The 72,089-nt window shown below is 34.6% G+C and overlaps 4 protein-coding genes across 4 annotated transcripts; 3 read left to right on the forward strand and 1 right to left on the reverse strand.

The window, feature by feature from the left end:
* Window positions 1-14,955: 14,955 nt before the first annotated feature.
* Window positions 14,956-24,203, forward strand: LOC123302879. Its single transcript, XM_044885972.1, has 3 exons — window positions 14,956-15,139; window positions 15,797-17,442; window positions 24,063-24,203. Exons 1-3 carry the CDS (start codon window positions 14,956-14,958, stop codon window positions 24,201-24,203), a joined length of 1,971 nt encoding a protein of 656 aa, XP_044741907.1.
* A 6,902-nt stretch (window positions 24,204-31,105) lies between these two features.
* LOC123302880 lies at window positions 31,106-31,783 on the forward strand. The gene has a single exon (XM_044885973.1). It carries the CDS (start codon window positions 31,106-31,108, stop codon window positions 31,781-31,783), a length of 678 nt encoding a protein of 225 aa, XP_044741908.1.
* Window positions 31,784-34,187: 2,404 nt separating this feature from the next.
* Window positions 34,188-34,811, forward strand: LOC123302881. Its single transcript, XM_044885974.1, has one exon. The coding sequence runs from the start codon at window positions 34,188-34,190 to the stop codon at window positions 34,809-34,811; it is 624 nt and encodes a 207-aa protein (XP_044741909.1).
* A 33,794-nt stretch (window positions 34,812-68,605) lies between these two features.
* On the reverse strand, window positions 68,606-69,802 carry LOC123302882. Its single transcript, XM_044885975.1, has one exon. The coding sequence runs from the start codon at window positions 69,800-69,802 to the stop codon at window positions 68,606-68,608; it is 1,197 nt and encodes a 398-aa protein (XP_044741910.1).
* Window positions 69,803-72,089: the final 2,287 nt, after the last annotated feature.

Here is a 72,089-nt window from a genome sequence, read left to right on the forward strand (position 1 = left end):
CAATATTTCAGAAGAATTAATTACAAATATTTTTGATAGTTCCTTCCAAAATTATTTATTTAATAACATTGAAGATAATTTTGCAACAGGTTTTAAACGTCAAAAGTTTTAGAAAAAAAATTTGTCCTTACGTTAACCCTCTTCAAACTCCGCTATGTACACAAAATGGTAAAGAATGTTTTTATCACTATGTTCCTTTGAAAGATACTTTGAGAAAATTGTTTTATAAGAAAACTCTTACTCATGAATTGAAATTGGATCAACCAGAAAACAATAGCAATGTCTTTAAAGATTTCACTGACTTCAGTGTATTTAAAGAAAACAAATTTTTTCAAGAGAATCCAGGTGCACTTCATTTAATTTTATACCAAGACGCTTTTGAAACTGTCAACCCATTGGGTTCAGCTAAATCTAAATATAAAATTTTAGCTGTGTATTTAAGTATCGGCAATTTTCCAGATCAAAGCAGATCTAACGTAAATTCGATGTATCTTGTGGCATTATGTAAAGAAAAAAATTCTGATAACCATGAAGTTTTTGGTAAAATTATTGAGGATCTCTCAAAGAAATTGAAAGTGCAGGCATAGAATTTGCGCCAAATCAATTCATTAAAGGATCGTTAGTATTTATAACTGGCGATAATTTAGGTAGTCATGGTTTAGAAGGATTTACGGAAAACTTCAGCACATCACAATATTTTTGTCGCTACTGTTTGATAACAAAAAAATCATTCGAATCAAATGGAGTAGTATTTAAAGCTTATCCTGTGAGAACAATCGATTCATATAAAGGAGCTATAGATAAATTAAATAAGAAACAAAGACCTCGTATCAGAATTAAAAAGACGATAAAAAAAAGCCAATAATGATTCAAGGTATTAAGTTCGATTCTGTCTTTAATAAGTTAGGATTTTATCATGTCTGTCTCCTTGGTTTACCCCCTTGCTTGGGACATGATATCTTCGAAGGTGTACTAGCGTATGATGGTAAATTATTTCTTGATTATCTTGCCGAACAGAGTTGGTTTTCATACAAACAATTAAATAAAAGAATAGAAATTTTTAAATATTCTCCTGAAGATCAGCATGATATATTATGCTCTGTTTCGCCAAAGTCTCAGAAGCTATCAGGCGCTGCTTGTCAATTATGGGCGTTTATTCGATTACTGCGCTTACTAATTTATGACAAAATTGATGAAATCATCGTTTGTTGATAATGTTGATCGTGCCATAAAATATGGACTTAAAGCTGGAATTATTACTGAACAACGGAAAGGTTGTTTTAAAGTACTAGAAGCGCCAAGAAATCCAGTACCAACAGTTGAGAAGGATGTAAATGTTGATGATGCGAGTGTTGAATATAATGGTGCATCTGGCTATGATTATAATTACGCTGTTAATGCCCAGAATTATGATGCTGAAGATGAGTATAAGGAGAATGATAAACGACTGATGAAGACTCAGATGAAGAATGTTGTCGTGAATGTGATTCGAATTACCAAAGTTGTGACGAAGTGGAAATTGAAGATCCTGATGCTTGCTGTGAAGAACCACCTTGCTCTCAAGAAGAATCAGAAGGTGATGCAGATAGTGAATTTTATACCAAATCGGCGATGGATTATTCATTTCAAGATCAGGATACCAATACGAAATAGTTGTAGGCAAAATTTCCATAATATTATATGATGATGTTGAAGTGCATTTTGTAGTGGAGGTTTTAGAAACGGAATTTATTCCTTACATAGGCTTATCAAAAAAAGTCAAGCTGGAGATAGCAGTAAAATAACTGATTTACTGCATGACAATGATGAGCTTGTCGAAAAGCCAAAGATGCAGGATGAGTATAGTTGTGTAGCTTATTTACCAGCACCACCGTCCTCTGAGGAATTAAAGTTAAAGTGTCTACAAAGACACGTGACCAAAGACTAAAACCGTGTTCGAAAGAACATTTCCTATACTCTGTTGGCGCAGTTTAGGCGCAATAAATCCTAGTTTTGACACCGATTAATTACTGAAAATGAAACTAAGATACACCATTATACGCCTGAAACAAAAATATAGTCAAAACAGTGGAGTGCAAACGGGGAACCGGCTACAAAAAAAGCAAAATCTGATTTTTCGGCTGTGAAAGTGATGGCGATTGTTTTTTGGAATAGTCATGGAGCTATCCTAATCGATTATCTTCAAAAAAGAAAAACCATTAGAAGAGCATACTACGCTTCATTACTTGATAAGCTGAAGACAGAAATTGCTGATAAACGGCCACATTTGCAGAAAAAGAAAATCCTGTTTCACCAAGACAACACACCTCCCCTTCTTACACATCCAACAGTTGCCATGGCGAAAATGCATGAATTACGGTTTGAACTGCTTGACCATCCATCTTATTCAACGGATCTCCAAGCGATTTCTTTGTATTCCCTCAACTAAAAACTGCGCTCGGAGGACACATATTTGTCAAATGAGAAGGCTTCCTTCGATAATAAACAATACCTTCGATAACAATTATTTTGCAGAGAACAACGCCGAGTACTACTAGGACGAGTTCAAGAGATGGGAGCATCGCTGGGAGAAGATTATGAAGTTACAAGGACACTATGTAAAAAAATAAAAATAAATTTAAAGATAAAAATTATTGTATCTATGTTAGGTCGGAAACTTTACCACCCTCGTAAATGAATTATAATAATAATTAATTTACAAGAATAACAGTAGATTTTTTTTTTTAAATTTCATTTTATGATAGGGCAAATATTAATTAGAAATTTGTGCCAAAAAAATCCAAACAGTAAAGAATAAAAAAATAATATGGCGACAACTGGTAATATATTGTGTATTTAATACAATAGCCGAATTAGGTGATCCGTATAGTGGATCATCGTTTGTTGATATTGTTGATCGTGCCATAAAATATTTACTTAAAGCTGGAATTATTACTGAACAACGGAAAGGTTGTTTTAAAGTACTAGAAGCGCCAAGAAATCCAGTACCAACAGTTGAGAAGGATGTAAATGTTGATGATGCGAGTGTTGAATATAATGATGCGTCTGACTATGATTATAATTATGCTGATAATGCCCAGAATTATGATGCTGAAGATGAATATAGGAGAATGATCTGATGAAGAGCCAGATGAAGAATGTTGTCAAAGTGAATGTGATTCGAATGACCAAAGTTGTGACGAAGTATTATTATTATATGTCTTAATGTATTATTTCATTTGAATAAATTATATATTAATATTTTTAATAAAAATAATATACTCTTATTTAATTATATATGTTGACTTAAAATATCCAAGTAGTCCGATGTACTTACGTTCAGTGATCGATTATCTTTAATTTGCTGTATAAAACTCGATTATTATATACGTGATTATGGATGTAAGTATAAAAACTAATTCTACTTTCTGATTGGATGAAAATAATACTTAAAGGTGATTGGTTAATTTTTATATCTATATAATATAAATTTAGTATAAATATAGGCACACATTCCGTCCAAGCACTATTCCTCCGTTCTAGTCATGGATAACAATAATATCAATATGGAAGCTGCAAACGACGTAGAAAATGATAATGTTGAACGCCCAGTTCAGCCTTCTGTTGGACAGCCGCCAAATGATCAACAGAATGCTGAACAAGGTGTTCAGCCAAATAATAATAATTTACAACGATGTTTGAATATAATGCAAGAACCAATAGTGCAAGAGTTTTTGCGTTTGATGAACAAAAGTAAGTAAAATTTTTAAAATGTTTTATTGAATGGTGTTAATTAATAAATATGTTTCAACAGACTTGCAACAAAATCAACAACAAAGCGTTCAGGCACGAGGAGCGGTACGTGGGCGTGGGTCGGAACGTGGAGGTCGTCGAGGTCGAACAGGAGGTCGTCGAGGCGGGGTTAATGGCCGTCGGGGTGGTCGGCGAAATTTCCACTTACGGGGGGGGGGAGGATCCAAATATTCAATATATTTTAATTAAATATTTCATATTTTAATTAAAATATATCATATAGCACATAGGAGAAGCAGGCAAGAGGAGCAGATTGCAATTGAATAGCAGAGAAGAAGTACAACCAAGCATAGACCTGAGGTTAGTTCAACTGAACTGCCAAAGGTCTGCGGGGGTAATAAATGAACTGGGTGAATGGCTAGGCACGAATAGGATAGCTATTGCGCTGTTGCAGGAGCCTTATGTGTGCCATGGGCGGGTTAGTGGACTGCCAAGTTGGATGAAAGTATTTACGTATGGTAGGATGAAAGCTGCGATAGTTGTATGTGATCCGACCATTGAATGTATGATGGTTAATGATTGTTCGAGCGATAGGGGTATTTGTGTATGGATTAAGGGAATATTTGGTGAAATGTATGTAAGTAGTGTCTATTGCGAATTTGGTGGTGACATCGATGTCGATATCGAGTATATGAACAGTGTGGTTGATAAATGCGATGGAAGACTGATAATTGGAATGGATGCAAATGCGGCATCTGGCCTCTAGTTCAGTAAGGGACAGTGGAGGGGTAGGCCTGTGGAGGCTAGAGGCAATAGCCTAGAAGAGTGGATTGTAGCCAGGAACCTCACTGTCTTGAATGAGCCTAGTCGGCTGTCTAAATTTGAGAATGCAGTGGGTGAAAGTGACATTGATGTCACAGTATGCAAGGGAAACTGGGATAGATGCAGAATTGATTGGTGTGTTACGCGAGAGAGCAGTAGCGATCATTACCTGATCCTAATGCGTATATGTATGAATAAAAATGACACCTCTATCAACCAGCCGAAGTGGAGTGTAAAGGGAGCGAATTGGGATTGGTATATGGATGTTTTAAAAGGTCATGCAGCTAGACTTGGATTACTAAATTTTTCAAGGTTGGAAGCGATGGCCAGGGTGAGGACGCTTGAGGAATGGATTAGGAATGCCAATGATGAATGTTTGAAGAAGTGTGTGCGTAAAGCGAATAAAAGAGTGAGATGGTGGACAGTTGAATTGTCTACTAAGCGGGTACAAGTGAAAAATTTACGAAAGAAGTTACAGAGAGAAAGGAGGATGTATGGACCTAGAATAGTTCAGCTGCGTCAGCAGCACAGTCGTGCGTAGGCAGACTTGAAGAGATGCATGAGAGAAGCAAAGCTGAACGATTGGAAGCAGTTCGTTGGGTTGGGGCGGCATGATCCGTGGGGACAAGTATACAAGATATGTAAGAATGTAAGGAAATCGGGTATTAATACTCTTTGTGTGGATGGTGTATGGATCAGGAATTGGCGTGAAACAGTAAATGTCCTCATGCGGGAATTCTTCCCCGACTCAGTTGAATGTGCGGGTGTGCAAAGCTCCGGGTGTAGATGGATTGAAGAATGATATGACTGAGCGCGTCTGGGAAGCAATTCCACAATTTAAGACTGTGACCTTTAATGGTTGTATGAGAGAGGGGCTCTTCCCAGGACCTTGGAAATTGGCAAAAGTTGTACCAATCCTGAAGGGCCCTGACAGGGACTCGAGTGACTCGAGGTCCTACAGGCCAATCAGCTTGCTCAATGGGCTGGGCAAGGTTCTCGAAGGAGTCATGATTAGGAGGTTGAATGAAAACATGGATGGCAGATGGAATGATCTCCAATATGGCTTTAGGGCTGGAAGGAGTACAGAAGATGCCTGGACTAGAGTAAAAGAGAATGTACGAGTATGCGAGATGAAATATTGTTAGGAGTGTTTGTTGATTTTAAGAATGCATTCAGCTGCCTGCAATGGGAGTGTATCTTGGAGAGATTGACTGAGTATGGAGTGGGAGAGCAAGACATGCGAATGTGGAGAAGATATTTCTCAGATAGGTATGCATGTGCGGATTCCGCGAATGAAAGAATATGGTTCCGGCTTATGAGGGGACGTCCGCAAGGCTCCATTGGAGGTCCGACGCTATGGAATTTATGTATGGATGAGCTTCTTAATAGGCTCCAGGGAATGAATGTGAAAGTGATTGCGTTTGCAGACGACCTCCTCTTAATGATTGATGATGATTCAAGAATACGATTGGAAGGAAAAGTTAATGAGTATATGAGACCTGTTTATGAATGGGGCGCTAGAATGGGGGTAGAGGTGTCTGACAGCAAGACAGTGGCTATGCTCCTTAAAGGTAAAATGAATGTAAATAGAAGGATGCTTGTGAATTTGGATAATGAGGTAAGATATGTCAGGTTGGTTACCACGGTGACCTACCTGGGAGTACGGGTTGGCGAGAGAATGAGCTTTAAGGAGCATATTGCCGCCTTGCGGGAAAAAAATGATGAGAGTGATTGGGGGGGTTAAGGAGGGTTTTGCGAAAATGTTGGGGTTTTAACGGGAGGGTTGTACGGATATTAATAAAAAGTTTGATTGAAGCATGTGCAATGTATGGATCCAGTATTCTGTATGAATGTGTACAGTACGAGTGTTACAGAAGAATGTTGGGTATGGCACAGCGTGTCATACTCCATGGCTGCCTGAATGTTTGTAAGACAGTCTCCACGGAGGCTATGCAGGTCTTGGCCAGTAGCCTTCCGTCTGACACGAGCGAATGTTTAAAAAGTTAAAAAGGGATTAAGTATGGGTGAAATAGATTTAGTTAGTAATGAGGAAGTGAATGAAATGAGTGAAAGCGATACGATTAAAATGGTAAGAGAGCGTGCGATAGATAAATGGCAAGAGAGGTGGAGTATGAGTCAGAATGGGCGGAAAACATACGACTTCGTGAAAGATGTTCGACTGATGATGAGTGAAAGAATGAAAAACTGGCAGTTTACTTGGGATGAAGGTTACATCCTTACTGGGCATGGCGCACCTAACGGCTTCAGGTTCAGCAGGGGTATATGCGAGGACCCAGGTTGTGCCTGTGGGGCTGAGTGGGAGGATGGTATTCACATGCTGTGTGATTGTGGAATGTATGAACGGTTCAGGAACCTTTCTGCAATGGGAATACAGGGCAACAGGCGAGTAGGATGGGATGTCAGCCAAGTGCTGGCATGTAGGGAAACGAGGGATTATTTTAGCGTATTTGTATTAAAAGCAGCTATGGTAAGGAAACGAGTCATAGCTGAAGGAATGAAGGATTTGGTAGGGGGTATGGGTTGGAAGAGAAATGGAAGGGGGGCATCCCCAAAACTTGGTGGACTTTGGGGCTGCCCCAACTCTAAAGTACCTTTTCATTTATCATTCATTATCATCAACTTATCATTTCATCCAAAATACACTAAACATACACCAATACACACATACACACACGCCAACCATACGTAACCTGGGGAAACCCCAGGTTATACACGCACACACAACACTTGGTAGTAGCAAATACTTACGTAGTTGTGACTTAAACATAAATGTGCCTCGCGAGTTCGCATGAGGGGACGCCCTGTCCTCAAAAATGGATGAAATGTCTGTTTTACCAAAAAGCGATGGGAATATAGGCACCACCACCCTAAGCTATGCGGACGAATACATCCATCATGGATGTATTTATTATTTATTATCAAAGTTTTTTGTTATAACAGGTGATTTTAACCTGAATCTACTGATTGACGGTAATGATCAAAAAGCATTTTTGAATTTGGTCAGTGAATATGGGGGGAGGGCGGTAATACGTGAGCCAACACGAGTTACAGCTACTTCAGCTACACTAATAGACAATTTTATTACAAATTTACCATATGTTAATAGTTCAGTACAAACTTGTGAATTTTCGGATCACGATATTATTGCTCTTTCTATATTTCAAAATGAAGCTAGCACTTTAAGTAAAACTAAACATCATTCCATGCATTTACAAAAGCGTATAATAAGTGATAAAAATTTGAATCAGTTAAAAGATTTAATGCGTTTTACAAACTGGAATGATGTACTTGATATAGCAGATATTGAAATAAAATTTAGTATTTTCCTTGAAGCTTTGGCACAACACCTCGATGCAACCTGCCCATTAAAAAAGATCAACGAGTACAGCTACCACAAACCAGATTGGATAACAGTCGGAATTACTACTTCAAGTAATAACTTAAAAACTCTACACCACTTAAATAAAGTTACAAATTGTGATAACTTTAAAACATATGTAAAAGAATACAAAAAAATATATAAGAAGGTTGTAATCTTGGCAAAAAAACTCTCTATGAATCGCAAGCTTGCTTCAAAACAATATTCCTCAAAAATAATTTGGCAACTTATCCGTGAAGAAACATCAGCGAAAAGAAAAGCTTCTATTAAAACCATTACAATAAATGACAACGAAATAAGTAATCCGTTAGAGATCTCAAAAACTTTAAATTCCTATTTTGTTAATGTTATGGCAAATATTAAACCTAAAAATAATATTCCATGTTTTAGTAATCCTAAGACATTTTTTCTAACAGATGTAGACGAAAACGAAATTTTTCTCATCATTAAAAAATAATTTGACAACGGATTGTTACAATATGTGCTCAAAAATAATTATTTACATTGCTGAAGAAATTTCAGCTCCCTTGCTAGATATAACAAACTCAATGTTACAATCAGGAGTGTTTCCGTCTAGAGCAAAATTTGCCAGGATTACACCCATAATGAAAAAATGTGGGAGTACACAAGTATGCGATTTCCGACCAATTTCCTGCCTGCCTATTCTCTCTAAAATATTAGAAAAAGTTATTCATTCAAGAATTAGTAGTTTTTTTGAAACAATAAGAAATCGCAGTCAATACGGGTACGTTAAAAATAGTTCTACAACAAACGCTCTATTTGTGATGACAGATTCAATTTTGAAGTATGTAGATGAAGGTTATAATGTGGCGGCTGTTTTTGTTGATCTTACTAAAGCTTTCGACTGTGTGAATCACGAGTTGCTTCTGAAAAAGCTACTCTGCTATGGTATCAGGGGTAACATGTTAAACTTAATCGAATCATATTTAACTAATCGACACCAAAAGGTAGAAATTATTAAAAATAATGTCTGCTATGAATCGAATTGGCTATGTGTCAAAAATGGAGTACCACAAGGCTCGATTTTAGGGCCTTTGCTTTTCAATATATTTATTAACGATCTACCAGCCCACATAAAAAATGGAAAGACTTTCTTATACGCAGATGATACTAGTGTTCTTCTTCATAGCAATGACCCTTCAGATGTCAAAAATATGATTCAAGAAACTTTAAAAGATATTGAAATATGGTGCTCTGATAATGGGCTGAGTTTAAACAAAAATAAAACTGCAATAATGTATTTTAAAAGCGCAGGATTCGAACGGAACGCTGGCACGAATGTATTAAAATTTTTAGGACTCTGGGTAGACAAGAGTTTAAACTGGAAGTCTCATATTAACATAATTGTACCCCAACTATGCAAAATATGCTACCAATTAAGATCGATGAAAAAGAAAGTTGATCACAATGTATTACTTAATATTTATTATGCAAACTTCCAGTCCATCATATCTTACGGTATCAATATTTGGGGCTCAAGTTTAGAGTGGAACAGGATTTTTATAGTACAGAAGAGAGCAATACGTATCATTTTTAATTTAAAAAGTAGAGAAACTTGTAAGAATGCATTTGTTAAACATAAAATATTAACTTTTCCCTGTTTGTATGTGCTTGAAAGTATTAAATTTTTACTGCGTAATCCCGAATATTTTGAACAAAATAAATATAAGAGTACTGGCTATATGATAAGGTGTAGAAATGCCTACACTTTGCCCAAAATCAAACTGAATAATTTTAAAAATGGAAGTAGATACAAAACAATTCAATTATATAATAAATTTTCAAATAATGAACATATAAAAAATGACATACAAAAACATGGTAAAAAATTTTCTACAGCACTCAAACACTATTTAATTCAGAATGCATTCTATTCGATAGATGAAATGATTTAAATTTTCTATATGCGGATGTTTTATTTATTTTCTTATTTTTATTTTTTTTTAACTCTGATTAACTCTTAATTTTTATTTTGACACATCTTGAACAGGCATTTTGTTGTGTTCAAGACACGAATTTTAACATTTTAACAATTAACACATCTTTGACAGGCCTTTTACACCTGTTAGAGATAAGTATTTTAACTTTTTAATTCTTGACACGTCTTTTACAGACCTTTTACATCTGTTAGAGATAAGTATTTTAATATTTTAATATTTGACACGTCTTTGACAGACCTTTTACATCTGTTGGAGATAAGTATTTTAAAACTTTTTAATATTTGACACGTCTTTAACAGGCCTTTTACACCTGTTAGAGATAAGAATTTATTTATTTATTTACCTATTTTATTTCTTATTGTTTTTAACGTTTAACTTAATAAAATTTTACTATTTGACTATCGTTATGATTTTATCTATTTTATTTATATTTATTTATTTTTATTATTTATTTATTTATATATTTATTAAATTTTTGAATATAAACAGGTGCCTCTTGTGCCAATGCTCCAGGGAGTTTTATTTATTGTACCATATTCACAGACAGTCGTTTTTTTTTTTTTTTTTTTCTTTCGTGTTAAAGATTGCGACATATTAAATTGCTTTATTTTACTATTTTTGAAAATCTTAAAATCTACTTTTTGTGTTTTATAATTATATTTTATTTTATTTTATTTTTGTAACTGAAATATGTATACTCTTAATTGACATGTTCTAAACAAATGTATCGATTTGTAAAAAAAAGAATCAATAAATATTATTATTATTATTATTATTATTATTAAAATTATAAATATCTAACTACAAGTATTTACACAATACAACCCATTTATGCGATATTCTTATGATTGATTCTATATTTTAGCATTAGCTTTACGAGCTAAAGTGTAAGTAATAAGGCCTTCGAGCCAAATTGTTTATTTGTGCTTTTATTTTATTTTATTTATATATATAGTTTCCACATTCTTTTGAGAAGGGAATCTTCTCTGGTGTTTATTCATTAACTATATTTAAAGTATTAAAGTAACATGCAGATTACTGTTACTTTATAAATTTATTTGTCTTTACAGACAATGAAATCACTTCGATTTATACCACGTCAACCACTGCATCGTCAAATCATTAATAATATATTGTTGGAATTCATGGAATTATAATAATACTTAAATTATTATATTTTATTTTTATCATGCAACACAGTTAACCGACATGACCATTTCTTTCAACTGTACCTTTAGTACAGTTCCGTTAATGTCTGTGTTGTTTTTCTATATGACCTTCACACCATCTGCTTACTGGTATTAAACAGCTTATTCATATACATATGCATGTGTATGTGTGTACTTCTTATAAATTGAAATGTTGTATACTTGTATGTAAAACAAGTTGACATAGCTCATAATAAATTTCATTTTTTTATTTTATATTTATTATTATATTTATTCTGGCTACCTATTTTATTTTATTTTATTTTTCCACCTCGATTTCAATTTGGCGCACCTGACTATGTTCGGGTGGTCCCACATTCGAACGCATTAGGTATGTGTGAACCGGATTAGCGTTGCAGGAAGCGTTGATTCGGACTGGGTGTGCTTGGCGTAATAACTGAGCATACCTGGGTACCTGCCCCAACTCAGAGCTCATTGAGTAGTAAGGGAAACTTGCAATGGCCCGGTGTGCGAGAACAACCCTCACACAGGTATACTTCTTGCATGCTGCAAGTTAATTGCGGTAACGGATTCTTACGTGGCAGTGGTTGAAAGCCTGAACAACGCAGGCGAGTGAAGTAGTTAAGAGTGACCGAGACTAAGTTGGAACTCTGGCTCGTTACCTTTAGGTTCATTCCTTTAATAGCTAAGAGCTACTAACACGAGCTGTAACTCTGACTCACTATCACGACGTGTGAGTTGCGGATCTCAACTCGGGTGATGAGCTGCAGACTCATAAGTGCTATGGATTGGGCGCGAACCTCACCAAGGTAACGATCCTGCCTGCCTCGGGACTTTGGTAGCTGAGATGGAAGACACACTAGAAGTTTCAGCGCGCCAACTGGGCGTATCCCTGTGGCCTGCCCTATCGGAAGGAGGTCTTGTTGGGCAGTGTTTAGGCACTGTCCGACGGATGATCAACAGAATGCTGAACAAGGTGTTCAGCCAAATAATAATAATTTACAACGATGTTGTAATATAATGCAAGAACCAATAGTGCAAGAGTTTTTGCGTTTGATGAACGAAAGTAAGTAAAATTTTTAAAATGTTTTATTAAATGGTGTTAATTAATAAATATGTTTCAACAGACTTGCAACAAAATCAACAACAAAGCGTTCAGGCACGAGGGTCCAAATATTCAATATATTTTAATTAAATATTTCATATTTTAATTAAAATATATCATATAGCACAACATTGCGTAAGCGTAGATTATTAAATTTAAAATTGAAAGGGTAATGTATGATGATGTATGTGAAATGTGAATGTTTTTGTTGTATATACAGGACGTCAAATAGCCCTTTTTCACACCCTTATATCTCAGAAACTACTTGAGCTATAATGTTCAACTTAAGTAGATATATACTCTGGGACGCCGTAAATCAAATTTCACGTTCACGGCTCTCATCGTTTCCGAGCAATAACGCATCAAAAAACGGCCACGCCCCGCAATTTTGTCACTGACTGACATAAATTCACAGCAAAACTGAGAAATGGTATAAAGATGCGGTTTTCATGAAAATAAATAAGAGAAAAATCATACCCCAGAAAAAATTCCAAAAATCAAAATTTTTAACGGGAAATGGGAAATTTCGCTAATTAAAGGTGCATTTTTACCCCATTTAAAAATCAATGTTAAAATATGAACCAATCAGATGGCTAGTTTTTTCCCTATACACTTTGTATGGGAAAACTTAAATACGCTTAAAAATTTGTTATTTATATAATTATTATTAAATTTTGATTATATTTGAATAAATATTAAATAGTTAATTAAAAATTAATTGTGTATTTCAATGTTAGGGACATTTCACAAGTTAGTGTTTTTATTTTTTTTCTTTAGTGATTTTAATTAATTCTAAGTTGGTACCAACTGACTTTGTCAAAACATCCGCCAATAACAGCGTTCCTATTACAGTATTCTGTGTGCTGTATAAGTTGTTTACGTATTTTCAAACGGGTCGGTTTCGGAGCCGACCCAATGAGTTTATAACTTTTTACTTTTTTTAATATAATTAATTCGTTTTTCGATCTGAATAGATCATTTTCTTTCGGTTGATTTAATTAATCAATCTAAAAATATAATTTAAAACATTGTCGAGTCAGTGATTCTGTTTTTTTCAAAGTTTCAATTTTTTTCAATGTTGAAACGTGTGGTGTTCAGCATTTAATTTAATTTAACCATGTGTTAAAGTTTAACTTCAAAATCGATTTTTATCTTGATAATCAAGTTTAATTTTGGATTTAAATTCGAATAGTTCTCAGTGAACCATGTGTTTTTAGTGCAGTGCATTAAACATTTTACTACTTTTCCCGCCATTGAGGGATTTAACGCATATTGCAATTTTCATCAATTAAAAGTCAATAACCAACAGTAAAAAAAAAGGCGTGAACAAATTCAACGTAAAGGTTTGATAAATCATCCCAAATTCCCTTTTTTTTCCTGAGTTTTATCCGATCAAACCTTTAAATAACAACTTCATTATCTGACTAGTGTCAACCTGGAGAAAAAACTGGTGAGTACATATATTTTTTTTCATACAGTCCAACAGCTCTCAAACGTTCTTAAAATTCGCTAAGTGTTGGGAAATATTTTAGTTTTTCTTAAACCAGCGACCATCGCCCCAACATTTTTGGTCACTTCAAGCCAAATATACGTTTTTTTTCATTCAATTCAAATAATCACGTGTTTTTTCGTGTTTTTTGTTTTTGACAAGCGATTGCGTAATAGCTTGACAATAACAACCCTAGTTTTTTCACCAGGCCAGTCGACGCCATTTTGATATTTCATATTTGACAAATAATAAAACTACTCTTTTCATAAAATAGATGTCACTATTGACTATTTTTTTGTTCAAATCACAAATCACAATATTTACATTTTTTTTCAATTGTCAAAATTTATCAAATGACATTTCAAAAATAAATGTAAACAATTTATTTTTTTTTTTGACTTTAATTGTTAATTTCAATTTTCTGAAAAAATTTAAAATTCTTTTAATTAAATCGCATTTGATTAAAATTTCGTATTAATTCAATATTATTTAATACTCAATTGATTTAATTAGTTTCAATTTCTTATAGGGAAAATTCGTAAACGTATGGTTATTGACTTTGATTGCATTTTTTAAAATTAATTAATTTCATTCTTTTATTTCATTTCACTTGTATTCTAAAAAGTTTAAATTGTTTATTCTTGGGTATCAAATAAATTCATTATTCTTCATTGATTTTCATTCACTCTCAAGTATTCGAGTTTTTCAAAACAAATTTCATTTCACATATAATACTGAGTGCCCGGGTAACTTATGCGGATTTGCTCTAATTTATTAAAAATTTTCTTTTGATTTTAAACAAATTTAATTTCAGTGGTTCTGTAATTCGATTGAAATCATCAACGTATCGCTTATCAATAATATTTTAATTATTTAAAGTCATTTGATTGTTTTATCAATCCTTCATCAATTAATATTATTCCTTTTTTCAATTTTATTTGCATTTTCATTCAAGTATGGCACAAGTTATTGACAGCTTACTCCAATATGGAGAAAACATGGAAGCAGTGAAGGAAAACCTAGTCCTTCATCGTGAAAATGCCTTTGCGCAAGTAAACGCAATTTATGACACTGTAAGGGGTCTTGCACAAGCCGATTTTTTACAGTGTGAATTATTATTTAAAGAATTGCCATCCTTCATTGAAAATCATAAAATAATTCAAAGTGATATTTTGAAATTTAATTCTGCCGTAGAAAAACGTAAGCGAATCGAAACAGTTTCAGCTCAAATAGCTTACGATCAGTTGACATTTTCAATCAAGCTGCATTACCACAAAATGAAGGCGTTAATGCCAAACAAAGTTTCTGATTCAACATCGGTTGATTCAGTCAAACCTCTTCAACAAGATAACAATTTAGCTCGTATTAATTTACCCCAATTCAATGGCGATATAGATTCCTGGTTGGAATTTATTTCTATATTTGACAGCCTTGTCCATTCAAAACATATGGACAATATTTGTAAATTTCGTTACCTTAAAACCTCGTTGAAAGGGGACGCGGCAGCAGTGATTTCTGGGTTTGCCTTAACTAGCGAAAACTATCCATTAGCATACGAAGCATTACGTTTTCGCTACAACAATAAAAGGCGCATAGCCAGTTTTTATTTACAAAAAATTTTAGAGTTCAAGACAACCCATTTGTCTAATTTAAATAATTTAAATTCATTTCTCACCACTCATGAAACTGCAGTAAAATCTATTCGCTCTATGGATTTACCAGATTTAATTGATTTCATTTTTTTCAACTTAACACTAAATAATCTGGACACTAATATGCGCCGTGAATTTGAGTTGCGTCATTCAGACAAGGAGATTCCGTCATACACGGATTTAATCACGTTTGTTACTAATCAGCTTCGCTCATTAGAGTTGCAATTACCCACTACTCGCACCAGTAGCTCAGCGTTTCCAAAGACAAATAAACCCAAATCATTTTTAGTAAACACCGCTCACAATACGAATAAAATTTCTTCATTTAAACAAAATTCTCCGATTTCAAAATGTATTCGCTGCAGAGGCCCTCATAATCTCGCAGCTTGTCCTTCATTTTTAAAAATGGAATTATCGAATAAATATCAATATTTAAAATCACTTACTCGTTGTTTCAATTGTTTAGGTTCTCATCTTCGAAGCCAATGTGCTTCTAAAAATGTATGTCGCAAGTGTGATTCTAATCAACATCACACTACCCTTCATCCTGGGTTTCAATCACCGGTCACGTCGGCAACCAAAGCCACCGTTTCGGACTTGAATGCGTCTCCCTCAAACTTAAGCACTCAACCCCCTCACAGCACCGGTAACGACATCCCGGCACTGTCATGTACTTCATATGCCCAAAACCCACAAGGGGTCTTACTGGGCACAGCTCAAATTTTAATTAATACCCCCAGTGGTAATTATTTTTCTGTTCGGGCACTTGTGGACCCTGGCTCCCAAGTGTCGATTATTTCATTATCATGTTGTCGTGCTCTTGGTTTACCTATTAAACCCACTTCAACTCAAATTTCTGGTATTGGCGCCACCGAAACCTCTTGTCATGGTACGGTTTCGTGTATTTTAAAGTCAAAATATTCTGACATAAAAGTCTCTACAACTGCATATGTCATGTCTACTATTTCGTTAAATTTACCTTCAATTGAATTATCTCAAGAAGTCATCAGTCGCTTCACGTCACTCAAATTGGCAGATAGCCAATTTTATAAATCATCCCCCGTGGATTTCTTAATAGGGGCAGATTTGTTCCCCTCTATATTGTCATGTACGGATTCTCAAACTATTCAGGGATTCCCTTCTGCCATAAACAGTATTTTTGGATGGTTGATTATCGGTCCTGTTGAGGGCAACCCCCCTACTCAACCCATTTCACTTCTGAGCACTGCTCAAATAAGTGATCACTTACAAAATTTTTGGGAAACTGAAGAAGTTTCGGTTTCCATCCCCTCAAATCCTTCAGATATTTTGGCGGAACGCCATTTTAAAGACACGCATTCGCGTGACTCAACGGGTCGATACATTGTCGCTCTTCCGTTTCGTCCGGGCAGCCTCCCTGCCCTTTTCAACAAGGAGCGTTCACTCGCTTCCTTTATTAATTTGGAAAAAAGATTGTCTAAATTTCCAGAAAAATACAAGGCGTATACCGAATTCATGGATGAATACATTTCATTATGTCACATGTCAAAGGCAACTAACTCATCAGGTTATATAATTCCCCATCATTGTGTCACTAAGGACACTAGTACATCCACCAAATTGCGTGTTGTTTTTAACGCATCGGACCCAGGTTATAACAAAATTTCTTTAAATTCATTATTGTTGGCCGGTCCTAAATTACAAAACGACATCTCGGATATCCTTTATTCATTCCGTTTTAACGCAATAGCCTTGTGTTCTGATATACGTCAAATGTATCGACAAATTTTGGTACGTCCAGAAGATCGCATTTATCAGCATATATTTTACCGACCATCCACTGAATCCGATGTCGTTGAATTTGAACTAAATACCGTAACATACGGCTTAGTTCCCTCCGCTTTTCTTGCACAAAGGTGCCTAAAACAATTAGTGATCGACGAAGGCAATCATTATCCCTTGGCTTCTCAAGCCCTTTTGCACAACACTTACGTTGATGATATCATTACTGGTGCTTCGTCTCCTGAACAAGCCAAAACTTTAATGACACAATTACAAACTTTAATGAGTAGGGGAGGTTTTGAGTTGCGAAAATGGACTAGCAACGATCCTTCCATATTAGCTGATCTCCCTGTAGATCACATCGAGACGCCATTTGTGTTCGAAACGGAGACTGTGTTCAAAATACTTGGGCTGCTGTGGGACCCAAACACAGATAGTTTTCTATTTCAATTTAAATCATTCGAAAACGTTTTGACAAAACGCACTTTGCTTTCACAAGTGGCAGGAGTGTATGATCCCTTGGGTTTTTTAGCACCTATTACCTTTAGCTTGAAGTGTATTCTTCAAAAGTTATGGTTAGATCACTCAGGGTGGGACGACCCTGTACCTCCACATATTCGTCAAATTTGGGACCTTCATCAACAAAACATGTATCTCGTAGCTCAAATTCGCATTCCCCGTTTCATTGCTCCATCAGACAGTAGGTCGGTATGGTTGGCCGGTTTCTCTGACGCGAGTCAGCTTGGATACGCAGCTGTGCTTTATCTCTGTTGCGATAACGGACACACCATAACATCAAATTTATTTGCTGCTAAAACTAAGGTGGCTCCATTAAAAACCCTGAGCATACCGCGCCTGGAACTCTGCGGAGCACTTCTGCTTAGCAAACTCGTCTCGTCTGTCCGTCAAAATATGCCGAATTTGTTCAAAATTCCCCCACGTCTATTCACCGATGCTCACATCGTTTTATATTGGCTCAACACTCCTCCACATTTGCTCAAAGTTTACGTTGCCAATCGTGTTGTAGCCATTCAACAAACCACTCAACAAATGTGCTGGTCTTACATTCACACTTCTGTCAACCCTGCTGATATCGCATCTCGCGGACTGACCCCTGATCAGTTTTGCAAATCAACTCAACATAACTTGTGGTTTCACGGACCATCGCTAATTTCGGAGCCTCTCAGTCAGTGGCCTCCTCCTTTTACGGATACAATTTCCAATATTGCTGAGCTGCCTGAAATTAAACCCTTGGCTCTCGCAGCCAATTTAATTACTCCGAATCAAAGTTGGAATTATTTTCTCGCTTTTCGTCATGGACGCGTTTGATCCGAGTAGTCGCATGGATGCTTCGTTTCATCAAACAGTGTAAAGCACGCCTACAGCATCTAGAACCCATTTCCGGTCCGTTGTCCGTCACTGAATTAGATTTTGCGAAAATCAAAATCATTCATATAACTCAAAAACATTATTATTCATCCGAAATTCGTTTGTTGTCCGCTCATAAAGCTCTTAAAGGCAGTCTCAGCTCGCTCAGTCCGTTTTTAGATTCTTCTTCCATAATTAGAGTGGGTGGTCGCCTCGACCACTCCCCACTCTCTTCAGCTTCCAAGCACCCCATTTTGTTGCCCAAAGTGGCACACATCTCCCAATTAATATGCGTTCATGCTCATTTGTGTTCTCTTCATTCTGGGCCCAGAGCAGTCCAAGCTTCTGTTCAAGCTCTTTATTGGATTCCCGGGCTTCGTGGTCTTGTTCGGAAAGTGATCCGTAACTGTCCCACATGCTACAGATTCCGTGCTGTGCCCTTCGCGCCTCAAATGGCCGCTTTACCCGAATCTCGAGTCACCCCCTCGAAACCATTTTCTCATACCGGAGTCGACTTCGCCGGTCCTTTCGTTGTTAAATCCGGCAACCCACGTAAACCTCGTTTAACAAAAGGTTATCTCTGCATTTTTGTGTGTTTTTCCACAAAATGTGTCCATCTTGAGTTCGCTTCAGAACTCACTACTCAATGCTTTCTAGCAGCACTGGATCGATTTGTAGCTCGTCGGAGTCTTCCATCCGACATATATTCCGATCAAGGTCGGAATTTTCTTGGCGCCTCACGCCTTTTAAATGAAATTTCTATTTTCTTAGAAGAAAATCGCGAGAATATTTCCGATTATTTGTCTCTTAAAAGTGTACAATGGCATTTCAACTGTGCATATGCACCTTGGTTCGGGGGTTTATGGGAAGCTGGCGTCAAATCCGCCAAATCGCTCCTCAAACGCATGTTCAAGGAATCTTCCTATTCCGTTGAAGATTATTTCACGATATTCGCCCGCATTGAAGCGGTGTTGAACAGTCGCCCACTGTGCGATCTGCCTGCTGATCCTTCTGAGGCATCGTCGTATTTAACCCCTGGACACTTTCTTACCGGCACCCCCTTGACCTCGTTGCCCGAACGTTACCCACCTTGTGAACAGCCCGTTCGTGACCGTTGGCTGAACCTGCGACGCTTGGTTCAAAGTTTTTGGAAACGTTGGTCGAAAGAGTATTTAAATACTTTAATTCAAAGAAACAAATGGAAATCGCCTGCCGCCACCCCTGAGGTTGGGGATGTCGTATTAGTAAAAGGGGATCAAACTCCCCCACTTCCTTGGCCTATTGGTCGCATAATCAGACTTCACATGTCTGCAGACGGTATACTTCGTGTTGCCGATTTAAAACTTGCGGATCAGCAAGTAGTTACTCGGGCGGTCGCCAGACTGCTTCCATTGCGTGGGTCGATCGAGTAATCCCGCTTTATCCTTCGCTCCCCCATTTATTTATTTTTTTTGGAATTCAAATATTTTATCCGTTAGACTTCAAATATTCTTTGTTTTCTTTTCTTTCATGTACATTGTTGACATTCTCAATTTGTTCGGTCCCATGTAACTGAATTTTTCCCTTTTTGTTTAGGTAGGCTCAAATTCTATCGAATTTGGGGGGGCGACTTATGTTAGGGACATTTCACAAGTTAGTGTTTTTATTTTTTTTCTTTAGTGATTTTAATTAATTCTAAGTTGGTACCAACTGACTTTGTCAAAACATCCGCCAATAACAGCGTTCCTATTACAGTATTCTGTGTGCTGTATAAGTTGTTTACGTATTTTCAAACGGGTCGGTTTCGGAGCCGACCCAATGAGTTTATAACTTTTTACTTTTTTTAATATAATTAATTCGTTTTTCGATCTGAATAGATCATTTTCTTTCGGTTGATTTAATTAATCAATCTAAAAATATAATTTAAAACATTGTCGAGTCAGTGATTCTGTTTTTTTCAAAGTTTCAATTTTTTTCAATGTTGAAACGTGTGGTGTTCAGCATTTAATTTAATTTAACCATGTGTTAAAGTTTAACTTCAAAATCGATTTTTATCTTGATAATCAAGTTTAATTTTGGATTTAAATTCGAATAGTTCTCAGTGAACCATGTGTTTTTAGTGCAGTGCATTAAACATTTTACTACTTTTCCCGCCATTGAGGGATTTAACGCATATTGCAATTTTCATCAATTAAAAGTCAATAACCAACAGTAAAAAAAAAGGCGTGAACAAATTCAACGTAAAGGTTTGATAAATCATCCCAAATTCCCTTTTTTTTCCTGAGTTTTATCCGATCAAACCTTTAAATAACAACTTCATTATCTGACTAGTGTCAACCTGGAGAAAAAACTGGTGAGTACATATATTTTTTTTCATACAGTCCAACAGCTCTCAAACGTTCTTAAAATTCGCTAAGTGTTGGGAAATATTTTAGTTTTTCTTAAACCAGCGACCATCGCCCCAACATTCAATATTTCCAACTTAAAATATTATAAAAATTAAATAAAATATTTCCAAACAATAATATCCTATCAAAGTACCATGTAGAAAACAGATTTTGTCACATTAATTAGGAAAATTTTAATTTGCCTTTATAGCAAAAACTGTAAGAGTTAGAACAAAAGTTTAAAGGTAAGAAAAAACAATGATTTTCCCTCGAGAAAGTAAATAACCAATCCTGTTTTTTTCGTTAATGCAAAAGACAACTATTTTTGTCCTTAAATTTAAAAAAAGTATAAATATATTCGCAGAAGAAGTTTTAAACCATTTTGATCATATCTCTTGTAGCGTTCACAACTAACCGTTGCTATGACAACGAATTTTATTTTCTTAAAAACAATGGTATTGTTACGTTCAATAATAAATAATCTTGCAACCCAATTTTGAAGCCAACACCCTCAACCGATTTCGTTGAAATTTTGTAAGTACGCTGACTTTGAATGACATTGAATTTGTATGGTTGAATTGGCCGAATTTTTCTTGTCGCTTCCGCCATATTTTGTTAAATGGGGGGAATCTTATAACTAAATTTTAAAGCAGATATCTTCAACCGATTGAGTTGAAATTTTGTATACACGTTTAGATTTGATAACAAAACATGGTAAGGCTAGTGGCGTTATTATTTTTCCATCACTTCCACTATAATTGATTTATCTATAAAGGGAATCATTCAGCTTTACCAATTCTAAGGGACTTCGAAATTATAGAAAGATGCGATTTTGGACATTCGACAGAGACTTGCTTGAATTCAGGGTCAACCCATGCGCAGTACTATTACATGTAATCCTCATATGCGCACTAGCAATATTTAAGGCCAACTTGTGCGCAGTAACAAAATATAAATTCAGCATATGCGCAGTTGCAAGAATCAGGATAAATGCATGCGCAAAACTATAATTATTGATTAATCTGTTCGCACTTGCCGTATATAATACCAAAATATGCGCACTTACAAAATATAATGTCCCTACGCAGTTGTAATATTCAGGATCAACCCATGCGCAGTACTTTTACATGTAATCCACATGAGCGCACTAGCAATATATGAGGCCTACATATGCGCAGTAACAAAATATAAATTCAGCGTATGCGCAGTTGTAAGATTCAGGATAAATGCATGCGCAGAACAATAATTTGTGATTAATCTGTGCGCACTTCCAATATATAAGACACAAATATGCACACTTACAAAATTTAAGGTCCATGTATGCGCAGTTGTTATAATCCGGATTAACCCATGTGCAGAACTATTATATGAAATCAAGCTGTGCTTATTACCCATGAATAAGGCCTAAATATTTGCAGTTACATGATATCTGTCTGTCCGTCTGCACGTCTGTCTGCCAACACGATAACTCAAAAACGAAAAGAGATATCAAGATGAAAATTTTATAGCGTACCCAGGACGTAAAAAGTGAAGTCAAGTTTGTAAATGAGCAATATACGTCAATTGAGTCCTGGGTCTGTGGGATCCATCTTATAAACCGTTAGAGATAGAATAAAAATTTTAATGTAAAAAATATTCCTCATAAAGAAATAACCAACTTTTGCATGAAACATTTTTTCGAAAACATGACTGTTTACCCATGAGGACGCAAATTAGGCGTAAATTGTATAGAATGTATTATATAATAATCAATATCAGTTATATGAAAATGAAATTTTCATTACAATATTTATAAATAACACAATTTTGATGACATCTTGTCCGGCATCTCTCTTGACGTTCGAGGCTCAGTATTCAACAGTAATTCAATGTATTCGTAATGGTGAGTTAAAATTGTTACAAACACTTTCAAACTAAATACTATTGCCTTGCAAAAAGAAGTGATATCCCACCAAAAACATAAATGTGTAAAAAGGCGTAGATGTCACAGAATCCCAATAAACTCAATTACGTCAGCAAAAAAAAAGTTGTGAAATCCCGTAGAGAAAAAAATTCTTCGAAAAAATTTTATAAAAATGGCATAAATTTTAAACAACATAAAGCATTAAACTTACATTAGCAACTTTTCGATGACTACTATCTCGCTCCTCCCCTCTAATGTTATGACGTTATAATTTTTTCACAACTTTTATTAAACATCAAAATTTAAATTTAAACAATCAAAGTATTCTTTAGATTAGAGTCAAGCACCTACTTAACAAAGGCCGAATTTTTTTTACTAAAGTACAAAAATTATTGGTTTAAATTTCTTGTGTAAGTTTCTCCTTAGTACGTATTTATTTAATATTTTACTTCGCAAGTTTTCGGTATATAAAAACGAATCTAAAAATAAGAAACTTGCGAAGTTAAATATTAAATAAATATCAACTAAAGCAAATATTTATACAGTAAAAAATGTTATAGATTCTTTATTAATATAAGTTGAAATGAATATTGAAAAAGAAACATGCACAGAGTGCGTTAATAATTTTCTAATTTTTGCGAAAGAGCATAATATTTATGCAAATAGATTCAGCTAGTGTTAAGAATTGAAAAATTTTTTATTAAGAATTTGAGACTGTCTGAAAATGAGATTATTGGATTGTGTTGTGAAACTAAAACAATCTTAAAGTCGTGAGTGGTACAAAGCAAGAAGATTGAGAATTTCGGCGAGTACTAATGTCCATTGTATAAAAACTTCTCGGAAGCCAGTCGAAAAACTAGTTGGAGAAATGTTGCATCCTGATAAGGTAGATTGTGCTTCAACAAGATATGGTTTAAGAGAAGAACCGAAGGCAAGAAAACAATATGAAGAGGTGACACATTGTATCGTGAAATCCGTGGCAGTAATTGTTAGTTTATTTCAGCCGTGGCTATGTGCTAGTCTTGATGGTGTTGCTATTGAAGACGACTGTTTTTCAAAAATAGTTGAATTTAAATGTCCCAGCGCTTGCGAAAACAAACCAGTCGTAAATTATGCTGATAATTCGTGCAACGTTAAATATTCTTGTTTCACACAAATCCAATTGCAGATGTATGTAAGTGGAATGACTATCTGTGATTTATTTTTTTATTCGCCTGTGGAAAATGGTACCTGTTTAATTGAAGTTCACCGAGATAAAGATTTTTTTTAAAGCAGTAATTTTAAAAAGTGAAAATTTTTATTTTCAACATTATTTACCAGCGTTATATTCTCAGTGGATTGCTGAAAATGAAGAAGCGGATGAAGATAATATTGAAAATCAATGTAATGACGCTGATATTAATAGTGAAGACGACAGTGATATAATACTCCCAAAGAGATGTTTCACAGGAAAAAGCATCAAGAATATAGCATAGAAATAAATTATTTTCTATTAATAATTAAGATACTGATTCTTAATAAGTAAAAAATAAGCGTAAATGTTTGTTACCAAAAATGTGCATTACATATTTTTAATACTTATTATAATATGTAATGGTTTTATTTATGTTAAAAACAGTGTTATAATCTATTTAAAAATTTAAATTAATATTTTAATAAATACTCACTCTGGATAAGTAAAAAATAAAACTGAGCTTAATTCCCATAAATCGTATTACTTTATATTACATTTTAGAATATGTATACAATTTATGATGTATTAAAATTAAAACTAATTTTATTCTCCATCAGCACTGTCTTTATTGTCTGCAATTATTGGAGGTTGTAAATTGACCAAAATACAACAAATGTGTATAATGTCGTCGATGCAATTGAGTAAATTTTCTGGAATTTTATTCAGTATTTGATAAGTTCTTAGCCGCTGCATAATTCTTTCTACATGGATTCTAACTGTTGCCACCCTGTATGTTTGTTGTGTTTCTTCTTTACTAAATTCTTTTTTTTTCTATAAAAACGGTGGCATAATCATTTTCACTTTCTTACCACAAGTATCCATAACCGTTTAATTTCCGGGAAACCTTTTTCAACTAAAACAATGTCACCATCTTCTAATAAATCAACCAAACCTGATTCTATTGTTAATTGAGAATCTGATTTTCGTCCTCCAGCTACTTTTGATTTTAAACAAATGAAACCTCCAGGAGTAATGCCTATTAAAACTTTGGCGGTGAAGTTTTTTTATATTGAGAGTATGTAAATACAAGATTGTCAACAGTTGAAGGAATTTCTATTCTGAATTCAGTACAATCAATTATTACTCTGGTGTTTTTGTATTCAGGACGAAAACAATCAGGCATAGTTTCCTGCAAAACGTCAACATCTGGCCAAAATACCAAATTTCTTGTTGCACCAGCCAAATGTTCTATGAAAGCTGAACAATACACCAAGGGCTGAAAATGGTAGCCCTGTTTTCATTTTCATTAAAAATATAAACAGTCTATCTTTTTTAGACAATATTTACTTTTGAGGCATTGACATTCTTTTCAATAAAAATTCAAAAATTTCAAATATTACACCTGCCAGATCAATAATTTCTTGTTTTTTTGTTAGAGATACAAATCCTGAAAAAGATTTATTGCCCACTTGATTTTCTTCATCCGCAAACTCCTTTTGGGGAGTACCAAATCCTTTATCCACAAATTTTTTAGTGCAAATATTAATTTTTATCCGTTTAGTATCTTCGACAATTTCAGTTTGAGTTTCTGCGTGACATATTTCATCTTTGACAAATCGATTGCAAATAAATGTTTGCGAGTTGACATCTGAATCGGAGTAAAAATTAACTTGACACTCTTGATCCATCTTCTGTTCAGTAGCCATACCTTGAGAATTTACAGTGATCTCTTCAATAGAATCAATATTCGACTCAAAATTTATTGCTGATAGTGATGTTTTTTTAAATCTACGGTTCATTACACGCTCGAATCTGAAAAAATTCAAATTTTTTACCTTTTCGTAGCTGAGGATGCATTATTTTTCGAAACTTGTAGATTGAAGGAAAATGGTTGGAGAGCATCTAAGGGTTGCCAGATTGTGCTACTTGTCGCAAAATTAGGCTACATTTAACATGCATGTGCTACCAAAAACTTTCTCCTACTACTTATCGCAAATTAGTCTCTTTTTTCAGGTTTGCGATGAGTTCCAATTTATATTACACAATTTTAGTATTTTTATTCAAATAATAGTCCTAAAAAAGTGATTACGAAACAATATTCAATTTTGAAATAGATAAACGCTTTCGCGATGCACGTAATTAATTCCTGAAATGGCCACTACAATATTGATATTGAATGGCCACTACAACATTGAGTGTTTGTTTATTATTATCTCTGTCTAGCATAACGCCAAAAACAACCAGTAAATTATTAGATAGATAAATAAATCTCTGAAAGTTGAAAAAATATATAAAATTTATAAGTATTAAAATACATAAGGTGATAAAAAGTGAAGTATATTCATTTTAATATTCTAAGAGTGATTTCTATTTTTATAGGACAGTATTTCTTGAATAATATGTCATTAGATATGTAGGTATTATTTACAGGTTAGAATTTATTGAAAACATAGTTGATTTATATTGTTATGAGCAAACACGAGAAATAAGACAAGAGTTTCCACAATGGTTAAGGGATTCAATGTTAGGATCATGGTCAAAACAAAAAGTAGATGATAAGACCAAAGCCTACTGCAAAATTTGTGAAGTGGATCTTCGAACTCACAACTCTGATTCAATAAAGCATCAAAAAACTTCCAAGCATTAAAAAAATGCAACGACAATAAAAGTACAACCAGGTATTATTAAAATTTACGAACCAACTACCAAAAATAAATATAAAACTATAACTTAATTAGAATTACGACTAGCTGCATATGTAACCTGCCACTCAGGCCTTCGAACTATTGATCGTTTGACCGATTTATTCAAAAATGAAGTTATCTAAAGCTTCATCGTACAAAATGCTCAGCAATAATTAAGAATGTTATTTCACCATCGTTACTACAAGAACAAATTAACGATTTAAGGAACGTAAGATATTCACTGATTTTTGATGAATCAACTGACATCGCATGTGCAAAACATTTATGTATATGTATTCGATATTATAATCATCGAAAAAAAAATTGTTTCACAATTCTTACGATTGATTCACATGGTACAAACCGCTGCGGTTGTTCTTTAAGAACACGTGAAACAGTTTTTTCAGAATATCGGAGTAAATTTGAAAAATTGCTTGGCAATCGCGACGGATGATGGGTCTAATTTATGTGGACGTAACCACTCACTGTTTACACTTATGAGAGAACATAACTGTAGTAGAGTGACATCTGATTGTGTATTGATTACTAGTATGGCAGATAACAGGTCACTACTAAGCTATATATGTTATAATTAAGGTAACTGTAATTACCGGTAACTGACTTAATAGTGATTAATATGGTTATAAGAATAGCTTCGAGCTTAGTACATAAAAAGCTCGTAGAAATAATATTCTCGCCGGCGCAGATGCTAAAATGGTTAAAGAGTTCACTTGTGTTAAATCTTTCGAGAGGTCAAGAAGAGTTTGAAAAGCAACTTGATCCTGTAATTAATATTGTACAATTATATTAAATATTATTTGTATTCAGTGTCGTTATTTATTGAGTTAAAAGAAATAAATTAATTCTTTTTATTTTAAACAAACTGTGTACAAGTTATTTCACGACATTACATTGGCGACGAGGATTTAAAAGCCACGTGGAGAAAAAAAAATACAAAATGCATAGTCAAGGATCATCTTCTGGAGGTATATGGGGAAATATGCCAACATTTAATCATATGGAGAATGATTGGAAAATTTTTTTAAAACAATTGGAGCAATTTTTTATTATGAACGATGTGGATGGGAATAAGCAGAGTAAACGCCGCGCCATTTTGATTAACGCATTGCATGCTTCTTCGTTTCAACTATTAATTAATCTAATTCATCCCAAAAAAACAGAAAATACCGATTATAAAATTCTAGTGGAAAAATTCAATGAGCATTTTCAACCGCCACACTCAGAATTTGCGGAAAGAATGAAATTTTACGAAGCCACTAAAGATTCAAATGAAACAATTCCACAATGGGCTGCAAGGTTACGCGAATTAGCTTCAAAATGCGAATTCGATGAACATTTAAATATTATGCTGCGAGATAAATTTATTATGGGTTTAAAGAAGGGACCCATAAAGGATAAACTTTTTCTTGAGGATGTAAAAAAGTTGACGTTCGACAAAGCAATGAAAATTGCTAATGCAGTCGATTGCATTCAACAGCAATACGATTCCTGTGGACCATCGACCAGTATTAAACAAGAGGTTGGAGTCTACAGAATGGGGACATCCAAAAAGTAATATAAAAAACAAGTCAAAAGTGTGGGAAATTCCACAACGTCAACAATAAAGTGCTCTGTTTGCGGATATACAAAACATAGCCAGTCCCAATGTTGCTACAAAAACTACCGTTGCAAACGATGCAAAAATAAAGGACATTTAAAAAGGATGTGCAAGATTAAAGAGGCACAGCCCAAAAATACTGTAGCTAGCCACAATTTCATAGATAATACTGAACTTTCAATTTTTAATTTCAGAACCAATTCAGAATTTCAACCGATTTCAGTTAATGTGAGTTTGAACAGAATTCCAATGAAAATGGAAGTGGACAGTGGAGCCCCAATCTCAGCTATTTCCAAAGATGTTTACGAAAAATATTTTAGTTAATGTACATTGTTAAAGACAGAAGTAAATTTTACGAGCTACAATGGAAGTTCAATGAAACCCATGGGAGTTTGTAAGTTAAATGTATGCTTCAATAACAATAACAAAATATTGGATATTTAGGTGATAGAAAATGGGGGACCACCGTTACTTGGCAGGAATTGGATGCATCTATTCAATTTATCCATTACACAAATTAACTTTGTCCAGGATCAAGCGTTAGCACCATTATTTAATGGGTATAAAGACGTTTTTAATGGGGAATTAGGTGAATTTAATAAGGGCCTTGTCAAATCTATATAAAGAGAGAGTGTTTGTTTGTATTTCCCCGATTTTCCCTAAAACTAACCATTGACCTTCGGTAGGGGATAATGTCATTGGGTAGCCCTTAGGCTCCCATTGTGAATAAGGGAGTTTGGTGGGGGTGGAATTAAAAATGATCTAGAAATTCATAGAAAATAGATTAAAAAAATAGTTCTAATAATTTTCAATAGATGGCGCCACTGTCAATAGTACAATTTTCACTAGATGGCGCTACTGGCGTAAATGTCTTTCAATTTTTCTCGAAAATTCTGGAATGTTCCATGGATTTCTATCGAATTTTCTAGAATTTTCTCGAAAATTCTGGAATGTTCTATGGATTTCTATCGAATTTTCTAGAACTTTCTCGAATATTCTCGAATGTTGTATGGATTTTTATTGAATTTTATCAAACTTTCTCGAACAATCTGGAATGTTCCATGGGTTTCTGTCGAATTTTCTAGAATTTTCTCGAACATTCTGGAATGTTCTATGGATTTCTATCGAATTTTCTAGAATTTTCTCGAACATTCTGGAATGTTCTATGGATTTCTATCGAATTTTCTAGAACTTTCTCGAATATTCTGGAATGTTCCATGGGTTTCTATCGATCTTTCCCTTACTTTTCCGTACACACAGAGAGTGTAGACATAATATTGGGATCGGCCAAAAAAATCTTACTGTTCCGTACACACAGAGAGTGTAGACATAATATTGGGATCGGCCACAAAAATCTTACTTTTCCGTACACACAGAGAGTGTAGACATAATAATGGGATCGGTAAAAAATTCGATAGAAATCCATAGAACATTCCAGAATGTTCGAGAAAGTTCTAGAAAATTCGATAGAAATTCTAGAATGTTCGAGAATGTTTGAGAAAATTCGATAGAAACCAATGGAACATTCCAGAATATTCGAGAAAGTTCTAGAAAATTCGATAGAAATCCATAGAACATTCCAGAATGTTCGAGAAAATTCTAGAAAATTCGATAGAAATCCATGGAACATTCCAGATTGTTCCAGAAAGTTTGATAAAATTCGATAAAAATCCATACAACATTCGAGAATATTCGAGAAAGTTCTAGAAAATTCAATAGAAACCCATGGAACATTTCAGAATGTTCGAGAAAATTCTAGAAAATTCCATAGAAACCCATGGAACAGTCCAGAATGTTCGAGACAATTTAAAAGAGATTGAAAAAATTCCATAGAATATTCTAGAAAGTTCAAAACGAAGTTTCTAGATGTGTCATCCCCACCACCGAACATTTTTTCCGATCGGCTGAGGGTATATAAGGAGCTGCGTTTGTTCTCTCACGCAGTTCAATTTTGGCAAACTAAGAAGCAGCAACAAAAAAAAAAAGAGGAAAAGTAAAATAAGATTTTGTGGTCAGTGAATAAATACAAATAAAGAGTGAAGTGAAAAGTTGTCATTCAAAATAACAGACAGGTAAGTAAATTTCTAGGCGTCACTGTGCGAATGCATGGTCCTGCGCCATTGACTAAAAGATTTAGATCTAAATTCAAATATTATTATTTGCATATATTTCTTTAAAAAAATATTTGGATTGTCTGGAAATAGCATTCCTTCTCTTTCTTTCTGATCACGTATCATTCAAAGTGAAGCTCAATTTTTTCAAATTCTGTAGACTTTTGGTTGAGTTGTTCTGACCATAGTCTCATTCTATGAAATTAATAGGGTTTTTACGTTTTTAACAAAATTAAAATGGCAAAACGTAAGAGAATTTTCACGAAATATCAATCAAAAGCAAAAAGAAAAAAGATTGCACGAAGAAATGAAACGGAAGAAGAAAGAGAAATACGGCTTACTTTAAATCGAGAATATTCTCGACGGCTAAGAGAAATTCAAAATGAATCACAGCGTGACAATTTTAGAGAAGAAATGCGAAGAAAACAACACTTAAAAAGAAAGAGAGAAAAAGACGAGCAACGACAAATGCAAAACGAACAAAGCAGAGAAAGAATGAAGACTCTCCGTAGAAATCAACGAATAGATTTGGAATGTGAGGCGTTTCATTACGATCCCAAAATAGAATATAGTAAACACCCAAATATTGTCATTAGAAAAATGGACCAAACATGTAAATTCTGTGGTGCCAAGAAATATAAAAACGAAACCTATTTCCTGTAAAAGTGGTAAGGTCACACTATTATCGTTGCAAGCACCTCCGCATGAGCTCTTTAAGTATATGAGTGGTGAGACACCGGAATCAAAACATTTTTTACGAAATATAAGACCCTATAATGCCTGTTTCCAAATGACATCCTTTGGAGCTACATTCATACATGAATCTGATGGTTTTAATTCATTATGTAAAGTACAAGGGCAAATTTATCACAGAGTGGGTTCATTACTGCCTTTTCCTAATGAAACGCCAAAATTTTTACAAGTCTATTTTATGGGTGACAATCAACTTGAATTCGATCAACGTTGCGCAAACATTAAAGGATTAAGACGGGAAATAATAAGAGAATTGCAAGATTTCTTGCATGAACACAATCGATTGATAAATCAGTTTGAAACTGCACGTGAACGAATGGTTTCGGATAGATATAAAATTCTGATTCGTGCTGATAAAAAGCCAGTTGGAGAGCATGAACGAAGATTTAATGCACCTGTGGTAGACGAAGTTGCTGTGGTGATCGTGAATAATAATAACTCCAATAAACGTGATATTATTATTCAACGTAGAAGCAATACATTACAGCGTATTAATGAAACTCATCGCTGCTATGATGCGTTGCAGTATCCGTTGATATTCTGGCAAGGTGAAGACGGTTACCACATGAACATACATCGAGTTAATCCAAACACGGGCATAGAAATGGATAAAACAGTAACATCAAAAGAGTTTTACGCTTACCGAATTATGATCAGAGACGGTGAATATAATCACATATTGAATTGTCGTACTATTTCAACAATTTATTGTTGACATGTATGCAAAAATTGAAACAGAATGATTAGAATACATTCGTTTCAATCAGAAGAAATTGCGCACAGATGAATATATTCACTTGAGAGATGCGATGATGAATGATGAAAAAGTTGACGACATCGGAAAATTAGTTATTTTACCATCGACATTCACGGGAAGTCCACGCCATATGTTTGAATACGCCCAAGATGCAATGACCTATGTAAGAAAATATGGTCGCCCCGATTTATTTATTACATTCACATGCAATTCATCTTGGCCAGAAATTAAAGAGGAACTATGTTATGGACAATTAGTAAATGATCGACACGATATAATAGCCCGCGTATTTCGGCAAAAACAAATTAAATTCATTGAGGTTATAGTGAAAAAACAAATATTTGGCATTGTTCTTTGCTGGATCTATTCAATTGAGTGGCAAAAGAGAGGATCACCTCACTCACACAATCTGATTTGGTTAAAAGACAAAATGCGTCCAAACCAAATCGATGATGTCATCAAGGCAGAATTTCCAAATCCCGAAGAAGATCCAATTCTTTATGATATAATAGTGAAAAATATGATTCACGGTCCATGTGGACTTTTGAACCTGGATTCTGCCTTGCATGAAAGATAGCAAATGCACAAAGAAATATCCGAGATCATTCTTGAACGACACTCAAACTGGCGAAGACGGTTATCCGAAATATAGACGTCGATCATCGGAAAATGGTGGATTTTATGCAAAAATCAAAATCAAAAATAAAATTGAATTTGAGGTTGATAATAAATGGGTGGTTCCTTACAATCCACTCTTATCGAAAATGTTTCAGGCGCATATAAACGTAGAAATTTGCAATTCAGTAAAAGCAATTAAATACATCTTGACGTATATATACAAGGGCAGCGATATGGCTGTTATTTCATTGACGAAAGAAAATGAAAATGATGAAATAGTCCAGTATCAAATGGGTCGATACATAAATAGTAATGAAGCTATTTGGCGTATACTAGGTTTTCCAATACATGACCGTGATCCACCAGTTATTCATTTAAATGTTCATTTTGAAAACGGACAACGAGTATATTTTACGAAGGAAACAGCTAAAAAAGTTGCAATAGAGCCGAGAAAGACAACATTAACAGCCTTCTTTGAATTGTCTCAAAATGACCCATTTGGTAAGACATTATTATATCCGGAAGTGACAAATTATTATACATGGGATGTGTCAAATAAAACATTCAATCGACGTAAACGCGGAACGCCAGTAGAAGGATACAATGAGGTTTTCGAAGACAATGCCATAGGACGAGTCTATACAGTACATCCGAAAAATGCTGAATGCTTTTTCTTACGTCTATTGTTACATAAAATTCGGAGTCCAACATCATTTTCAGATGTAAGAACTGTCGATGGTTATGTATGTGAAACGTACAGGGAAGCATGTCAGCGACTTGGCTTATTGGAAAATGACAATCACTGGGACTTCGCACTTAGAGAAGCAGCACAAACAGCAAAAGCTCATCAAATACGGGAGTTATTTGCAATCATATTGACATCATGCAATCCATCCAATCCAAATCAATTGTGGATAAAATACCGAGAAAGTATGAGCGATGATATCTTGGATGAAATGAGACGAAATAATCCAAATGAAGAAATAAATTTCAACAATGACATCTTCAGTCAAGCACTCATATTACTAGAAGACAAATGTATAGAAATCAGCAATCAAACTTTGATTCAACTCGGAATGCAGTCACCAGAAAGAAGCGGATTTGACGTCTTGAACACAGAGTTATTAAAGGAAAGGAGTTACAACATCGAAGAGTTGCGACAGTATATAAATCGAAATAAGCCATTGTTAATTGAAAGCCAAAAGCATGCCTATAATATCATAATGGAGCACATCGAAAAACAACAAGGAGGAATTATATTTTTGGATGCACCTGGAGGTACAGGGAAAACATTTTAAATCAATTTAATACTGGCTGAAATTCGTGCGAAAGAAGGAATAGCACTCGCTTTGGCATCGTCAGGTATTGCAGCTACATTAATGGATGGCGGGAAAACAGCTCATTCCGGATTGAAGTTACCACTTAATGTAGCCGAACAAGAATTTCCAGTATGCAATATTTCAAGATCATCATCACGAGCTCAGATTCTTAGACTTTGTCAAGCTATCATTTGGGATGAATGCACAATGGCTCACAAAAAATCATTTGAAGCACTGAATAAAACTCTGCAAGACCTACGAAATAACACAAATGTAATGGGCGGTGTCTTACTTAATACTCTCAGGTGATTTTCGTCAAACACTTCCGATTATCCCCCAGGGGACTCGAGCCGATGAAATCAATGCGTGCCTAAAAAAATTCATTTATTTGGCAACATGTTATAAAAAATTCTTTAACAACAAATATGAGAGCTCGAATTTCAGGAAATGAAAAAGCATCACTATTTGCGAAAAAAATTCTACAAATAGGAGAGGGCACCTTCCCAGTTGATGAAAGTTCTGATCAGATTACCTTGTCGAATGAGTTGTGTAATTTAGTTAAAACACCCGAACTTATATACAAAATTTATCCAAATATACGCCAAAACTACGTCAATTCAGAATGGTTTTATGAACGATCCATTTTAGCTACTAAAAATGAAATTGTAAATAGTATCAATGAAACAATTCAAGATATGATACCTGGAGCAGTGAAAATATACTATTCAATTGACACAACGATCAATGAAAATGAAAGTGTGAATTTTCCAACGGAATTTCTTAATTCATTGGATATTCCTGGAATGCCGTTACACTGTCTTAAACTAAAAGTAGGCTCTCCGATCATTTTATTACGAAATCTCAATTCACCACAGCTATGTAATGGTACAAGATTATGTGTTAAACAACTACAAAATAATGTTATTAAGGCAAAAATACTGACAGGAAAAGACAAAGTGAACACGGTATTCATTCCACGAATCCCCTTAATATCAAACGAAATGTCAATTAATTTTAAACGATTACAATTTCCCGTAAAATTAGCCTAGGTATAGTATGACGGTAAATAAGGCCCAAGATCAAACTTTTAAATGGAGTGGAATCAATTTAAAAGAACCATGTTTTTCACACGGTCAATTATATGTAGCTTGCTCACGAGTTGGATCACCTGAAAATCTGTTCATTTACAGTCCAAATAATAAAACTTCAAATATAGTGTATAAACAAGTTCTATGAAGAAATAATAATGTACAAAATTATGAATTTAGTATAAAAAAAAAAAATAAATAAAATTAAAAAAAAAAAGTCTTTTATTTAACAATTTTGATATTTAAATGTGCAAAAACAACCCAGCGAAGCTTTTTAGCTAGTTTAGAAGTTTTTAGCTAGTTTTTAGAAGTTTAATAGCTAGTTAAAATTAAAAAGTAAATTCGAGCCAAAATTCTGCAAACCTAGACCCTTGCCATTTGCTATTAAAGAAATAGTGGAACGGGAAATTGACAAACTAATAAAATTGGAGGTACTTGAACCGGTAGATTTTACCGAATGGGGTAGTCCAATCGTACCTGTGTTGAAGAAGTCAGGTGAGGTACGAATTTGTGGGGATTTCAAAACTACGTTAAATCCTTATTTAAAAGTGGATCAGTACCCACTCCCTAGAATTGAGGAGCTTTTTGTTCGACTTCACGGTGGTGAAGAATATTCTAAAATTGATCTGAGTATGGCGTATCAGCAGCTGGATACCAATTCTAGAAAATTAACTACAATTTCAACAACGAAAGGACTCTTTATGTACACCAGGTTAGTTTATGGAATCGCGTCCGCACCTGCAATCCTTGTTCACGGGGTTTGAAGGTGTGGTAGTATTTATGGACGATATTTTAGCATATTGTTTGATTAAGCAAAGTTTTATGCAAACTGCAACAGTCCGGTTTACGCGTGTGTAAAGAAAAATGTGTATTTTTATCGAAATCGGTAAACTACCTAGGTCACGTGATAGATAAAAATGGACTTCATCCATTGAAAAAGATAGTGGATGCCATTGTTCAAGCTAGTCCTCCCAAAAATCTGAAAGAATTACAATCATTTTTGGGACTAGCAAATTATTATAGGAAATTTATACCTATTATTAGTCAGTTGTGTACACCCCTATATAGTTTACTAAAAACGGATACGTGTTTTATATGGGGCAATCTAGAAAATGAAGCGTTTAATAAATTAAAAGCAGAAATAACTTCTGAAAGAGTTTTAGCTCATTATGACCCCAAAGTTCCGTTGAAACTAACAGTTGATTCAAGTCCATTAGGATTAGGAGCGGTACTATCGCATAAGTATGATAATGGAAAGGAAAGACCTATATCGTTCGCATCAAGAACATTATAAGCTAGTGGAAAAACCTATTCAAAAATTAGTAGGGAAGCTTAAGGAATAGTTTTCGGGGTCCGAAAATTCCATCACTTCATTTATGGGAGAAAATTTACACTGGTAACCGATAATAAAGCTCTGGTGGCTTATTCTTAATGAACGCATACTCACAACCATAGAACCGGTTTGGCAGATGATATACGAGCAACGCGGCTCCAAACGAGGTATATCAGGTTGCAAAGATAATCTTCTTGTTGACAGATGTATCTGTCAAGACGCCCGTCAGTATCAACGCGACCTGAGTATGGCCTGGGTGATTATAGGAAAGCATTTGACACTACCTCTCACCAACTCATATTGGTGCTGCTCAAATGCTTGAAAATTCATCACGATATCATCAGATGCATCGAAGAGCTGTTACCTTTGTGGAAGACCAAGTTTACCATTAGATGTGGTAAACGTACTGTCTCAAAAGAACTGGTAACGTATAAGCGTGGTGTCTATCAAGGCGACAGCCTTAGCCCGCTTTTATTCTGCATCTCCCTTATGCCCCTTTCCTTGCGCTTGCGAGAAGAAACTGGTTACCGTTGTGGCCCCCCGACAGATAGGAAGCATCAGGTAACTCATCTATTCTATATGGATGACCTGAAACTTTATGCTTCTTCTGAGAGCAGTCTATCTCAAGCTCTCGGAGCTGTCCATCAGTACACGAAGGCTATTGGCATGGAATTCGGACTTGATAAATGTGCCGTCATTCATTGTAAGAGGGGTCGTGTCCCTGACTACGATGCAGACGTGCAGCTCACAGATGGAAGCATCGTGAAACATCTCGATGAAGAAGAGCTCTACACATATTTGGGTGTCGGTGAAAACAACATTCAAAGTGTGTCTATTGTCAAGGAAGCTCTTCGCGGCAGGTATAGGCACCGTCTTCGACAAATCTGGCAATCAGAATTGTCTGGGATCTATAAGATCCGTGCTACTAATATGCCTGCAATACCCATCCTTCTCTATTCTTTTGGTTCCATCAAATGGACAATAGAGGAGCTTAAGGAACTTGATAGAGGCACTCGCAAGCTCATGAACGTCAATCGTAGTTTGCACCCATGTGCTTCTGTACCGCGTAATTACCTCCCACGCCAGCAAGGAGGTAGAGGTCTCCTATCCGTTGAATGTCTACATGATAGGGTAGTTTTGGATAGGACGGAGCCTGCTTGACCAGGACATTAGACAGACTTACGTACCACCGACTCGGGAAACAGACGGACCAACAGACGTCGCGTGAACTGACGGACGTACAGACTACACGGCCACAAGTCAGTGAACTTTCTTCCAAAGATGTAGCTGCCTTGTGAAGATTTATGTCTCTCAAGGAGATGGGAGGCTCTGGGGTGTAAATCCTGTATCCTCTTCCCTCCTTGGCAGGCATGAATTCGTTAATTTCAAATTTTAAATAATAATAATAATAATAATAAATAATATTTATTTATTCTAAAATTTTGTACAAAGTACATAGAATACGTCAAATACAAGATATATAGTTCAATGTGTTCTATAAGCAAATTCATTCATCATAAACTCATCAAGGGTGTAATGGTTATTTACCAATACAAAATTTTTTAGAACTTTTTTTAACAATGTTACGTTTAGTTTTCGTATTTCTTTGGGTATTTTGTTATATATACGTATACAGGTGTTCAGCACACCATTATCTATATATGCTTTTGAAGTTTGCATAACTACCATATTTTGCTTGAGTCTTGTGTCATGGGCATGTTTGAAATGGTGGCTCTCAAATAGATTCACATTATTTTTTACGAAGAGAGCGCTTTCTAAAACAAATGTGTCAATCACAGTCAAAATTTTTAGATTCTTAAAAATTGGCTTTGCATGTTCGCTTGGCTTAGCATTGACCATTATTCGCACACAACGCTTTTGTATTTTCAATATTTTGTCTATGTTAACCGAGTTTCCCCAAAACAATATTCCATACCTAATTTTGGAGTGGATATACGCATAATAGGTTTGAAGTACAATTTCCAGTGGCACTATATCCCTTAATTTGTACAGTAGATAAGTTAATTTAGAAATTTTTTTCGCTAGATTATCTATATGTAGATTATTGTTTAGGTTCTTATCTATGTACAAACCAAGAAATTTGGCATGATCTGATGCCAAATTTTGTCTAGGGTTACCTGCCTGATGTTATTTCTCATAAACAACAATCGTGTTTTATCAACGTTTAGTTTGAGTGAGTTGTCTTGGTACCAGTTGTCTAACAGATCAACTGTTTCATTTATATTTAATAAAAGATTATCCTCTGTCTTTTCGTGGAATAGTACGGTTGTATCGTCTGCAAAAATGATCATTTTGTTACAGATACTAAGAGGGAGGTCATTTGTGTACATAATAAAAAGTACAGGAATAAATTTCGATTTTTGCCCCAATTCCTAGATCAGTTTTTTGTATTTTTAAAATACGTATTTTCGACTACCAAGTAGTCATCATCAGTAAGAATTAGCTAGTGAATGTTACTCTTTGCTAATTCTTACTGATGATGACTACTTGGTAGTCGAAAATACGTATTTTAAAAATACAAAAAACTGATCTAGGAATTGGGGCAAAAATCGAAATTTATTTCGACATATCCTAGAGTTCTCATTTATTATCTTCGATAATATTTATATTAAAAAGTACAGGGCCTAAAACAGAACCCTGGGGGACACCTCTAGTCATAAGCTGCTAATTAGACAGAGTTTCTACCTCTCTACTATTTTCTATGTATCTTAGCTTAACACATTGTTGACGATTCGTTAAGTATGATTTAATCAAGTTTAGTGCTGTACCTCTTATGCCATTAAAAGGAAGTTTGTATAAGAATAGGTCGATATTCAAAGAGTCGAACGCTTTACTCAAATCAAGAAAAGCAACAGCTGTTATTTCTTTGCTATTCAGTGTATGAAAAATTTCTATGAATGCCTTGAAAATTGCTTGATCAATAGTTTTTTTTTTTTTTGTACAAAACCATGTTGTTCTGGGGCTATAATTTCAAAGTTTTCTATAAATGAAATTAACCTTTTGTAGATAACCTTTTCAAAAATTTTTTGAAAATACCGGGAGTATCGATATCGGCCTGTAATTATTTAAGGTTAAGGGATCATCCTGTTTTTTCAGCAGAGGGGCAACAACTGCCTTTTTAAGTGAATTGGGAAAAATACCATATAATAAGGTTTTATTAATAATGCATGAAAGTGGCTTTAATAGCAGAACCGCGCATTCCTTTACTATTGTAATTCTCTGTACGACAGCTGTAGTGTGCACATCGTCATAACTACAAGCATAAAATACAGTATTAGATAATCAATAATTGTTTTTCTATAAGTTCAATAAAAGTTAAAAACAAACAAGTTGCTGCATGAAGCCCAAGCCTCGTGCAGTAAAAAGGCAAATAAGGATGGGCAAGCCCAATCCTTAACAACTAATCAAGTAATAGTGGTGGATACACCAAACACATCCATAAATATAAGTGAAAATTGTGAAAAATCTGTGAAAAAAGACACCAAAAACATAAGTGATAGAGACACAAGTGATGATATACCCACAATAATAGACAAAAGTTCCACAACTAGTGAAACAATTGAAACAAAAATCAGTGAAACCCTAAAAAATGTGATAAACCCCATAGAAAACATCAACATGGAAACGGACGATAACAGTCAGGTAACACAAACGAACATTAGCGCATTTTTCACGCAGCCATCAACGTCGAGAACGCCAAACGCTAAAACTACCAACCCCCCGAGCATACCATTAAAAAACCGTTTTGCACCTCTGCAAAAAAATAACGAGGAAAGTGACGACGAAAGCGAGGATGAAATACAAACGACAAGAAAACCCCCGCCAATAGTCATCCACAGCAAAATCAATGATCACAAAACATACGTGAAAACCGTTGAAAATGTGGTAACCAAAGGTTTCCACATTAAATACACAAACAATAATACTAACCTCTATATTTACGATCAGGAGGAATACAAAAAATATCTTGGGTTACTGCAAGGTAATGAAACCTTGCAATACCATACGTACACCCCCAAAAACGAACGCAAGCACGCGTTCATACTAAGGGGAATGGATAGTACCACGGATACTGACGAAATTAAGGAAGAGCTTGAAAATGTCCACAAGATGAACGTGGACAAGGTCTTCAAACTAAAAAACACAAATAAAGGACTGTTCTTGGTAGTATGTGACAGCACTATCTCACTGAAATATCTTAATAAAAACATCAGATACGTCAACAGAACCAAGATAACATGGGAAAAGAGACACAATATCCCCCCCCCATCACCCAATGTAGGGGCTGTCAAGTCTGGGGCCACTCAGGAAGCAATTGCCATGCTACGCCAACATGCCTAAAGTGCGCAGGAAGCCACTGGACCAGGGACTGCGAAAAGATAAAAAAAGAAGACCCTAATACCAGCAAAAATATAAAATGCGCAAACTGTCAAGGCAACCACCTCGCATTCCACAAGGAATGCCCAGTCTTCCTAAAAAAAATTAGAATTAAAAAGGAAAACGTCCCAAGAAAGGCAAACAACAAAATATATGCCAGCACCAATACCAACGACCAACCCATGGCTCAGAAACGTAAACAAAACAACACCAACCATGACATATGCACAAAATGCAGCAACACAACACAATCAACAACAACAACAATACCAACAACAACAACAAAACCAACAACAACAACAAGAACAATAAATGCAACAAAACAACATAAATAATCAATTTAGCGGATTCAACGAACTAACAAGTGAATTAAATCAACTAAACCAGGTAATAAATGTTGAAAAAATGCTATCGCTTGTCAAAGAACTAAACACAAAACTCAGGTCATGTAACAATGACTTAGAAAAATTCCTAGCATTCAACAATTTCATCCAAAATAAGTTGGCACAATGTCCATAAACATTTCGTCATGGAACGCGTGCGGACTTAGACAAAACGTTCAAGAACTGAGACATTATTTGGAAAAATATGACATCGACATCATGTCAATAAATGAACACCTGATGTCAATATAAAAATTAAACAATAACATAATACGTCGCGACCGTACTGCACACGGAGGTGGAGTCGCAATGATCATCAAAAATAGTTTACAGTTTCAGTCGGTGAACACCAACAACAACACATCGATTGAACATGTAGCTATTAAACTGGTAAACAACATATTTGTTATTGCGGCATACAACAACCCAAGAAATAAAATTACAGAACAAGACATAAAAACACTGACTGACGTAGGAGCCAAAACATTAATTATTGGTAACCTAAACGCACGACATTATACATGGAAAAACCACATAACCAATACAAACGGGCGGACGCTACAAAAATACGTAAGTAATAACAATTTAATCATACTCCATACAGAAGAGCCTACGCACTTTCCCAACAACAACGCTACACCTACGTATATTGACATAGCGATAAATAAAAACATTAATAATATATCAAAACTCGAAACATACAACGAACTAACATCATATCACAATCCTATAAAATTGACGTTACATAACATGCAAAATGAAAAAACACAAACAAAGTGTACGTCATACAAAAACACAGACTGGGTCAAGTTTAGACAAACACTTGATAAAAATATAAACATAAACAAAAAAATAAAAACAACAGGTGATGTTGACATGGCGCTTAAGCAAATAACAAGTGCAATTATAAATACCAAAAATAAACATACAAAAGATATAAAAATAAATTTGTCTAAACTTGACCTTAGTCAGGAAATAAAAAACTTAATAAAAGTGCGTAACGCTCTTCGTAGACTAGACCACAGACGAACTGCGTTAAACGTTAGACCTGACATAAACAAAATCAACAAACAAATCAGACAAAAAATAAGGCAACAATTGAATCAGCAATGGGAAAATACACTAAAAACGCTCAAACCAGGTGACAAAACCCTGTGGAGAATAGCAAGATCTTTTAAAAATAAAAAAGAAAATATTCCCACATTACTAAAAGATAACGTCAGCTACATGACAAATAACCAAAAAGCTAATCTCATTGCTGATTCAATTGAAGCTACACAACAAAACAATAACCCCTCCCCTCTAGAAAACATAGTCCGTCAGTCTGTATCACAAATTGAAAATCAAACTGACAAACTCAAAACACGAATAAAACAGACTTCACCACAAGAACTTAAACAGACGATAAAACGACTACCCAATAATAAAGCTCCAGGACAGGACAAAATACAAAACAAGGTAATAAAAAATTTATCAACTAAAGCGTTAGTGCAATTAACGTACATTGTTAACGCAATGTTTGCACTGGGGTATTATCCCGTGGCCTGGAAGACAGCTGTGGTCGTCCCAATATTGAAACCCAACAAAAACCCCACGGACCCAAAAAACTACAGGCCCATCAGTCAGCTGAGTTCACTCTCAAAAATTGTGGAGAAGCTAATTCTATCCAGATTGAACAAGTACATCAACAAAAACCAGGTATTCATTGACGAGCAATTCGGTTTCCGGGAGGGACATGGAACGACCATGCAAGTCGCACGAATAGCAAACGACATTACCACCAACTTCAACAAAAACAATGTAACTTCCATGGTCCTCCTAGACATCGAAAAAGCTTTCGACACGGTCTGGATAGAAGGTGCCATCCACAAACTTAACAACATCAATATTCCACTGACACTCAGCAAACTGATGGCAAACTACCTTAAAAATCGTCAATTCAAAATAAAAATTAATGATAAATACTCAACAACCAGGAACATTAAAGCTGGGGTCCCGCAAGGATCAGTGTTAGGACCGACCATTTTTAACCTGTACATAAACGACATGCCAAGATTCGCAAAAACCAACCTAGCAGTATACGCGGATGATACTGCAATATATGCGCACTCATTTAACGCGCAAGTTGCGACCAAACAAGTCCAGATACACCTGGATATGATCCTCAAATACACAGAAAAGTGGAAAATAAAAATTAATGACACAAAAACGGAACACATTCTGTTCACCAAAAAATTTACCAACATCAAAATAAATAACCCAATAAAGGTGAACGGAATGTGTATCCCCACTACCAATAAGGTGAAATATCTGGGTGTCTATCTGGACAAGGGCATGTCGTTTATCCCACAAATTAACCATCTGGTGGCCAAGGGACACGGGGTGATACGCGCTTTGTACCCATTGCTTAACAGGTACAGTGCACTAACGCAAAAAACCAAAAAATTGTTGTATGACGCAATAATAAAACCAGTCATAACCAATGCGGCTCCGGTCTGGTGCAGTGCGTCAAAAACTCAAACAAAAAAAATCCAACGCATCCAAAATAAATGTCTCAGACTAATCTTGAACGAGGATGGATACGCTAAAATAAAAGAACTGCACTCCAAAACGGACATGAAGACCATAGACGAACAAATTAAAGTCCAAGCGTCAAAATTCTATAAACACCAAATTCAAAAAAGCAAATTAACCAAAAACATGACAAAAAACATTCAAACAAACACAAAACACAAGTTAATATTTAGCAAAATAAGACTACAACAATAAACAAATCCAAAATAAAAACAAAAATTAAAATTCTAAACTTGAAAACAACATCAACATCAGCACAAATTAAATTAAAAATACTCAATACGTAACACACAAAGCAAAACATTAAAACAGTTTTTTATGCAACTTTTTCTGTATTATCACAAGCAAAAATATAAACAAACACCAAATCTAACCACCCCAAACCAAATAACAAATACAAGCGATGCAAGAACATGCAACAGCCCAGGATGGAAGCCACGGCTAATAACCTGGAAAACAACATGAAAATATGAAATATGCATAGTATATAATTTTGTATTGTATATAATTGTATAATTAAATGTTATTTCTGTGAATAAAGTTTATTTTAAAGTTAAAGTTTACTATTGTAGATGGGATTTGGTCCCATCCACATGATTTTTTATTTTTTAAGTCCATTATTATATTGTATAGTTCCGTTTCATCGCAAGGATGCAGGAATATTGTCTGGATCAATTTTATTTTTTTTAATGAAAAGCTTGGTTTGGAAAACTTTATACTTTCCCCTATATTTACAAAATAATCTTTGAAAGTATTAGCAATTCCTGTTTTATCGGTAATAATTTCACCTGTGCAATTATTTATGGCCTTTATTTCGTTGTTTTTATTCGAATTAGTGCGAGCTAACCTATTAATTACATTCCAACTTGCTTTGGTTTTATTATCGAGTACAATATTTCGTTAGAATAATAAATACTTTTAGCGTCCTTCACTAGTGTTTTCAGATGATTACATACTTATTTATATTTATAATTAAGTTTTTCACTTGGTATTTTTTTCATATTATGCGCTTTAATTTGATGCCAGATTTGGTTTTTTTCGCTCGATATTTTCTTAATTTCAGGTGTTATCCACAGATTATTTTTGTTATCATTAAAAAATACATTTCTAAAAGGAAAAGCGATATCAAAGTAATATATGAAGGTTTCATAAAATACTTCTAATGCACTGTCTGGATTTTCAATTTCCTCTAATTTATCCCACTTTTCTTTCTGCAGTAATGAGTGAAAGTATTGAATATTGCCTCGGGAGAAATCTCTTTTTTGACTGTAATATCTACTTGTTGGTAAATTTGTGCAATGGTCTATTGTAAGGATCTGATACGTGTGATCTGATAGTGGGCTATGGAATACGCTAACATTATTGTAACTACAGTTTAAAAAAAAAATTACCTATACAGGTTGCACTGTAGTTCGTAATTCGTGTTGGTTCTTTGATTATGATATGATAGTTAAATGATGAAAGAATTTGCTGGATAGTACTTACATTGTTGTTTGTTTGTAATAGGTCTATATTAAAATCACCACAAATAACAATTTTATTATATATTTTTTTATTTGACACTACGGTTAAACACTTTAAAAGTTGCTCAAAGAAAATTTCGATATCACTATCTGGTGTTCTGTAGATGCACACTATCAGAATATTTAGATTCTCTAATTTAACTGCTCTGCATTCAAAATCCAGTTCAATTGATAGTTCTTCTATTTGTTTATAATTTGAAGCTTTGTATTTCTTACTTATTAGAATACAAGATCCACCTCTCTTCTTTACATTTCTTGAAAAATAGGATCTCATTTTTAAGTTGCCAATTGTTAGCATTTCTATTTCACCGTGAGCAAGCCAATGTTCCGTAAAACAAATGACATCAATAGCTTGATTACATTCAGACAATAAAAGTTCCAAAAAGGGCACTTTATCTTTTACACCCTGTATATTGAAATTCATTATGTTAATGTCTTTATTAATTGATTGTTTGTGGGTCACTGGTTGAATTTCATTGTTGATCGATTGTTTTTTTACGCAATAAATTATATCGTCTAATAATTGTGCCGTTTGGCCAAAATTCTGAGCTGTATATTTCTTCCTTATTTCTTGCTTTCAGCCAATTCTTTTGTGGCATTTGAGTTTACTCGTCCCACGTAAACCCATATACCATAATGAATTTTATGAAATTATTTAGTTATATTGCCGTTAATACGCTTCGTTCGACACCTCAAAGAAGTTTATATCATTTTTTGTTTGCGCGATATCGATCGGGGAAAAATTAAAACAAAAGAAACCCCCCGAATGTAATGGAATTCTTTTTGGATCATATTGCCGTTAAACTCTTTGATCGACATCACATGGAAGTCAATATCTTTTTTTGTTTGCGCGATTAATATCTCGTAGACCAGATATTTTAAATAAAAATTTATTTATTTAATTAATTTTACAATTTAATTTACACTTGTACAAAACTTCATCTAACAACAATTAAAATATGACCAATAATAAATATTCTATTGAAACAAAGTTATCCAAACCCTAACCTATGTCAAAAAGTTTAGATAACAGGTATGACTTGGACATTAAATAGTTTGCCTTATATAGGTATGATATTAAAATACTGCTAAGAGATTAAGGGATGTGTTTTAAAAGATCCTAACATGATCTTTTGCACATCACTTTTGATGATATAACATTAATTTTATGAGAATATTATTATAAGGTATTTCACATAATATTTAAAGGTCAGTTTTCTGCGAAATGATATGGGTATAGCAATATTTAAAATAAACTTAAATAAATTATACTAATTTGTCTAAACTAATAAATTATTAAACAAATGCGTAACATGCACACGTAAAATTATATTATGGTTTTAAGTATCTAAAAAAATATAACTAATAGAGGATATATAAATCCTCCTTCCTTATAATGTGTTTTGATTCCTTTGACCATACTTGTAGAGAATATAAATTATGCTTGTTATTATAATTATTATTACAATAATTAATGACCATGTTATGGGATGTTTATAAAGTTTATTTCGTATGAGTTCCAAATCTTCTGTATTTGCTAAATCGTAGTTAGCTAGTTTGTTCATTCTAATATCAGGTTGTTTATAGGAGATGTTTATTTTATTGAATAATATCTGTTCCACTTCGATGTTAGTATATGTAGTTTGCAATGTTCCATACCATTTTGCAATGTTCCATACCATTAATATCCATATAACATTGATTCAGTATAATTCGAATTTTACCAACAAAATTTGTGATGTTTTTTCCACATGACGAACTAATATTTAATCTGGTGTTTGTAAAAATTAAAAAATGATTAGTAATTAGTTCTAATATAATATTAATTTCGTCTGTATGCTCGCAAATGCAGTGTCCGATACGGTATTTTACTATGATTTGTAGGGATAGGATATAAAATCGTTAAAGAAAAGTAAGCTGGATTGAATTTGGGAATTTGCACTATGAATATAATATTTGAATCATTAAAATGCGCTTTCAATCTAATAACTCGTGTATATGTTCTACGTTTATTAAATTAATATGTTTATCTAACTCATTTTTGATTAATTTCAATTCGTTATAACTCAAAATGTGTTTAGAAAGAACGTTTTCTCTGGATAATTGAATAGCAGTAATTAAAAATTATATTGTCTATGTATTGATTTAAATATCTAACTTGAAACTGAATAGAAAATAAATATTGTGATTGTAAGATTTGTTGTTGAACTACGTTATAGTCATTAAAAGAATTGATTATGTGCTTTAATTTATTTTGTTCTCCATTTATAAAATTTGCAATATTGTTAAATCGTTTGATCATTTCTTGATTTACTGAATGTTGATTTTTGTCCCTGTTTTAAAATCAATTCATTGTCTTCTAAATTCCTAATCTGTTCGTTTAGGCATATAGCGTCATCGTTATCCATATTCCCCGAGATACCTTTTATTGAAGATCCTAGCCGATTTATAAGCCCTCGTTTGTTTCTATGAAAAGGCATTAAACTATTAACTTAATGAATTACTTTATCTATTTCTCCTAGAAGCATTGTTGTATCTTTCATAGGGTTATTGATAAGATTAGCCTTTTCGTGCAATAAAGTTTGTTTAATTTGGTTAGCTGATTCAATTAATGGATTAATATTAATTATGTGAATTAAATTATTATATAATTTTATAGTCCCTAAATTCAACGCGAATAGCCCTTAAGTACTGCTAATATCGTTGTAGGTAATTTTCTGTCCAGCAACACATAATCTGAAACAGATTTTTTTTCTCACTTTCATTTTTCCTTTATGATATTTTTGCACTTTCTGGGTGTTTTTAACTTTAAGAGTTTTACGATTATTTTTTATTAATTTATTTTCTGTATATTTGGGTACTTTTTTATTTCGTCTTTTATTTTTTGCAAAAACATTTTCACCTACTGCTAAATAATTTAATTATTATTTGTTGTGAAAACTCATTTAGTGCTCACTTGGATACTCTAATACCGGGAATAAGGTTTCCTTCGGCTGAATATTGAGTACTATCGCTATTTAAATTATTTATTTGAACTGTTATTGTGTCTGCATTAGTGTTTTTAGTTTTTAACAGGTTCGTGGTCTATATTAGAGTTATTGTCGAGTAACTTTATTTTCCATCTTGTGAAATTTTGATCATCAGCAGGTTCCCCTAAATTTTCTGACTGTTCTTTTTCAGGAATTTTTATTAGTTTTATCATATGATATAGAGTTACAGGAACCAGTTACATATGAATAATATTGATCACTTGTGTAACTATCATTTGTGTTGCTATGAGAATTTTTTAAGTTATCATATGCGATAATATTATTAATTTGATGAAATGATTGCCTCGTATTGCCACTCGAAATATCCATAGGTTCAGGACTGGGTAGTGTCGAACTGTTGAATTTACTTTTTATGGGTTGAAAATGATTTTGAGTCCAAGTCGGTTGATTATATTCTAAGGGGGCGATAAATAATCGGATTATTAAATGTGTTATTTTGAAATGATTGTTATGGTCGTAATAGCATACGATTCGTTGAAAAGTTGTGTATTTTATAATTATTTACAAAATTGTGTGTAAGAACACTATTGTTATGAGAATCAATATTCAAGTATACTTCGTTTTGACCCTTTATGAATTCTTGAGATTTGGTTCGATCTACTGAGTTTAACAAAACGGTTTGTAAATCAACTACTTCTGTATAGTAATATTTTAATTGTTTATTTCCTTGATAAAAGTATTTAATTTTTAAAGGACTGATTCTAGAGTTCGTTTATCTATAAAATGAGTTATTAATATTTCTAAAATAGTTTCCCAGTTAGAAGGGGCTCCAGATGCAACGAGAGCATTTCAAACTGGGCCTCTTTTTTTTTATATATTTTATCATATTAATCAATAAAGAGTTGTTCGCATTTTCTCCTTGGAGAACGACATCTCCCATTTCAATGAATTTATTTAACATTATTGGACAACCTTCGTAGGTGTCCATACTTTTAATTATATCAATTACTGATATGGAAGTAGTCATACTAGCGTTGTTATTTTCTAATTTTAATTTTGAGTTATGTTGTGTTTGGTATTATTAAGTATTATTTAAAAAAATATTGTAAGTATTAATTTTATTTGAGTTTTAAAAATTATTATCAAGCGATATTTTATTGAATCAATTTTCTATTTGTTTTATTTTAGAATTGTTTTCTTTAATTGTTGATAAATTTTCGTCCGTATCTGTGTTGGAGAATATTTCGAATAATCTGAAGTTCAGTTTATTCTTTACTTTTGATTTAGTTGGATGTTTAGGCATTAAAGTGTAGGAATTCGAATATTCAACAAAGAAATAATTTCGTTCCATTTGAAATATGAACACCAACCACATTATTACGTTTAAATTCCAGATAATTCCAAAAAAGAATACCATAAATCTTTGATATGCAATCGAAATGAATTTAACTAGTTCAAATATTGCTTCCAATCCAGTAAATTTAATTTTTTGTTTTGGTTGATATTAAAAATTTATTTGAAGTGTAGATACGTCCCAAAGACTTAAGAGTCACTCGTAGAATTTGCACAAATTTACGATGGACGCGATAATTTTCAAAAATGTTACGAGAACACCATATTGGTACGAACGCCAATTGGTAAGAACACCAACATTGGTACGAGCTACGAACACCGCGAAATTCTTAACGATCCAAAATTCTTGCCAAATAACACAATAGTGAGAAGTTTTTTATTTCGGAGATCCCGACCAAGACGATTTAATACACCCTTCTGAAATAAGTGAATCTAATATAAATAACAAGTGCCTCAAAATTTTGCATCAGAATATACAATGTGTGAGAAATAAAATTAATTGTTTGGAAGTGATTTTAAATGGTGCAAAAATTGATATTGTTCTTTTAACGGAGCATTGGTGTACAAAAGTTAACTTAGAAACTATTAATTTAGAAATTTATGTATTATGTGCAGAGTATTGCCGTGAAACCATTATTCATGGAGGTGTAGGCATCTGGGTTTGAAGTTTATTATCTGAGGATGTAACTAAATTCAATTTAAAACATCTCTGCCAGGAAAAATTTTTTGAATGTGCGGGAATACAATTGAAAACAAACAGTGAAATATATTATATATCACCTGTACTTTATGGGCTCATAAAAATACACAAAGATGACTTACCAATAAGACCTGTGGTTTCATATATTGACTGTCCAAATTACAAGTTATCAAAGTTTTTAAACGTGTTTTTGAGAAACAAAATAAATCTATCAAATGACCATATCATAAAGGACTCCTTAGACTTAATCGGGAGACTCGATAAATTCAAATTCAATAATACATACAAACTGGCGTCACTAGACATAACGAACATGTATGGAAACATACCAGCTAGTGAATGTATAACAATTGTTGAAGAGAGATTGGAACAAAAAAATGTCAGTCCCTTAATAATTTCTGAACTAGCAAACATGCTAAGAATTATTTTGGGACAAAATTACTTCTCTTTCAACAAAAAAGTGTACAAACAAACATCTGGCCTCGCTATGGGTTCCCCACTCAGTCCATTTCTTGCTGAGTTGTTTATGGACGCTTTCGAAACGAAAATATTAACTGCTCACAAAGCCACCCGGCACATCAAGTTTTGGTATCGCTATGTGGATGACATCATCATATGCTTTGATGGTACACAAAGACAATTGGAGACTTTCTTGGACATGGCTAACTCTTTCAGTAAGAAAATTCAATTCACCTTAGAAATTGAATGTGAGGACCAATTAAATTTTCTGGATTTGGACATCAAAAAAACATAGAACAAATTGGATTTCAACATCTACCGTAAGCCTACTTTTACGGACACAACGATCCACTCAGACTCGGTTCATCCCATTAACCATAAATTGGCTGCTTACCAATCAATGGTAAACAGAGCGTTACAAATACCATTATTAAAATCCAATTTTATGGAAGAAATTAGCACAATTAAAACCATTGCTATTAATAATGGTTATGATCCGAACATGATGGATTACTTGTTACGTAAAAGAAGGCGAAAAATAACTTTAAACACGGTATTTCCACAGCAAAAACTTTTAACCAAAGAAAATTTCAAAGTCATTACCTATTTTGGTGAGTCATCCGAGAGGGTCTCCAATATTCTAAAAAATCAAGACATTAACACAGCTTTCAAACCACCACTAAAATTGGGCAACCTGATTATCAATAATAAAGACAAAATTGATAAAAAACACAGATCAGGTGTGTACAAACTTTCTTGTGCCCAATGTGATGCTAGCTACGTTGGACAATCAGGTCGATCGTTTGAAATTCGAAAAGCAGAACACCTACGCTCTTTCAGGTAAAAAAGAACAGATTCGGCTTTTGCCAACCACTTGATAGAAAATGATCACATTCCAAACAATAAGCTAGAAATACTGCACATAGCAAAAAAAGGTCAAAGACTGGATGTGTTGGAAGGTTTGGAAATCCATAAACATAAAAAAAGACCCAACACTCTATTGAATGAACAAATCGAATGTTTCCCATCAAAGTTATTTTCACTAATCTAAATTTTATATTTTCAGACACGGAAGAAATATTCTAAATATTTATTTATATTTATTTATTTATTTGTAGATAATTCCAAGAATTTTTTATCAATATTCATTGTTTTTTATTTTTATTTTTTGACTTATTCAATGAAGGTATATTCTAATACACTTTATTGAATATTATATTTTACTAGCTATTTGTTACGTAATTTGTTTTTAATATAATATGACGTATTTTGTTTTCCAAAAAATTGTTAAAAAAATTTTTTGTATAAATAAGAGCCACCTGTAACGATGTCTTCACAGTTTCGACAATGGGATAAAACCCGAAACATGCCAACTAAATTTAAATAATTTTAAATAAAAAGTGGAATTGCAAACTTAAAACAAAAAGTTGTAAAATTAATTTATTTTACCTTTAAACAAAATAACGAATATTATATATGCGTTATATATAGGTCTCCAGATTCGGAACTGGATTCTTTTCTTCAAGATTTTGACGAACGTCTTAATTATTTGAAACCAGAAAAACACAATTTAATCATCATGGGTGATATTAACATTGACTTCTTCCAGAATAACATTAAAAAACGGATATTAGTTGATTTATTAGACTCGTACGACTGCTTGAATATTATAAAGGAACCTACTCGTTTTTACGGAGTCGCAGAAACGAGTATTGATTATAATAAAAGCCTCAAATATCAAAATTCACAAATTCTAAATCTTGGGTAATTGAAAAAATTATTCAAGATGGACAAGCCTTAAGGGATTTATTCAAAATCCGAAATACAAATAGTGAACTCAGAGATAATTAAAAAAGACCACAAATTCAACATTGAGAATGCTAAAAAACGTTCATTATTTAAAGATATTGACCTGAGTGTGTGTAACCAAAAAGACGTTTGGAATGGTATAAATAAATTGCTTCATAAAATCATTAATACCTATAAGAGGATTAAATTAAATCATGATAATTAAATCGTCAGCAATTCAGTGAATGTTCGGGATTTCTTCATGAACTCAGTTCAACAGAAGCTACTTCAGCATTTCGGAGATACTTTGTCAACACAGTGTTTATAATTTTGTGAAATCTATGTCCCTTTCTGCTGCATATGAAAGTGAAATTTATAACATTATAATGAGTTTGCCTAGTAAGAAATCGACAGGTGCCGATGAAGTGTCTGCGCAAGTACTAAAATCTAATTCACTAACAATAACGCATCTGTTATTACCATCATATAATCAATCTAATACTAGAAAGCAGTTATTTTCCAGAGAAGCTAAAAATTGCGAAGGTTAAACCTATACATAAAAAAAGTGATAGAAGTGACGTGTGTCACTACAGATCAATATCTTTACTGTCAGTTTTTTCAAAAGTAGTTGAAAAAGTAATTTCAATTAGACTCTCTAATTTTCTTGAAACAAACAATCTACTAAATAGCGCGCAACATGACTTTAGAGCAAACTACTCTACCGCTAGTGCCACATTTGAATTTTATGAGCATATATCGAGGGTCAACCATAAATATCTTCTAGAGAAATTATATAACATGGGGATAAAAGGGATAAGCAATGATTGATAAAATCTTATTTATCAAACAGAACGTTTATTGTAGAAATATACAAAAAGGATCTTTTAAAACACATCCCTTAATTACTAAGCAGTATTTTAAAAGCATATGTAAAGTAAACTATCTAATGTGCAAATCATACTTAGTATCCAAACTTTTATACCATGTATATATGAAATATACATGGTATATTAAGTTTAGTCCCAAGTTTGTAACGCTTAAAAATAATGATGCTAGGAAAAAAATTTTGTCATAGGTGTTCATAAAATCACCTATTTAGTCCATTTCCGGTTGTCCGTCCGTCCGTCCGTCTGTGGACACGATAACTCAAAAATAAAAAAAGACATCGAGCTGAAATTTTTACAGCGCACTCAGGACGTAAACAGTGAGGTCAAGTTCGTAAATGAGCATCATAGGTCAATTGGGTCTTGGGTCCGTAGGACCCATCTTGTAAACCGTTAGAGATAGAACAAAAGTTTAAATGTAAAAAAATGTTCATTATCAAAAATTAAACAATTTTTGTATGAAACATTTTTTCGTAAACATCACTGTTTACCCGTGAGGGCGCCAATTAGGCGGAAATTTTCTAATATGTACTATACTTGATTATCAGTTATGTATGTGTCACATGTTTGTATGTGTAATGTGATAAAGAAATCAACACTGACTTTGCATGGTATTTCAACAATTAAGTCAGTCAATTGTTTGTTTTCACTTGTTTAACTTATGTTCGGGTTTGGATAACTTTGTTTCAATCGAATATTTATTATTGTTCATATTTTAATTATTGTAACTTAAAGTTTTGTGCAATTGTAAATTAAATTGTAAATTTATTTAAATAAATAAATTTTTATTCAAAATATCTGGTCTACGAGATATTAAGTCTTTGGGACGCATCTACACTCTATAAATTTTTAATATCAACCAAAGTACAAAATAAAATTTACTGGATTGGAAGCAACATTGGAACTGGTTAAACCCATTTCGACTGCATATCGAAGATTTATGGTATTCTTTTTTGGAATTATCTAGAATTTAAACGTAACAATGTGGTTGGTGTTCATATTTCAAATGTAATTAAATTTTTTATTTGTTGCCTATTAGAATAGCTACACCTTAATGCCTTAACATTTTTCTAAATCAAAAGTTAAGAGTAAACTGAACTTCAGATTATTCAAAAATTCTAGCTCCGACTCAGATACGGACGAAGATTTATCAACAATTAAAGAAAACAATTCTAAACCAAAACAAATAGAAAATTTATTCAATAAAATATCGCTGGATAATAATTTAGAAAACTCAAATAAAATTGATATTAACAATATTTTTTTAAATAATACTTTATCAAATAATCCAAATAACTCAAAATTAGAAAATAATAACGCTAATATGGCTTCTAGTATAACCGTAATTGATATAATTAGAAGTATGGACACCTACGAAGGTTGTCCAGGAATGTTAAATACGTTCATAGAAATGGGTGATGTCGTTCTCCAAGGAGAAAATGCTAACAATTCTATATTAATTAACATAATAAAACAAAAAATAGGAGGATCAGCACGAGATGCTCTCACAGCATCTGGAACCCCTTCGGATTGGGAAACTATTAAAGAAATGTTAATAACTTATTTTATAGACAACGAACTCTTGAATCAGTCCTTCAAAAATTAAATACTATTTATCAAGGGAATAAACAATTAAAATATTACTATACAGAAGTAGTTGATTTACAAACCGTTTTGTTGAACTCAGTAGATCGAACAATGTAAGGAATTCATAACAGGTCAAAATGAAGTATACTTGAATACTGTTTTAAAGCAGGATTAAATCCAAATTTAGGATATGTTGTGAGATCCAATCGACCGAAAAGAATAAAAGAAGTATATGATGTTTGTGTCAATAAAATTTCGATGCAACAATCTAATTTAGACAGAAGTAGAAAATCTATCAAATTTAAATTGCCAACCTAGACAAATGCACAATAATTATCCTCATAACAATCGTGTTCCTACACAGAACTATGTGAATAATTATAAAATGCCTAATTTTTCAACAAATTGTATGCAACTACGTCCGTCACAACCAATTCAAAACAACCCATTTAATAACTCGATTCATTACCGTCCCTTACAGTATTATCGATCGACTTGGAATCAAAATAGTTCACCAATATATAAACCTCAAGTACCTAGACCTGAACCTATGGATATTTCAAGTGGAAATACCAGACGATCATTTCATCGAATGAATAACATTAATGATTGTGATTACTTTGAATATCCTCAACACAAACCACATGATAGATGTCCAAGTGACCAATATTATTTTTATGATATAGATCCCTATAACTCTATTTTATATGATCAAACTAACAAAATTCCTGAAGGAAAACAGTCAGAAACTTTAGAAATTCCTGATGATCAAAATTTTTTTCAAAAAGCCTTGAGTCTTCCGGGTACATAGAATTAAATAATATGCATCATAACTCTTAACCGTTTATCAGAATAGAAAATTTACGCTCTCTAATTGATACAGGAGCAGATGCAAATTTTATAGATCCTAAGCATACCAATTATTCCCAAAAATTTAAAACTAAAGTAATTATTGCAACAGCTCTCAAAAATCATGAAATTACTGAAAAAATTATTGTTAATTATATCTCGCAACTGGATAACCCAGAACCATTAGAATTTTTAATTTTTAAATTTCATCACTATTTTGATGAAATTATAGGCAGTAATACCTTAAAAAAATTAAGTGCTTACATAAATTATAAAAATTATACAATAACTTTTGGTAGAATTCAAAACCAATTGAATAAGAAAACGTTACATCAACATCAAATATATCACCTGTAACCTTATGAACAAAAGTATGTAGAGGCTCCAGTTAACGTAAAAGAAGGTGACATATTTTTACCATGCATTAAACTTAACGAATTTGTAGGAATAATAAACGGTTTGTATACCGTGATAAACAATAAAGAACCTGTTCTATTAGTTAACAATTCTGATTCACAACAGAGTGTCATAATTAGTCAACCACTTACAGCGGAAATTTTAAATCGCTATCAAATTGTAACTAACATAAACGAACTAAGTGATAACGTATCAGATTACGAATTCGCTATTCAGAATTTACCTGTTAACCATCTAAATAAAGAAGAAAAAAATTCTTTAATACAGTTATGTTCTAAATACAGCTTCATTTTTTACTTAACAGCAGAAAGTATGAAATTCACGTCCAATGTAAAACATTATACCCATACCACCGATGAAATACCGATATATACTAAAGGATTTAGGTTGCCTCATTCTCAAAAAGAAGAAGTAACAAAACAAATCAATGGAAATGTTGGAAAAAAACATCATACGACCATCGAATTCCCCTTGAAATTCTCCTGTTTTTATCGTAAGTAAAAAGGCCAAAAGGAAAACGTAATTGTATTCTCTACTTCTTTACAAGAACACATTGATACTCTTCAAAAGGTTTTTGATAAATATAGATTACACAATTTTAAATACAATTAAACAAATGTGAATTTTTACATAAAGAAATTGAATTTCTGGGACATGTAGTTACAACCGAAGGCTAACCCAAACAAAATAACCGCCATCGAAAAATTACCACTTCCAAAAACTGTCACGGAAATAAAACTTTTTCTAGGACTAATCGGGTATTACCGCAAATTCAATAAAGATTTCGCTAAACTAACAAAACCAATAACTTCACAACTTCGTAAAAATGAAGTAGTAGATTATAAAAATAAAGACTATATAGAATCATTTAAAATTTGTAAAACATTGTTAACGGGAGATCCAATTCTCCAATATCCCGATTTTACAAAACCTGTTATTTTGACAACAGGCGTGTCTAGCTTTGCGATAGTAGCTATTCTATCACAAGATACTATTGGATCAGACAAGCCAAATTGCTATGCTTCAAGAACATTAAACAAAAGCGAGCAAAACTATTCCACAATTGAAAAGGAATTACTCGTTATCGTTTGGAGATGCAAACAGTTTAGACCCTATTTTTTCGGGCAAAAATTTTATATTAAACGGACCACAAATCGTTAAAATGGGTATTTTCCTTAAAAGAGGACAACTCGAAATTAATAAAATGGAAAATAAAATTACTGGACTATAACTTTAATATAGACTATAAACCTGGTAAAATAAATAGTAATGTAGACGCATTATCTAGAATTCAAATAAATAACTTAAGTAGCAATAGTACCCAACATTCAGCTGAAGAAAATCTTAATCCCGGCATTAGAATATCAAAACGAGATATAACAGTTCATATATTAATTGTTGTTACTTAAAGTTTTGTACAATTGTAAATTTATTCAAATAAATAAATTTTTATTCCAAATATCTAGTCTACGAGATATTAATCACGCATGAAGCAGGGTTAGTGTTTGTATACTGTTTATATATTCTGTTACATATTATGTGAGTATTTGTTACTACCAAAGTGTAATTTGTGTGTGTGTATATAAGAGGTTTCCCTCAGGTTATATATGATTCATGTTTGAGTGTATGTGTTGTTAGTGTGTCTTCCTTGTGTTATTAGAATAGCCCCTCCCCTACCATCCATAACCCGATTATACCATACATGAAATTAATGAATTATGAAATGATAGCTTTAGGGATGCCCCTCTTCCATTTCTGTTTCCACACATACACATTCTTTACCGCTCATATTTGTCATACATTAACACCTAGGTTTTACATTCTTTCAGCTATAGCTCGTTTTCTCACCATAGCTGCTTTTAACACAAACTCACTAAAACACTCTTTCGTTTTTCTGGATGCCAGGACTTGGCTGACATCATATCCTCTCGCTCTATTACCTTCCAAAGCCATTTCGGATAAATTTCTGAATCTTTCATACATCCCACAATCACATAACATATGAATTCCATCTTCCCACTCAGCCCCACACATACAACCTGGGTCCTCGCATATTCCCCTGCTGAACCTGAAGCCATTAAGTGTACCATGCCCAGTGAGGATATGACTTTCATACCAAGTAAACGGCCAGTTTTTCATCCTTCCATTCATCGTCAATCTTACATCTTTTATGCAGTCGTATGTTTTTCTTTCATTCTGACTCATACTCCATCTCTCCTGTCATCATTCATATCATTTACTTCCTCGTTACTTACTAACTCAATCTCGTCCATACTTAAATCCTTCTTTACCTTATAAACATTCGCTCTTCTCAAACATTACAAGTTCCACGGTAGAATACCGGCCAGGACCTGCATAGCCTCCGTGGAGACTGTTTTACAAACATTCAGGCAGCCATGGAGTATGACACGCTGTGCCATACCCATCATCTTTCTATAGCATTCATATTGTACACACTTATACTATATACTAGATCCATACATTGCACACGCTTTAAATAGTCCTTTTATTAATATCCTTTCAGCCCTCACATTATGACCCAACATATACGCAAAACTCTTTTCAACTCAACCATCGCCCTCAACATTTTCTCCAGCAAAGCAGCGATGTGCTCCCTAAAGCTCATCCTCTCACCTACCCGCACTCCCAGATAGGTTACCGAAGTAACCAATCTCACATGTGTTAAACCATCGTCCAAATTCACACACATTCTTCTGTTAACATTCATTTTACCTTTAAGGAGCATACCAACACCAGAGGGTGTTCTGTCTTGCTATCAGAACACCAGCAAACACAGCCACGACTTGGATAATAGAACAGCGACCAAAATTTCGAGGCGCCTCATCCCAGGCATACACAGACAGAGACCGATCAGAAATACACAGTTCAATTCCCAATAGCCACCTCTTCGCCTTGTGCATCAGTCAGCCACCGTCTGCGTAAGGCAAACGCCCTACGCAAGAACTCCCTGCAGCACTTGCGGCTACTTGTGGTGGCCAAGACCTCACTTAGAGACCATGACCCCCTTTCCCATCAATTAGACATACCATCCAGGTTTCGGAACCGGTCAAACGCTCCTCAGTCACACAAAAAGTGTACTGCATCCTCACGTTAAACGCCACAGAAGCAACCTGGATCGCCACCGCCTCATGTCCCTTACATCCTGAATGAACCGGAATGTCACACGATCATTCCCAGATTGGTCCCACCTCTCCTGCCTCCGCTCAACAGCCCTCTCGTTAATGAGCGTTTGGAGCTCCACCATTTCCAACCTCGTCATTATTAAGCAAATCCAGCTCACCGAACTGGTACCCCCTCCTCCTAAGCTTGAACAAGCCTGCCCTACTCAATGCTTCGAGGTCCCAGGGAAGCATCTCACCGAGAACCTGAAGGGCCTCGATGGAGACCGTCCTACACACCCTGAGTGCCCCATACAGAACAACCCGCTGTGCCGCCCCAAGCACACATCAAGCATTATCAAACCTGAGACACTTACAGGAGATAGCAGCGTCATAAAACACAGCTGCCTCAACCCAACCTCTAACAAGGATTCGGGCAGCCCGCCTCTGTAGTCCCCCCTCCGCATTACCCTTGATATCATGCCCACACACTTGACCACTTTCAATCGGATGCCTCGCACATGTTCTATTAAGCTCATTCTAACACCAAACGTGACGCCGAGGTAGACTACCTGTCCCGCCCTGGCAATACGCTTGGTCTCCCCTCCCACGGTCACTCTCATGCTGCAACGTCCCGGGTCCAATTTTCCCCTCAGGAACATGTAGATCGTCTTTCTATGATTTCCAGGACGCGAACGCCCAATACAAATGTGGCACCGTGGACGGGACTTAAATCTCCCTTCTTGTGCCTTGAATCGCCGCCTTTGCAGCATCCCCTGACGCGTTCGTTGCACTCTCTCATAATGTGTCCAAATCCAAGGTACACATGGCACCGAGACACACTCAAAGGGCATTACTCTGTGTGCTTCGAAGCCGGCATAACTTCTTCCCCTTCTTTCAGGATTTTTTTCCGCCAGGCTGCTGGTAGTTCACATAGGCCTTTCCTGGTTCCATTGAACTGGTTCTTTACTTCTCCTTCCGTAGCCACATTATTGAGGCTATTCTTAGCCACCGCAGAGACCAGCTTCTCATCACTACACGTTTTCGGCAAATCGTGTATAAGGATTTTGGGCATTAGCCCCTTCGGGTTCTCCACCTGGAGCTCGCATTCACGAAAAGCGCCACATTGCTTGAGCTTTTGTGCCTCTTCCTCTGACCGGGTCTCGATTGTCAGACTGGCTCCACCGCTCTAGCCACCTATCTGTCGCCCTCTCCTCAATCAGGCTTAATGCCTCCGCCATTTCTCTTTCCCTGGCTTCCTCCGTCGCGATGAGGTCCAGGTATCCCATCTGCAAGCCCCTTCGGATACGGAACACTCCCGCACGCCTCTGTGCTTCCAGGTCCCACGGAAGGCTACCGGCAAGAATCTGCAGCGCCTCCGTAGAAACCGTCTTGCACACATTCAACGAGCTACATAACACTATCCGCTGTGCTTCCATTAACGTACGCGTATCCGCAATGCAGCCACTCGTTCTACACACTGGCTCCATACAAGATTTCAGCCTCCAACCCTCCTCTAATGACAAACCCCAGTCTCTTCATAAATGCAAACGTGGTTCGTCCCTTGTCAGAATGAGTCCAGCGTTCTTGCCACTTTTCTATCGATCGCTCATCCATTAATCTTAGGGAATCTGCCTGGTCTCCAATCTCCAATCCCCTACGGATTCGGAAAAGCCCAGCTCTCCTCCGAGCCTCTATGTCACACGGAAGGCTGCCGGCAAGAACTTGCAGTGCTTCCGTGGACACCGTCCTGCATGGGCCCAATACTCACCTGGGGTTACCAGAAATGGCACCGGAAAACTCGGACGTGCCATAACCCTCTCGGAGCAGCACAGGTTCCAACCCCTGTGTTCAAAGCACACTTCCTGGCAAAGGTCCGAAGCTAGTCGTTCTCTCTGCCCCACAAACTTCGGCAGCGCTAGGCGCAAATCAAACCTCCACTGACACAGTGATCCCAAGACCCACCCACTCTTAATTCTTGCATCAGTATCGGCCACTCCCCGCACATAAGACAGATCGGCCAGCCACATAAAGGAAAACATGAAAACAGTAGGAAAGGACCACAAAACGCCACTAAGACAGAACAGGGAGTCTGGTTTGATAGGTTTTCCTGCCCACGTGCACTATTTGGTCCGGCAGAGCAAGCTCCAACCAATCAGTGGCTAAAGCAAGCCAATCGGAATCCCCTATCCGCCACTCGAGGACCCAGTCAGCTCTTGTTCCACCGGTACTGCGGCCGGCGGCATGAGTAGATAGGGAAATCGAAAGGTGAAGCTTAACGTGAGGTACCCGCTATTTTAGCCTTACCATTGGGACGCCTTACCTCACGCCCTCTATTGGGACGGAATTAACATACGTCTGGAGTACTCCCTGCCCAGCAAGAGAGACCTTTCTCCGCCTCTCCTTCTTTCACGCTGGAATTGTCTTCAACATCTACTAACGCCACGTCTGAGCTGCCGAAGCTCCTCAGTCCACCAAGAGGTCGGTGCTTCAGAAATGCAACATTTGCCTCCTCCAACCATCCGGTAAGCTCAAGGAGTCTGGCATGCACCCCAAGCCCCGTGAACCTTTCAAGGCCAAAACCATTGGCCAGCTCAGAATGGAAGTGTCCGTAGAAATTTGATCCCATGCATATGATCTACCCTTAGCAACCCTGAACCATCTGGTGTAGGACATCCACATGCGTCCTAATACGGCCGCTGAACCAACAGTAGGCACTGCAAATGTAGAACTGCCCCGTCCAACCGCTAACCCATGCACAGGCGCAGCATTCGGTAGAAAACCGCTCCACCAGCATACAATCCAGGGTCCGGTCGCACACGACTATAACAGCCTTCTGACTACCATACCCAAGACCCTCATCCATGCTGGCAAACCCCTCACAGCTCCATGCAGCACATAGGGCTCTTGGACTCGTAAGTCACCCATCACTACAAAGCCAGCTGACAATTTAGCTGTGCTATTCTAAGAGCCCAGATACTACCATTTTGTCGCCCTTTCCGGCTGACGACTGGCCTCCATCGCCTGAGCATTGCAATGCTGATCTGGTTCTGGACCAGCCAGACCCCCAGGTCACACATTACTCCGTAGGCCCGCTGACTATTCAGCTGCACTACTCTAAGGGGCTCCATTGGTGCCAATCAATCGGCCCCTCAAAATCTCCTGCCTCCTGCGATATTCAGGGCACTCATCAGTGACTGCCCTGTGATTCACCGGACGACCACATCCTGCACAAATATTACACTTCGGAGGGGACTGACAGTCGGCCTGTCGGCCTGTGGTACCCCTTGCGCCCAACACCTCCTGGCCTCTTCTTTACACTCACGTGCAAAATGGCCAAAGCCATGGCACACATAGCATCGGGTGACCCGGTCAAAAGGTATCACTCTGTGCGCACCAAAGCCCATTACCCGTTCTTGGTGATTGCCTTCCGCCAGGGACTAGGCAATTCGCAGACAACATTCTGCGTTTTACCCTTCCCCACCCGGTTCACCACCTTGAACCGCTTTTTAATATCCTCTGTGGCTAATCCTCTGAGGTTTTTTTTGACCTCCGAGACCAGCTTATCGTCCCTTAGTGAAACTGGGACGTCAAAAATGAGGATCCGAGACATAACACCCTTAGGATCCTCCACCTGAAGTTCGCAGTTAGCTAAGTTACCACATTGCTTCAACCTGGCAACTTCCTCAGCCGATTTCGTTTCGAAGGCAATGTCATCTCGCAACTTTCGCACTGCTCTGACTCTCACGTCAACTGCAGCGCTCACCTCATCCAGGACCTTCACCTTCTCCTCCTCGCCAGTGAGTGGACCTGCCACACTCTTCACTATCACCGCCTCCACTATAAGCCTTGCCACAGAGGGCTTTGTCTGGGGCTTAGCCATTGGCTTTGTCTGGGGATTAGCTGCTGGCTTAGCCTGGGGCTTTGCCACAAGAGGGCTCACCTGCGCCACTCTCGGTATAAACCGCTCTAACATCTCCTCCATCATTGTCCTCATCCTCTCCCTGAACTAGTCAAGTTCATTGGAGCGAGATGGGGTAGGAGATTTGCTGAGGAGTGTGCTCTGGTTCCACCGGCACTGCCTCCGGTTGCAGGAATAGGTAGGGACATTGTCCGAGGAGATGTTTAACGTGAGGTACCTTGAACATCCTTGATCCTGTCATATTTAATTGCTTTCTTAAATGCATCCCTAAATTTCCTTAAATCCAACTGGCCATCGACGCGAATGACCAAGCGATATTTACCCACTCTTCGACTTTGCTCAGAAATGGAAAATAAAATTAAATAACGACAAACCAGAACACATAATATTTGCCAAAAATTCAAAGATACAAAGTTAAATACTTAGGATTAACCTTAGATAAAATAACTCTACTTCAAAAATCATAGCCAAGAAATTTCTGACAAAGTCAACAATTCCATCAGAAGACAAAAAAATGCTGTACACGTCGATTAAACGATCAATAATTAGCTACGACACCCCTGTGTGGAGTTACGATGCTTCGTAAAAACAAAATACAGAAACAAATGTTTGCGATTGATTCTGAACAAAGACAGGTATATCCCAATAAATACATTACATTACTTAACAAAAATACCAACAATTCAAGCATACTTTGAACAAATAACAGGTAAGTTCGTAAATAACAGCTTAGCTAATAGCAAGCTAACGAAGCATATAGCAAACAAGTTCGTTAAACTCACTTAAATTTCGATTGTCAAACTCACTTGACCAACTATCGATGACAAAATCATAAAAAATAAATTACCAAAAACTGTATTTTATTTATGTATTTTTTATAATAATCAAAGTCTGACAAAAACCAAAACACCCTATCCACTTAAAATATACAAAATCCTTCACACAAAACATGTGCAAACCTACCACACAAATCCCTAATATGATAAACAGGTTTTCCTGCTTGTTTTCTTATAACCCATACCCTAAACACAAAACCATAAATACAACAGTTGTAGGAGATAATATTTCTTGTATAATTAACTACCTTAAATTACATTGCTAATCAAAATAATAAAATAGAGGATGAAAGCTAAATAAAGCTAATAAAACATTAGAATCAAGCTCCTAACGTTAGAATCAATTAATAAATTATTTACATTGAAAATTCTATGTATATATCACTTTTATTCAATAAAATTTTTATTAAATGGTAAAATAAATTGTACTGTGGGCCGGTGTTCGAATCCAGCACCCACATATTAAAAAAAATTTCTCTTGTTTTTCATTTTTATCTATTATTATTATACAAAAAACCTAATAAACAATATTAATTTAAACTATAATGACTTTGCACTAAACTGATTTAACACAAAAACGAAAAATTATAATTAAATTTACTTTCAAGTATTGGAGTATAACCAAACTTATATCATATACAAATACAGAAAACCACACCATTCATGAATATGTCAAACAAATTTTTCCCTTTTCCTATAAATCCCTTCCAAGCCTCATCCTTAAAAAATTAAAACTAAAAATAAAATTAAAGCATACATTTTCTAGAATAAAAATATAAATAATCCAAGCTGATGTTGAAAGCCAACAGGCTAATAAACTCTTATCACATTCATATAATTTGTTATCTTTTACATCTTGTTATACATTATGTAAATTTTATGTGTTGTTTTATATTGAATAAAGAAGATATTTTTGAAATGAAAATGGTACAGAACACCCAGTGGTCAAGCCCAACTCATGCATACTAAAAATATTTTTTTATTTTTATTTATTTTTATTACTACTGTAGGAAATGAGCATTTAAGGTTGCAATTCTATGGAACAATATTACTTTCTATTGGACCCGGCTCAAAATGTACGTATGAGTGTGTTTAAAAAAGTCATATTGAGTGTGCGTGTGTGCTTACTAAAAAACTCTTGAAATTTGAGAAAGCAGCTTTTTTTATCTCCTGATATTTTTTCTTAAAACTCACCGTTTTTGAGATAAAAGTGTGAAAAAAAATCTAACTTTGATGAAAATTTGATATTGTCGAAATTAACGATTATTGCCGCTTACCGCAAAGGCTATAAAATAAAAATTTCTAACAAAAGATCAGAGCTTCCGATTTTTGAACAACCATGCTATATGTCACAGAAAACTTCAGTTGAATCGAATGCCCGAGTTTTCCAAAAACTACCTTTCAAAAATGATACTACATATCAAAATATGATTGTATGAATCTTTTAAAATCCGTTTTTCATTTTGTTGATTGACTTGCGATTGTTTCATCCTGATTGTCCGATGGTATGAATTATTGTACTGTTTAATCAATTCCGGTAATACTTTTATCCATTTATAGTTACCATACAAACTGAAATGTTTGTACATCATCGATTTCAGTGTGCGTATAAATCTCTCTACAATACACGCCTTTTTAGTTGAATATACAGAATAATAGTTTATGTTGTACTCTTTCATCAATCTCTTAAATTTTTCATTATAAAATTCCGTACCATTATCAGTTTGAAGGTTTTTCGGTGTACGATTTTTTATAACCTGGCATTAGTGACATCTACCGCACTCTTGGACTTTAGTGGCATAGCCCAATCGGAGTTTGTAGTCATGAAACTTTTAGGAATATCAAACGTTAAATAATCGTTTGATTTTAATGTATTAAGTTTATTTTTATCTATAATAGTATCGTTTTTGAAGACCTCACAGTATGTTGGTTTAATATCTAAATGATGTATCATCACAGAGATTGGGAATCTAAATACATAAACTCTTGTATTATTTTCCAATATATACCATGCAAAATCAGTAGTTGGATCTTGATAAAATTGTATTGGTAGTGTATTACGTATTGATATTTGAAAATAACCATTTAATTTTTTCAGACTCTCGTTAAATATTTCAGTAGTGTTATTGATTTTATCACTAACATGATTGATAAGGGTGTATAAATCCACAGCATCAGTTGAAAATTCTGGACTTGCTACATTACTTATTTTTTTATTTTTTGCGTCAATGATTCTTTATCATCTAATGACAAACACTGTCCAAGACTTTTTAAGTTCACAACATCTTGCTTATTTATTATTCTTTGTTTTGCATCGAAGCAATTATTTCTGCCATTACATCGAAGTATTGATTCATATACATGTGATGTATATGAATCTTCATAATTTTTGAAGAGAGGACATCCAAATTTATCTATACCGTTCATACTGAGTTCTCAATAGGTTATGATGTAATTTTAATAATTACATGTAATAAATATAAAATCTAAACAGGTCTAATAAGAAACAGCTCGGTTTAATACTGGTCTGTATCTCAACAGGTCTGTATCTCAACAGGTCTGTATCTAAACAGGTCTGTATCTAAACAGGCCTGTATCTAACCACGTCTGTATCTAAACAGGTCTGTATCTAAACAGGTCTGTATCTAAACAGGTCTGTATCTAAACAGGTCTGTATCTAAACAGGTCTGTATCTAAACAAGTCTGTATCTAAACAGATCTGTACCTAAACAGGCCTGTATCTAAACAAGTCTGTATCTAAGCAGGTCTGTTTAATACTGGTTTTGACCTGTTTTAATACTGGTCTGTTTAGAAACAGGTCTGTTTAATATTGGTTTTGACCGGTTTAATACTGGTCTGTTTAGAAACAGGTCTGTTTAATACTGGTTTTGACCGGTTTAATACTGGTCTGTTTAGAAACAGGTCCGGTTTTCACTATATTATATTTTCCTCTTTTAACTTTTGTATCAAACTATTTACAAACTACCCCGCGCCACGTGATGCGCATAGCAGCCGTAATCTGTCACAAAGTTCGTCGATTGTATTCCAGTACACATAGTCTATGGGATTATTAGTTACTCGTGATAATGTTAGACCGCTACCAGAAGCAGGAGCCGATGGGTAGAGATGTTTCTTAATGATATTTTTATACTTAAAACTTCTAGTTCCTTGAATTTGGCCCTAAGAGTCATAATTCCGTCGATTAGCGTTTGTTGATGTTACAATTTCTAAATAGTTACGCATGTCTTGCTCTGAATAATTTTTTGGTATCTGTTTTACTAAAAGCTCATATAAACCTGATGTCCCGTTGTACCAGTTTTCGTTGACTTGTATATCGTTATGCTTAATGTAAACAACTGAATTACCTACATATAATCTATCAGCAGCATTATCATAACGTAATCCGTAAATATTATCGATAAGCTTATCAACTTTATTCGATAATATAAAATAAATGTATTTATCGGCCACATCTCCGTAAGTCTTTGTAAAATGCTGAAGTGCATGATGATTATTCTCTGGTGATTTTATAATCTCCCTAAATACAGCACCAGGAGTGTGTAATGCCTCATGCTCGTAGGTGTCTGATAGATTTTTTTGTTTTGTCACTACTGGAGTATCTTCAAATAATTTTCGAGCCTTCATTGGCGTATAATTTAATAGTTCTCCAATTAATTGTCTTCTAAGGTATCATCTTCCATCTTGCGTTTTATATTAATTCGAGTATAATCATTTTTGTTCTCTTGTTTTTCTACTAGCTTATTCAACGGATCAGTGATGGGCTTAAATGTTTTTTCTAATGAAATGATTGTTGTTTGTTCATCAGCTTCGAGTGCGTTATACTTTTTCTGTATAATATCTCTCAACTTAGCTAGCTGTTTCGTTGTCTGAAGCATGTTATCACATGAAAGCTCACAAATTAAATGACCTATACAGTTGATAAATAGTGCTTAATAAAATAACAAGCATCATCAATCAACCATATAATATACTCCTTATAAGGAATAATAATAAATCAACTTGTACTACAGATTAGATAAAAAAATTTTTTATTTAAAAAAAATTACAACTTTAGATTAAAACAAAATACAAAATATGAATAAAAAAAATCATTTTATTTTTTAATATTATTTATTTTTATAATAATCAACAAGAAGCACCTCCATATAAAGATCTATTAAAAAAATAATATAATAAATACATAATAATATTTGTGGTACAATGTTTATGTTGATAGATGCATAGAGCTTTTGATACACTGTCATTCTTATGGAGCGGTTTTCCACCATCCAAATTTTCAATGTGGACTGCCCTTGTTGAATTTCGAATTAATTTTTTAATCCAAATTTTCTTTTCTTCACCTTTGCAGTATATAACATTATGATTAGCAATGTGTGTTAAAATGGTTGATTGATAACTCGCAATAATCGATGACTCCTTGATTCCAGTATAAGTCATGGTAATTATTTGAGAGCCAAATTGCTTGTTTCTTATCCGAATCACTTAATGTGTTAAATGGAAATGGCGGTTTGAATACATAATGTCCAGAGTGGTTACCATTTGTATCCATAAAACTAAGTTCTTTAACGATGAATTCATTGTTTACTTTGAAACCCTGTACGTCCACTATGTACGCCATTTTAAACTACTCTATTCACAATATTCGTAAGTGGATTGTATTTAAATAATCGATCATGGAACACTATACAATACGAACGCTTTTTAGCTGGGAAATTAACACCAGCTTCAAACTCAACGCGCAAGTCCACTGTTGTAGATTTAAGTGACTCTGGGTGCTTAGAACAGTCAATGCCAAATAGAGGTGATTTATTTATAAACGTTTCTTTATTAAGCAATGGTTCTGTTATAGAGCGTCTATAGTACGATTTTTGAAAATTACAATACATTTCATACAGTAACGCTGTTTGATTGTTTGTGTTATTTAGATTCAAATTCACATATGGGTAGGCTTCACCATTTAAATAGACTTTCAAATTTGTTATGTTACAATGGTCAAACTGACTGGAATCTTTTAAAATGTTGCGGTCACGATTTGTTTGGAAACAGATAACAGCGTAGTTAAGACATTCTACACTAGTTTTAACACTCCACACATGTCTATCAGTTAATGGTAGTTCTGGTATAAGTAGACATTCCATTGATCGAAACCATAACCTCAAATCATCATTTTGATGGACTAAGTTGTATAATTTGACTCGCATTTTATCAGACACTTTAACGTATGGAACACACCATTCTAATTTGTTGATTTTAATTTTAGGTTTGCTTGTTGCGACAGTTGAGGTAAAACAATTAATATCGTCATTTGCACGAACAATAACGATTTCTTGTTTCATGTTTACGAGAATTTTAGGATAATCTTCAAAAAAACCCATATACATTTTCAATGGAATACGAACATTGAAGTAACCAGCAGCATCTTTTTTAAAATTTTCACCAAAGCCAGCATTCTCTAAAGCTTTACTCTGATTTTCGTTTAGGTATAGATAGTTTTTTATAGTGCTAACGATGCCTACGTTATTAATCACATCAATTACCTTACCACCAATTTCATAACGAATTCCATGAAACATAAATGATATAGCATTCGATATGAAGCTGGCTGCATTTGTAGCATCATCATCAGTCACTTGACCTTCGATATTTAAAACACTTTCACTTGGTAATGTGTACAAGTCTTGTGATTGAATGCAAATTCTACTCTCATCGCTTGATTCAAATTTCGATGAATTATAAGCTTGATGGTTGTGATACTCTAGTCCTGTAATAGCATTATCGTACTCAGATACATTGGTCACTTCTAATATTTCTGCCATTCTTCTTCTTCTTCTTCTTAATACAACTGAATTTTATTCGTATAACTGATTTCTTTATTTTAAGCCAACAACTAAATTTTACCCAATAATTGGCCGTTTTAGTTTTAAGCCAATTGATTGAAGAAATTTTCTATTTTCGTATGATAACTGTTTGTGATTTTTTAGTCTATTGTTGCTCGATTGAGGTGGTTTTATCGGACGGTTTGTAGAAACACTGCCTCCCGCATAACGTGTGGGATGATTAAATACAAAACCCATTATATCTTTTTCAAGTGTAATCCAATTGTAATGTTTTCACCTCGAAAGTTAACTAATTTACCAGTTTGGTCCACTAACATGAGCGTTGCTTATAGTTTGACAGTTGATTGGTAAATAAATAACATTCATAGGATGTATCACAATTTTATAATCTGGTGGTAGATTTGGTGAAAAATGAAACAATGTGTGACTGATTTCATTGTTATGATACGATCCATTTGTAATATTACATTGAACATAAATTGTTTCTACAGGTAAAATATTAACTGTATTGTCATGTCTTTTATTTGCATCTAGTTTTCGTTTATTAAATCCCAACATGCGACAAACAGAATCTGATGGTTCACAGTTTATTATCACATTATACTTTATTTCACATTTTAATGTATTTGTATTAACATTTATTTGTAGTGTCACCTCATCGCCTACAGCTTCTTTTAAATAACGTTCAATATCTTCAACTTCGTAAGATCCTGGAGGTATTTCTATGACTTTATCATCGTAATAAAACATGTTATTGTGGCTGTGTATATTAGGTATGGAATTGTACCCTTGTAAATCTACTAGACCCATTTCATAATTTTCATTTTTATCTAATTCATTTGGTGGAGAATAGTCTGTTGTTAAAAAAGAGCTATCCCCTGTAAAAGTAAGCATGTATGACATCTTGATTTTGTATGAAGTGAATACAAGACTTGCTGGTTTATTTATTTAATAAAAATTGTATACATAGATGTCAACAAATCGGAGTATTAAACTGTTGTTGCCTATCAAAATTATATTGAATGTCACATCCGTTAAAATACTTAATGACTTCCGCTGGCGGTCTCAAATTTCCAAAACTATCATAATAGATAACATTTCGATTATACTTTTTATATGCCTTCCAGTGTGTGCCACTATTTTTAGATACATCATGGTTGATAATTCCTGTTTCATATTTATATGGTCTTTTGAGTAGGGTGTCACGCATAAAAACACCACGAAAATACGGAATTTTAAATTGTTTAGCATACGGACGTAGCTCCGTATTGTAAAGTGCTCTACGTGGTAGCGTTTCAATTAGTTTTTTTCTAAATATAATCCCATGCCTTTGTTGTATGGTCTTAAATACAAGCCTTTACCCATTGCTCCCATTGCTATAGTTTCCATTGTTTTGTTGTGTCTTTGACTCTCATTAAGTTGATCACGAGCACTTTTATAATTTGTAACGGCTTTAGCAATACCCGACGCTCCACCAGCCAAAGCACCTAAAGCAGAGAGTCCTGCGAATATTGGAATTAATGGAAGTACACCACCAGACTTTGGAACTGGTATTACACGTGTGGGTGCTTTAATACGTTGACCTAGCACGGCTGCTTTTGCAATTTTTACTGCTGCTTTTAAGTCCGTTGGTTGTGATTTTTTCAATGCATTTCGTGCCTTTCGCACTGATGCTGTAAAGTTTATAGTTTTCTTTGTCTTTTTCTTTTTTAATCTCATACCAAGTGAAGTTTTTGCCTTCATGGCGCCTGTAACGAATAAAGCGGATGCTTTTTCACCAATTGTTGAATCAGATGCTTTGGTACGTTTCCAAGCGGCTTCAGCTAATTGTTTATCTGCTATATGGCGCTTCTTTAAGTCTTTACTTTTTGAATATGCTATATCATGTACCATACAAGCCTGATCCAATGCGTTTTTTGGTTTATCACCACGCGCTAATCGTTCTGTCAGCTTTGTTCTAGGTCCACAATATCGATAAGTTGGTATGTGTAACTCAGACGGTAATTTATTTATAAGTGTGTTAACAATACCTCTTCCTTTGTGTTGTTGCTTCTGATATGACATTGAAGTTCACATATATTTAAATGTTTAGAAAATGGGTTGTATTGAAATTTTAGTCTTAGTTACATTAAAAATGCGTTTTCATAAACAACAACCCGCTCTGAGTGTTGAAAATTTAATACCAGAAAATACAGACACACAAACATATCATGGTCCTCTATTTTCAGATTCACTACGAACAATAATATGTGACCCTAGTGGTTGT

Source organism: Chrysoperla carnea, chromosome X (genome assembly GCF_905475395.1).
Source record: "Chrysoperla carnea chromosome X, inChrCarn1.1, whole genome shotgun sequence".
NCBI classification, from domain to species: domain Eukaryota; kingdom Metazoa; phylum Arthropoda; class Insecta; order Neuroptera; family Chrysopidae; genus Chrysoperla; species Chrysoperla carnea.

What these genes read in the sequence shown, in the direction of transcription:
- LOC123302882 (XM_044885975.1), bottom strand. Translation starts at nt 69,802, where the DNA reads ATGGCAGAAATATTAGAAGTGACCAATGTATCTGAGTACGATAATGCT.
- LOC123302880 (XM_044885973.1), top strand. Translation starts at nt 31,106, where the DNA reads ATGACATCCTTTGGAGCTACATTCATACATGAATCTGATGGTTTTAAT.
- LOC123302881 (XM_044885974.1), top strand. Translation starts at nt 34,188, where the DNA reads ATGAGAGCTCGAATTTCAGGAAATGAAAAAGCATCACTATTTGCGAAA.
- LOC123302879 (XM_044885972.1), top strand. Translation starts at nt 14,956, where the DNA reads ATGAAGGCGTTAATGCCAAACAAAGTTTCTGATTCAACATCGGTTGAT. An exon ending in AAAACATATGGACAATATTT is followed by an intron (nt 15,140 to 15,796) that starts GTAAATTTCGTT and finishes TCAATTGTTTAG; the next exon opens with GTTCTCATCTTCGAAGCCAA. An exon ending in CCATATTAGCTGATCTCCCT is followed by an intron (nt 17,443 to 24,062) that starts GTAGATCACATC and finishes TTATATTCTCAG; the next exon opens with TGGATTGCTGAAAATGAAGA.